The sequence below is a fragment of the Somniosus microcephalus genome, chromosome 3 (genome assembly GCF_052327205.1).
Source record: "Somniosus microcephalus isolate GS21.2 chromosome 3, FLI_Smic_1.0, whole genome shotgun sequence".
NCBI classification, from domain to species: domain Eukaryota; kingdom Metazoa; phylum Chordata; class Chondrichthyes; order Squaliformes; family Somniosidae; genus Somniosus; species Somniosus microcephalus.
Window position 1 is genome coordinate 376,826,721 of NC_140989.1, and position 71,719 is coordinate 376,898,439.

The window sequence follows — 71,719 nt, forward strand, 5'->3', positions numbered from 1 at the left end:
AAAGCTGGATGCAGAGGTACACATGAAGAAGTCTCTTCAGGAAAGATGTCTGGATTTGGAACAAGAGCTGGCTAACGTCCAGCTGGGTATGGAGGAAATAGACGACCCTCTCACTGGTCTAGCTCAGGACGACACCGAATATTACGATGTCCTGTCCTGCCCAGCTTGTAACTTCGACTCCCAAAGTGCAGAAATCATGGAGGAGCACCAAAAGTCTACGGAACATCGGGAGAAGCTGGCTCTACGACGGAAACAGGAGGAAGAGAAGGAGGAACTGCGCATGCAGCTGGCAGCTGTGGCAGCTGACAATGGAGCCCAGAGAGTCTCCAAGAAGCAGAAAAGGAAAAGTAAAAACAGAAGATGACCCATCTGAACCATTAGCACCTCTACCAGATCACACACGTGGTCCCTCCGAACGGAGCCAATTCAGTTCGGAAGTTCAAACTGTTAAATCCATGGAAGGACTATTGAATGAGTCACTCCAGCAACGTGAACCGACTACACCACAGAGATTGAATCTGTGAACTGTTTTCCGCAGAGACTGAATCTGTGATCTGTTTTGACATGAAGTTATCTATGTATCTATGTTATTCTGTTATGTAAACCTGAAGTTATATATGTATATATGTTATTACGTTATGTTAAATGGGGAGATGACTGTAAAGCTAGGAAGGGAGGAATGTTGTGTATGTAATATGTGTGCTACTTTGAACCTATGGACAGGACTGCACTACTTGTTGGGCGTAGTGATACGCAGTACCACTCCTGGCCATAGGGGTATAAATAGTACTGTGGGTACTGATCCCCCTCAGTTCCCGCCTGTGGGCATGAAGTAAAGACCTATGTATAGTCCCTACCTCCAACCAGTAAAGACCTGTTTGAGTTATACGTTTAAGTCTTTGTGTTAATTGTTCAATACAATACACATACTTAACAATCAGCCCAAGTCTGAATGTCGTCCAGGTCTTGCTGCATGCGGGCACGGACTGCTTCATTATCTGAGGAGTTGCGAATGGCACTGAACACTGTGCAATCATCAGTGAACATCCCCACTTCTGACCTTATGATGGAGGGAAGGTCATTGATGAAGCAGCTGAAGATGGTTGGTCCTCACACACTGTCCTGAGGAACTCCTGCAGCGATGTCCTGGGGTTGGACCTCGGACACTGCCCTGAGGAACTCCTGCAGCGATGTCCTGGGGTTGGACCTCGGACACTGCCCTGAGGAACTCCTGCAGCGATGTCCTGGGGTTGGTCCTCAGACACTGTCCTGAGGAACTCCTGCAGCAATGTCCTGGGGTTGGACCTCGGACACTGCCCTGAGGAACTCCTGCAGCGATGTCCTGGGGTTGGACCTCGGACACTGCCCTGAGGAACTCCTGCAGCGATGTCCTGTGGTTGGACCTCGGACACTGCCCTGAGGAACTCCTGCAGCGATGTCCTGGGGTTGGACCTCGGACACTGCCCTGAGGAACTCCTGCAGTGATGTCCTGGGGTTGGACCTCGGACACTGCCCTGAGGAACTCCTGCAGCGATGTCCTGGGGTTGGACCTCGGACACTGCCCTGAGGAACTCCTACAGCGATGTCCTGGGGTTGAGATGAATGACCACCAACAACCACATTCTTTTGTGCTAGGTATAACTCCAGCCAGTGGAGAGTTTTCCCCCCGATTCCCATTGACTTCAATTATACTCGGGCTCCTTGATACCACACTCGGTCAAATAAAGCCTTAGAGCAGAGAAGGTTAAGAGGAGTCTTCATGGAGGTGTTCAAAGTCATGAACAGTGTTGAGTAAATAAGAAAAAATTGTTTCCAGGAACAGGAGGGTCGGTAACCAGAGGACTTGATTTAAAACTATTGGCAAATCACTCCCAGTGATAGGGAATCGCTCCCAGTGATGGAGAATCTGTCCCAGTGACAAGGAATCTCTCCCAGTAACAGGGAACCACTCCCAGTGACGGGGAATCGCTCCCAGTGACGGGGAATCGCTCCCAGTGACGGGGAATCTCTCCCAGTGACGGGGAATCGCTCCCAGTGAGGGGAATCGCTCCCAGTGACGGGGAATCGCTCCCAGTGACGGAGAATCGCTCCCAGTGAAGGGGAATCTCTCCCAGTGACAGGGAATCGCTCCCAGTGACGGGGAATCGCTCCCAGTGACGGGGAATCTCTCCCAGTGACGGGGAATCTCTCCCAGTGACGGGGAATCTCTCCCAGTGACGGGGAATCGCTCCCAGTCACGGGGAATCTCTCCCAGTGACGGGGAATCGCTCCCAGTGACGGGGAATCTCTCCCAGTGACGGGGAATCTCTCCCAGTGACGGGGAATCGCTCCCAGTGACGGGGAATCACTCCCAGTCATGGGGAATCTCTCCCAGTCACGGGGAATCTCTCCCAGTGACAGGGAATCACTCCTGGGGAAGATGAGGTGAGATTCTTGCAGTTGTTTCCAAATCCTGTGCAGTTTAATAATTCAGATCTCTAAATATTTCAGTGGCGTGAAGCTATTTTTAGTTAGACAGCTAACATCATTCTTCAACATTACTACGATATAATTACCCAGCTGTCGAGCACACAGTGTAGTGCGATGGAGAACATACAGTTTTATTAAGAAATCCCTGAGTGTGTGGATATTCCTGGATTCTAAGATATTGTAGAGGGAACGTAACTCTGTATTTAACCCGTGCTGTACCTGTCCTGGGAGTGCTTGATGGGACAGTAGAGGGAGATTTACTCTGTATTTAACCCGTGCTGTACCTGTCCTGGGAGTGTTTGATGGGATAGTGTAGAGGGAGCTTTACTCTGTATTTAACCCGTGCTGTACCTGCCCTGGGAGTGTTTGATGGGACAGTGTGGAGGGAGCTTTACTCTGTATCTAACCCGTGCTGTACCTGCCCTGGGAGTGTTTGATGGGACAGTGTGGAGGGAGCTTTACTCTGTATCTAACCCATGCTGTACCTGCCCTGGGAGTGTTTGATGGGACAGTGTAGAGGGAGCTTTAATCTGTATCTAACCAGTGCTGTACCTGCCCTGGGAGTGTTTGATGGGACAGTGTAGAGGGAGCTTTAATCTGTATCTAACCAGTGCTGTACCTGCCCTGGGAGTGTTTGATGGGACAGTGTAGAGGGAGCTTTAATCTGTATCTAACCAGTGCTGTACCTGCCCTGGGAGTGTTTGATGGGACAGTGTAGAGGGAGCTTTAATCTGTATCTAACCCGTGCTGTACCTGCCCTGGGAGTGTTTGATGGGACAGTGTAGAGGGAGCTTTACACTGTATCTAACCCGTGCTGTACCTGCCCTGGGAGTGTTTGATGGGACAGTGTAGAGGGAGCTTTAGTCTGTATCTAACCCATGTTGTTCCCGTCTCCGTTTCCAGGAGAACCCGTACATGTGCAACAATGAGTGTGACGCTCACACGCCCGAGCTCGCACACCCGCCCGAGCTGATGCTGGATGACGAGGGGCGGATTCCCAACACCTTTTGGCAAAGTGTCTCCTGGAGGAGTTTCCCCGAGCCCCTCCTGATCAACATCACTCTGTCCTGGGGCAAGACCATCGAGCTGACCGAGGACATCGTCATCACCTTCGAGTCGGGCCGGCCGGAGCAGATGGTCCTGGAGAAATCTCTGGACCACGGCCGGACGTGGCAGCCCTACCAGTTCTACGCGGCCGACTGCCTCACCTCCTTCGGGATGGAGCCGAGAACGGCCCGGGATCTGAGCCCGGCCTCGGTGCTGGACATCATCTGCACGGAGGAGTACTCCAGGGGCTACGTGTGGAAGATGGACAAGATGGTTCGCTTAGAGATCCAGCAGCGTTTCGCCCTGTTCGGGGGGCCCCGTCTCCACGACATGGCCTCGCTGTACGGCCAGCTGGACACCACCAAGGACCTGAGGGACTTCTTCACCCTGACCGACCTGCGGCTCAGGCTGCTCCGGCCGGCCACTGGGGCCACCAGTGTTGACCAGCACAACCTCTCCAAATACTTCTACGCCATCTCCAACCTGGACATTCGCGGGCGGTGAGAGCTCCTCGCCCCTTCTGGCCAGAGTCGCTGAACCCACATTTCACACCTAGGGGACGCTGTGTCAGTCCAACATCTGGGGGGCACTCACAGGGCCAATATTTGGGGGACACTCCATCAGGGCCAACATCTGGGGGACACTCACAGGGCCAACATCTGGAGGACCCTCTATCAGGGCCAACATCTGGAGGGCACTCAGGGCCAACATCTGGGGGACAGTCACAGGGCCAACATCTGGAGGGCACTCTATCAGGGCCAACATCTGGGGGCCACTCTATCATGGCCAACATCTGGGGGACACTATCAGGGCCAACATCTGGGGACCACTCTATCAGGGCCAACATCTGGAGGGCACTCTATCGGGTCTAACATCTGGAGTCGCTCTCACTCTATCAGGGCTAACATCTGGGGGACACTCACAGGGCCAACATCTGGGGGACATGCTGTCAGGGCCAACATCTGGGGGACACTCTATCTGCTCCAACATCTGGGGGACACTCTATCAGGGCCAAGATCTGGGGGACACAATATCGGGTCTAACATCTGGAGTGGCTCTCAGTCTATCGGAGATTCCTGGAGGGTGAGAGCTCCTCACCGCTTCTGCTCCGAGTCGCTGATGTGGGCGCTCGGTAACTGGGGAAGTTTTCCAGCGATAGATCGGGATCCCTCCCCCGGCCCACTCGGCACCGTCAGCTGCCCCTGTGTCGGGTGTGAAAGCTTCCCTGAATGGCTCAGTGACAGTGTGCACAGACCAGCACTGTGACAGCTCCCCCTGCCCCTGGGGATGGGCTCGTTAGCGAGCTTTCAGAGTCCTGCTGGCTGGCTGGTGATGAGGCAGCGATTTCCTGCTCAGTGCTCAGCCAATCGAGCAGCACGGAGCGAGCAGAATCTGTCCCTTTACTCTCAACACTGCCGACCTCCAGTCTCATCAGGATTCAGGGAGTCAGAGAATCAGACAGCACAGGAGGAGGCCATTCGGCCCATCGTGCCTGTGCCGGCTCTTTGAAAGAGCTCTCCAATTAGTCCCACTCCCTGCTCTTTCCCCACAGCCCTGCTAATCTCTTCCTTTCAAGTATTTCTCCAATTCCCTTTTGAAAGTTCCTATTGAATCTGCTTCCACCGCCCTTTCAGGCAGCGCATTCCAGATCACAACAACTCGCTGTAAAAACATTCTCCTCATCTCCCCTCTGGTTCTTTTGCCAATTCCCTTCACTCTGTGTCTTCTGGTTACCGACCCTCCTGCCACTGGAAACAGTTTCTCCCTATTTAATCTATCAAAGCCCTTCATGATTTGATGAATTATTCTGACTGAACGCTCCCTTCGTGTTCAATCTATATTCAGTCTGGGTCAGTGAGTTCCCATTCACCCATCACACAATCTCCGGGGCTCGGAGCCATTCCCTCATTATTCTACACTCAGCTTCTGGGAGACTCGCTCCAGCTTTTAGTTGCGGAGAATCTTCAGACACTAATTGGAGAACAGGAGCAGTAAAATGTTTACGCTGCTGTTAATGTGACTCCAAGGAACTCTCTGGGTTTCTGCTTAGTTTAGCAAACAGTGCCCAGAACTGCCAACTTGCTGACTGTGCAAGGTACAATCTGCGGATTGTGAAGCTTCACCTTCGCAGTGAGTTAAACAGCGGCTCGATGCTGTTAGCACAGAGTCACCGAGACCAGCGTTCTCACGCTTCACGGCACAGAGACCGTCACAGCATTTTGGGCCGTTCCAAACCGCATTTACTGAACAACAGCAACCTGCATTTATATAGCACCTTTAACATAGTAAAACATCCCAAGGTGCTTCACAGGAGCGTAAATCAGAGTGAACTTTGACACCGAGACACAGAAGGAGATATTAGGACAGGTGACCAAAAGCTGGGTCAAAGAGGGAGGTTTTTAGCAGCGTCTCAAAGGGGGAGAGAGAGGTAGAGAGGTTTAGGGACGGAAACATTGCTGTTTGTGGGATCTTGCTGTGCACAAATTGGCTGCTGCGTTTCCAACATTACAACAGTGAGCACACTTCAGAAGTACTTCATTGGCTGTGAAGCTCTTTGGGACGTCCTGAGGTGGTGAAATGCTCTGTAGAAATGTAAGGTCATTCTTCCTTAGAATGAGGGGCCAGAGAAAGATTAAATGTGAGAGATTGAGGAGAGAGGGCAGGAGAAACGTCTTCACACAGAGAGTGGTGAGGCTGTGGGATTCACTCCCAGGGTCCGAGGTTGAGGAGTTTGTGATCGGGAGAGTGGAGGAGCCTGGGACAGAGTTCCCGCTGTGTGGGGCGGGGTTAAAATCCACCCTTTCATCTTTTGGATTGTAGGATTGTCCAGGAGTAAAGTAGATCAGCGAATCTATCCCACTGATCCCAAATCTCAGCCTGTGCTTCCTCTTTATATCCTGAATCACTGATATCCGCTTCTGTCAGTTTTACTCTCCCGTTTCCTGGAGATTAGTGTGGGAAAGGAGAGTAATTTGTTGTGTAAACCACTCATTCTCTCACTGAATGTTGCTCATTCACCTGATCGGAACCTGTAGCTCACGGTGAAGTACGTCGGTATGAGGGGCGAGTTGGCTAAGGTCAATTGGGAAACTACATTAAAAGGCATGACGGTAGACAAGCAAAGGCTAGCATTTACAGAATTAATACATAATTTACAACAAATATACATTCCTTTAATGCACAAAAACCCCACAGGAAAAGTGGTCCAACCGTGGCTAACAAGAGAAGTTAAAGTTAGGATTAGATCAAAGGAAGAGGCTTTTCATGTTGCCAAAAAGAGTAGTAAGTGTGAGGATTGGGAGGATTTTAGAATTCAGCAAAGGTGGACCAAGAAATTGATAAAGAAAGTGAAAATAGAATATGAGATTAAACTAGTGAGAGATATAAAAACAGACTGTAAAAGCTACAGGTATCTAAAAAGAAAAAGATTAATGAAAGTAAATGTGGGTCCCTTACAGGCTGAGACAGGAGAAATTATAATGGGGAATAAGGAAATGGAAGAGAAATTAAACAAATACTTTGGGGTCGATTTTCCTGGAGCCGTCAGGCGGGGTTTCAGGCATATGGGGGGGGGGGGAAATCCTGAATTCGGGGGTCCCGACACCATCCTGCCCAAAACCCCGCTCCACGCAAGTTTCAGAGGCGGCGGGTACCCGCCCCGCACTGGGACCCGTCGACCCCAGGCGGGAAAGGATTAGTGCCAATTAACTGCCTGTTAACAGGTAGTTAACAGGCAGTTTTTAGCCTAATCCCTATTTTGAGGGGTGTCGTGTGGGATTCCCGACGGCTCCAAACCACGCCAGGTTAGAGCAGGCGGGCCGTCGGGTTGAAGGATTGGAGGGGTCGCGATGTTGGTGTTCAGGTGAGTGATGGGTGCATGAGTGCAAAGGTAAGTGTGTTTGGTGTGTTTAAAGTGTGTAAAGAACTTTTACTTACCTGTACTTACATTAACAGCATTTCTTCCTGTAGGCGTCGAGAGTCCATCACTCAGCCAGCACTGAAAGCTGAACGGCTGCGATCTGTGAAAAGTGACAGCCTTCAGCTTTGAGTGCTGCTGAGAGTTCTAACTGAGTCTGTGCAGAAGGACTCATGTTAGAACTCAGACTGTCAGTGTTTCACAGCTTCAAACAGCTGTGAAACACTGTCATCTGTCAAGTCTGTGACGTCACCTGTTGCCGGGTGGCCCTTAATTGGCTGGGCGGGCTCAACAAGGTCAATCAAGGGAAATTCGCACGGATTGGCCGGACGTCGATGTAGGCGGATCAAAAACCCGAAAGGGGAAGTCCCGCCTTCTTCCCGACAGGTTTGGGAAAATCGACCCCTTTGTGTCTGTCTTCACAGAAGGAGACACAAAAAACTTCCCAGAAATAGTGGAGAACCAAGGGTCCAGCGAGAATGAGGAACTGAAAGAAATTAGTATCAGTAAAAAAATAGTGCTGGAGAAATTAATGGGACTGAATGCTGATAAATCCGCTGGACCTGATGGCCTACATCCTGGGGTTTTGAAGGAGGTGGCTATAGAGATAGTGAATGCATTGGTTGTCATTTTCCAAATTCCAGATTCTAGAACGGTTCCCGCGGATTGGAAGGTAGCAAATGTAACCCCACTATTTAAGAAAGGAGGGAGAGAGAAAATGGGGAACTACAGACCAGTTAGCCTGACATCAGTAGTAGAGAAATTGCTCGAATCTATTATTAAGGACGTGGTAACAGGACAGTTAGAAAATAATAATAGGATTGGGCAGAGTCAGCACGGATTCATGAAAGGGAAATGATGTTTGACAAATCTGTTAGAGTGAGTGGGCAAGAACATGGCAAAGTGGAGAAATGTAAAGTTATCCACTTTGGCAGGAAAAATAGAAAAGCAGAGTATTTTTTAAATGAGAGATTGGGGAGTGTTGGTGTTCAGAGGGACCTGGGTGTCCTTGTACACGAATCACTGAAAGTTAACATACAGGAACAGCAAGCAATTAGGAAAGCAAGTGGTATGTTGGCCTTTATTACAAGAGGATTTGAGTATAAGAGTAAAGGCGTCTTACTGCAATTATACAGGGCCCTGGTGAGACCACACCTGGAGCATTGTGGACAGTTTTGGTCTCCTTACCTAAGGAAGGATATACTTACCATAGAGGGAGTGCAACGAAGGTTCACCAGACTGGTTCCTGGGATGGGGGGATTGTCCTATGAGGAGAGGTTGAGTAGACTGGGCCTATATTCTCTAGAGTTTACAAGAATGAGAGGGGATTTCATTGAAACATACAGAATTCTTACAGGGCTTGACAGGGTAGATGCAGGGAGGATGTTTCCCCTGGCTGGGGAGTCTAGAACCAGGGGTCACAGTCTCAGAATAAGGGGTCGGCCATTTAGGACTGAGATGAGGAGAAATTTATTCACTCAGAGGGTGGTGAATCTTTGAAATTCTCTGCCCCAGAGGGCTGTGGAGGCTCAGTCGTTGAGTATATTCAAGACAGAGATCGATAGATTTTTGAATATTAAGGGAATCAAGGGATATGGGGATAGTGCAGGAAAGTGGAGATGAGGTAGAAGATCAGCCTGATCTTAATGAATGGTGGAATAGGTTCGAGGGGCCGAATGGCCGACTCCTGCTCCTATTTCTTATGTTCTTCTGTTAACTAGCACTGTAACCACGACAGGGAATTCAATCTTCAAATGAATGAATTAATGATAGGTTATAAACATCCAGCAAAAGATGTGGCTGGTATTAGTTTAGTGTTGAGTTGTAACAGAGTTAATATTTAATGATTCCTCAATCATCAATTACTGGTCATTTATGTAAAGTCTGTGGGTTGTTTAGTTAATTAATACACAGACTCCAAGAGTAACTTAAAACAGGACTTTACTATTCGAAGGTCAGGGCGAATCTGCCCAATACTTCCTGACACAGCACTTATATACCGGTGTGGTCACCGTCGGTATTACAGTATACAGAAGCCAACAAAGTAGTGCAACACCTAAAGTAGTTCTCTTAAAGGTAGACGGGTACATACACTACAATCCTCCCTTTTTAGCTTACAACATACTGATTCCCCATTAAACATACATTATAACATATATACAACTTTATGCAAAACAATTCACAGATATAGTCTGCGGGAACAGTTCACAGATTCAGTCTCTGCGGGAACAGTTCACAGATTCAGTCTCTGCGGGAACAGTTCACAGATTCAGTCTCTGGTCTTGACTCGGTCCGAACAACATCTCTGTGGTGTAGCCGGTTCACATTTCTAGCGTGACTCATCCAATAGTCTTTCCCTTGGCTTAACAGCTTGAACTTCCGTCCTGCTGAACCAGCAGTGCTGACTTTTACAAACAGCTGGACTGCCTTGGTAATTTTTCCTACTTTCCAACTGATTTGGCCCCCTTCGTAGGGCCCACGTGCATGATCTGATAGAAGTGATAATGATTTAGATGGTTATCGTCTTCTGCTTCGTCTTTTTCTTTTCTGCTTCTTGGAGACTCTCGGGGCTCCCTTATCCGCTGCCAGCTGTAGCGCCACCATCTCCCTATGTTCCTTAGACTTTAAGTGCTTCATCCTGATTTCTGCACTTTGGGAGTTTTCATCACAAGCTGGGCAGACCAAGTCATCGTAATATTCCGTGTCACTCAACAGGTCATGGTAATATTCGGTGTCGTCCTGAGCTAGTCTAGCGAGAGGGCCTGCTACTTCTTCCGTACCCAACTGGACGTTAGCCGACTGTTGTTCCCTCCCTAGACATCTTTCCTGAAGAGACTTCTTCATGCGTTCATATTCATCCCGCTCTTCCTGGGTTTCCTGCAAAACCTTCACTAATGACCTCGTTTGTGATTTCAATACTTCCCCTTCCCTCGGGGATTGATTGATCAGGCTATTCAATCCTTCTACTGGAGCAGCTGTTTCAACATTCTGCTGTTCACATTGACGTGATTCAGCGTACTTTTGGCATCCCTGTAAAATCTGTGTTGCAACCTCAGCTATTTCCATAACTTTTGAGAGCTCCGAACTCCTTCCCTTTGAAGATTGAAGCTCGTGTTCAGATTGTTCCCATTGTAGAGTCTTGTCCTTCAGCATATGAAGGAGTTGGCTGACCGTTAACTCTTCCACGGGAACACTGTGGGTCAGAGTCTTCTCCATTTCATCCACCTTTCCCTCCAATGCTTTCACCTTTTCCTCTTGTACTTTGGCTTCCAGCGCTCGGAGAAGTTGCGCCTTGATGCTCTCTAGCTCATGTTCAGAGGCCATTCTTACAGTCTCTGTGTTTCTTACAGTTCCCTTTTCTTCCACTGAACGGATTCCCAGTTGAATCTGTTCTTCAAGTTGTTGCATCTCGGTCATTGCCGCCCCATATTTGTCTTGGGTTTCCTTTAATATTTTTATGAGTTCTTGTACATCTTGTCTTTCAGGTTCTGCCATGTCTTTCACCTCTAATTTCTCATCTATGGATGGAACTTCTACCGATGAGTCTGTCTTGGCCTTGAGCTCATCAAGAATTTCCTGCAGCCTTTGGACTTCTTGCTCATGTTCAACCTTCAGTTGCTCATATGCTTCCACTGAAACTAGCTTTTCGGAGGTTGCCGAGTTAACCCCTTCCAGAATTGTAGCCTGGGCCTGTTCATACTGTTCTTTCAACTTCTCACACTCTGCTTGTAAGGAGTCGTAGAGAAGAACTGGAATAAAATCCTGGCTTCCTGAAGATTCCTCTTCATTTGCTTCTTCCTGCAAATATTCTAACTCCTGAACAGCATAAGGGAGATGTGATCGGTAATTGGTCACGATGGCTCTATGGTCGCTCTCTGCTTGAGCTAGCTGCTTCTGTTGTCTTTCCAGATTCTCCCATTCGGTGTCATAGAACTTTTTCATTGTTTTCATCTCTTGTACGAGACGGTAACTCAATTGTTCTAATTGTTGTCGTAATTTGAAATAAGTTTGAGTCCGAGCTCGGTGTTCTTCCGTCATGGATATGTCCGTAACTTGAACAGGCTCAGAATTTTCTGTCAAACTAGGTTGTCATTGTTCGGTGGAGTTCTGCTCTGAAACTTTGTTCTTCTCTGGAGCATAAGCCTTTATGCATGCCTTCGTTTTTCCAACCTTCGTCGGCAAGTCCATTTCAGCCTTGTCTTTCATATTTGGGTTGGTCTTATCGTCATCCGTTTCAGAATCTGAGCTGATTGTCTGCACCGAGTCCTCACTCGTTATGGCTTTTAGATAGTGCCATTCCATGTCTATTTTCTTGATCAACTCCCGTCCTAGAAGTGGTGGTCCTCCCTCATGTAGTACGTATAAGTTCATTCTTGGGTGTTCTTTACCCCTATCTCTCACTTTGACTCTTATCTTTCCCATGGGGTATACTTTATGCCCCGTGTATGTCTGCAATGCGAACTTGGTATCTCTTAAGGGTATATGTGAGAATAGCCGGTGGTAATCCCTTCGATTTATGACTGATAGAGCTGATCCAGTGTCCAACTCCATTTTCACTTGGATTCCAGCTATTTTTAGCATGACCCAGATAGTTTGTAGGTCAGCTTCCTTACTCACATTGTGAATTCTCAGACTACCCAGCTCCTGGCCGTTTGGGTCTGAGTCTGAATTCTGTTCGTCTCAACTCTTCTCAGCCACCTTGTGTACCTTGTTGTACTTTTCCTGTGATGGCTTCCTTTGGTTGTTGGTCCTTTGGTTGTTGGTCTTCTTCCCTGACCAGCATACCTTAGCTATGTGACCCAGTTTGCCACATTTCCTACATTCCTGGTTCTTAAACCAGCATTGGTTCTGGTCGTGTGTTGTCTTCCCACAACGATAGCATTTTGTTGTTGTCGAGGTAATTTGATCCACACTTAGTGCTGCTGTCTTTAGCTGCATTTCCGCAGTTCCCTTCGCTGCGGCTTCGTGCGATGCTGCAATAAGGACAGCCCTGTCAAGTGTAAGGTCGTTCTCTTCGAGTAGTCGCTTTTGCGTTCCTTCCTTTGCCAACCCGCACACGAACTTGTCTCGCAATGCCTCTGTCAGATTCCCTCCAAACTGGCAGTATTTCGCTAGTCTATGCAGTTCTGCAGTTCGACCAAGTATTCTGCGTTGCTTTCGTCTTTCCGTTGCGTTCTCGCATAGAATTTGAATCGTTCCGCCAACATCAACGGTGTGGGGTTCAAGTGATCCTTCAGAACAGTCACAATATCATCGAAAGTCTGATCCGCCGGTTTAGCTGGTGCTAGTAGATGCTTCAAGAGCCCGTATGTCTTCGCGCCCATCGAGTTTAGCAAGGTTATAGCTTTGTCATCTTCTTCTATTTTATTGGCCTCACAATAGATCTCGATGCGTTCCACGTACGTGGCCCAGTCTTCTACCTCGGCATTAAAATCGTTGATGTTACCACGCTTAGGCATCTTCCTCTCTTTCTGATAACACCCCGAATTATTTCTTTAACTTATTTTTTTTTTTCTAAGATGGCGGTTTTCCCGCAAAAATGGCGGTTTCTCGCGCTTATCTTCTCTCCCCGCCCACTTCAATGGCGGTTTCCCGCTTCTGTCTTCTTCCCCGCCTAATGGCGGCTTCCCGCGTTTCTTCCCTAGCGGGAGGGGTACACTTTCCCCCACAGGCGACGGCCGCTGGCTTTCAGGTTCACAGCCTGCGCGTCGGCTTCAGGGCTTTCCCTTTTCTCGGCAGGGCAACCGGCGCTGGGTACACCCCGTTGACGGCGAACAGGTTCAGCCGCTGGGCTGGCTCTCGCTCAGTTCCACTTGCTCGGGCTCGGTCTCTCTCCCGCTCTCTCGGCTCTACCGGCGCTGGGTACACCCCGTTGACGGAGAACAGTTTCAGCCGCTGGGCTGGCTCTCGCTCAGTTCCCCTTGCTCGGGCTTGGTCTCTCTCCCGCTCTCTCGGCTCTACCGGCGCTGGGTACACCCCGTTGACGGAGAACAGTTTCAGCCGCTGGACTGGCTCTCGCGCAGTCTCCCTTGGTCGGCTCTGCCTCTCCCGCTCGCTCGGCTCTACCGGCGCTGGGTACACCCCGTTGACGGAGAACAGTTTCAGCCGCTGGACTGGCTCCCGCGCAGTCTCCCTTGGTCGGCTCTGCCTCTCCCGCTCGCTCGGCTCCCAAACGCCTCTCCCAGCCGTCTCGCAGTCCGGTGCTTCCCTCCCCGGCTGCGGCTGAGTTTATCTCTTCCCGCGCCTACGCTCCCGGTCGCAGCGCTTCGTGGCTTCGGTCGCTGCCTGGCTTTTCCCACCGGTCGCGGTCTAGCTGTCTCACGACGCCGTAGCGTCCCCCAGCCTATTAGTACCGCGGCTTCCTTGCTCCACGCTGCCCCCGTCTCAGCGCCTCTGGACCCGACTTCTGTCCGGCTCCTTTCCCCCTCGACCGTGGTCGAGTGCACAGCCCTTATCCTCTGGTTATTCTTTTTACTTTCCCTTACTCACAGTCACCGTGGCCGCCTTGCTTCTCTTGCTGATCGGCTCACTCCTCACCGTGGCAGAAGGGACAGTCAGTGCCTGTTGCTGATGGAAGTCTTTGTCGCTAAATTCTTCCTCCTTTCTATTGCTGCAGCCTCGAGTTTTCTCCCAGCAGAACGACGAGGGCGGTTGCCTCTTCTCGACGCTCGTTAACTGCTTCGGAAGTATTGTTGCCGCAGGGTACGATCGGACTCGTCGCCACTGTAAAGTCTGTGGGTTGTTTAGTTAATTAATACACAGACTCCAAGAGTAACTTAAAACAGGACTTTACTATTCGAAGGTCAGGGCGAATCTGCCTAATACTGTCACCGTCGGTATTACAGTATACAGAAGCCAACAAAGTAGTGCAACACCTAAAGTAGTTCTCTTAAAGGTGGACGGTTACATACAATAGTTCTCTTAAAGGTAGACGGGTACATACACTACAATTTACACCTCCTGGACTCCCGGCTGCTCCTCACCCAGCGGGAATTGAATGATTTCAGTTTAAACCTTTGAAGAGATTCCCAGGTTTAACCCTTTCTGAGCAAACCCTGGGACAATCCAGCCCGTTTGGTATTTGGGTGAAATTGGGGAAAGTGGGGACTGACCCAGGAGAAGAGGGAAGGTGGAGATTATCAGTCTTTCAGTCTTCATCTTCAGTCTCCGCTCCGAGTGTCTCCTCCTCATGTGTCCCGGTGTCACATTCTGTCCGAGCTACGCTCCTGTGAAGCACCTTGGGACATTTTACTACGTTAAAGGCGCTATACAAATGCAAGTTGTTGTTGTTGACACTGACCTACACTGGCTCCCGGTCCAACAACACCTCGATTTAAAAATTCTCATCCTTGTTTTCAAATCCCTCCATGTCCTCACCAGTCCCTATCTCTGTAACCTCCTCCAGCCCCACAACCCTCCGAGATCTCTGCGCTCCTCCAATTCCGGCCTCTTGTCCATCCCCCACTCCCTTCGCTCCACCATTGGCGGCCGTGCCTTCAGCTGCCTGGGCCCTAAGCTCTGGAATTCCCTCCCTAAACCTCTCCGCCTCTCTCTCCTCCTTTAAGACGCTCCTTAAAACCTCCCTCTTTGACCCAGCCTTTGGTCACCTGTCCTAATATCACCTTATGTGTCTCGGGGTCAGTTTGTTTGATTTCCGCTCCTGTGAGGCACCTTGGGAGGTTTCACTAGTTACAGGCGCTATATAAATGCAAGTTGTTGTTGTAGCTACAGGTGTTGTTGTTAAGGGAGAATGAACTTGCATTTCTATAGCGCCTCTCATGACCTCAGGACGTCCCAAAGCACTTTACAGCCAATGAGGTGCTTTTGTGGGATGTGCTGAGGGTGAGAGGCGCTCTATCAATGCAAGCTCTTGCTCTGAGGGGCCTGGAACAGTTTGAAATGCAATAAGTGTCAGAAAAGTGTTGGTGTCGGGAGAGCTGAGCTGGGAAAGGGAGAGCGGAGTCCCGGAGCGGAGAGTCCCGAGTCTAACCCAGCTGCTCAGCCCATTTGAAAGCAGCTGCCCTTGTTTTTTGCCAGGTGTAAGTGCAATCTTCACGCCAACAACTGTATCTTGGAGAAGGGGAAGCTGAGTTGCGAGTGCGAGCACAACACGACGGGGCCGGACTGCGGGAGATGCAAGAAAGGCTTTCAAGGCGGAGCGTGGAGAGCGGGCTCGTACCTCCCAATCCCCAAAGGGACGGTCAATGTGTGTGAGTAACCCGAGCTTCCCGGCCCGGCCCAGTGCCGGCGCAAGATCGCTTCAGATTTCATTCTCAGCCCAACTCCCCGCAACGCATCGACTCCAAAATACAACCCAATGGATGGTTGTGATTGTGTTAATGTGGAAAGAGATCCCAGCGAGAGATTGTCCAGACCCAGGGAGAGGAACAGAGTCCGAGCCCACAGCCCACTGAGAGAGGGAGAGTGGGGGAGAGGGGGGGGAGAGAGAGGGGGGGAGAGAGAGAGAGAGAGAGGGAGAGAGAGAGAGGGAGAGAGAGAGGGGGAGAGAGAGAGGGAGAGAGAGAGAGAGGGACCACTAAATATAAGAAAAGAGTATATACAAATTATATGAATGTATATTTATACACTCAGGGATATATCTGTTTATACACTGTATGAATAGATCTGTATTTTTGTGTACAACCATGAATGTTTTTCGATGCTTTGGCAACATAAGATGTACCTTGTCATGCCAATAAAGCGATTTGAATTGAATTGAATTGAAGAGAGAGAGGGAGAGGGAGAGGGAGAGGGGTAGAGAGAGTGGGAGAGAGAGAGAGGGTGAGAGTGAGAGAGTGGAGAGGGAGAGGATAGAGAGAGGGGGAGAGAAAGAGGGTGAGGGAGGGGAGGGGGGAGGGAGGGAGAGAGGGGGAGGGGAGGGGGGAGAGGCGGAATAGGTGGAGGGGAGGGGGAGAGAGGGAGGGGAGGGGGAGAGAGGGAGGGGAGTGGGAGAGAGGGAGGGGGAGAGTGAGGGGGAGAGATAGAGGGCGGAGAGTGAGGGCAGAGAGAGAGGGAGAGAGAGGGGGAGAGAGAGGGAGAGAGAGAGAGAGAGGGGGAGAGAGAGAGGGGAGAGGGAGGAGAGAGAGAGGGTGAGGGAGGGGGAGAGTGAAAAAGAGAAACAGAGAAAGAAAGATAAGGAAAGAGCGAAAGAGAAGGTAAAGAAACAAGAAACAGAAAAAACAGGGAGATAGAAAGAGGGTAGGAGAGAGAGATAAAGTAAGAAAAAGACAGAAAGTAAGAGAAGGAAATAAAGAGAGAGACAAGCTCTCCAATTAGTCCCACTCCCTGCTCTTTCCCCACAGCCCTGCTAATGTTTCCCCTCCAAGTATTTCTCCAATTCCCTTTTGAAAGTTCCTATTGAATCTGCTTCCACCGCCCTTTCAGGCAGCGCATTCCAGATGACAGGACTGGGCAGTGAGCGAGGGGTCTGTGTGATGACTGACACCCTTACCTATTAACCCTGCGGACTTACACACTAATCACACGGAGTGGGAACGGAGCCACGGACTAACCTCAGGCTCACCTTCCGTCAGCTCTTTAGCAACTCTAGCTGGTGTGACCCAGGGCTGGTGTGAGCGCTCAGAGGATGCAGCCCGCCAATCCCCATCACTTCATTGTTCCTGAGTTTGAGTGAGGTCCATCTCATCAACACTCCATGTGATGGGTTGGATTAGTGTGTTTATGGAGACAGATTGTTAATCAGACGTCTCTCTAACTCTCTTTGTTTCTGTTTCCCTCTCCAGGCCTCCCTGACACCGTCGCGAGTGGCCGTAAGTAGGACCTACGCTCTCTGACCTGTGACCTGCTGATCCAGAGCCCATTTCAGTATCTGGAACAAACCCTTCCCTTCAAACCTCCCTCATCTCTCACTGACATGCAGCCGAGAGCGAGAGTCCCAAAGGCTGTGTTGCCTGCCCGGTGCCAGGGTTAAGGACATTTCCTCTGGGCTGGAGAGAAACTTAGAGTGGGAGGGGGAGGATCCAGTTGTCGTGGTCCATGCTGGTACAAATGACATAGATAGGACAAGGAAAGAGGTTCTGCTGAGGGAGTACGAGCAGCTAGGGGCCAAATTAAAAAACAGAACCACAAGGGTAATAATCTCTGGATTACTACCTGAGCCACGAACAAATTTGGCTAGGGTAAATAAAATCAAGAGTTAAATGCGTGGCTCAAAGACTGGTGTGGGAGAAATGGGTTTTGCTTCCTGGGACACTGGCATCAGTACTGGGACAGGAGAGAGCTGTTCCGTTGGGACGGACTTCACTTGGCCAGTGCTGGGACTAGAATCCTGGCGGATCGAATAACTAGGGCTGTAGAGAGGGCTTTAAACTAATTAGTGGGGGGGAGGTTTCAAGAGAGCGAAAAATAAAAATGTCAGCGGAGAAGGCAATAGAGCGAGGTAGCAGTGGGGGAATTAAAAACCAGAGCATGTCAGGAAGGGACAGAATGTATAAAGATAAAGTTAAAGTAGTAAACGGGGTAAAAGCAGGAATAAATTGTCACAAAACATATTTAAAAGTTCTTTATCTGAATGCACGCAGCATTCGTAACAAAATAGACGAGTTGACGGTACAAATAACTACACATGGGTATGATCTGGTGGCCATTACAGAAACATGGCTACAAGGTGACCATGACTGGGAACTAAACATCCAGGGGTATTTGACAATTAGGAAGGACAGACAGGAAGGAAAGGGAGGTGGGGTAGCTATGTTAATCAAGGATGGAATCACTGCAATAGTGAGAAATGATATTGGGTCAAAGGATCAGGATAGTGAAACAGTTTGGGTGGAGATAAGGAATAATAAGGGGAAAAAGTCACTAGTGGGCATTGTCAATAGGCGTCCTAACAGTTGCAACTCTATTGGTCGGAGTATAAATCAGGAAATAGTTGGGGCTTGTAATAAGGGAACAGCTATAATCATGGGGGATTTTAACTTTCATATTGACTGGACAAATCAAATTGGGCAGGGCAGCCTTGAGGAAGAGTTCATAGAGTGCATTAAGGACGGGTTCCTTGAGCAGTATGTTACTGAACCAACCAGGGGGCAGGCAATCTTGGATCTGGTCCTGTGTAATGAGACAGGATTAATAAAAAATGTCCTAGTAAAGGATCCCCTTGGAATGAGTGACCATAACATGGTTCAATTCCAAATTCAGTTGGAAGGTGAGAGATTTGAATCTCAAACCAGCGTACTATGCTTAAATAAAGGAGACTATGAAGGTATGAGAGCAGAGTTGACTAAAGTGGACTGGGAAAATAGATTAAGGTGTAAGACGGTACATGAGCAGTGGTGTACATTCAAGGAGATATTTCACAACTTTCAAGAAAAATATATTCCACTGAGGAAAAAGCGGCGTAAAAGAAAAGACAGCCATCCGTGGCTAAGTAAAGTAATAAAGGATAGTATCCGACTGAAAAGGGCATATAAAGTAGCCAAATCTAGGGGGAGGATAGAAGATTGGGAAGCATTTAAAAGCCAGCAAAGAATAACTAAAAGATTAATTAAGAAAGGGAAGATAGATTATGAAAGTAAACTAGCAAAAAATATAAAAACAGATAGCAAGATTTTCTAAAGTTATATAAAAAGAAAAAATGTCGCTAAAGTGAATGTTGGTCCCTTAGAGGACGAGACCGGGAAATTAGTAGTGGGGAACATGGAGATGGCAAAAATGCTGAACAAATATTTGGTATCAGTCTTTACAGTAGAGGACACTAAAAATATCCCAACACTGGACAAACAGGGGGCTATAGGGGGGGAGGAGCTAAACACGATTAAAATCACTAAGGAGATGGTACTCGGTAAGATAATCGGACTTAAGGCGGATAAATCCCTGGACCTGATGGCTTACATCCTAGAGTCTTGAGAGAAATAGCGGTAGGGATTGCGGATGCATTGGTGGTAATTTTCCAAAACTCCCTGGATTCAGGAACGGTCCCAGCAGATTGGAAAACTGCTAATGTAACACCCTTATTTAAAAAGGGAGGTAGACAAAAGGCTGGAAACTATGGACCAGTTAGCCTAACATCTGTGGTTGGTAAAATGTTGGAGTCCATTATTAAGGAAGCAGTAACAGGACATTTGGATAAGCATAATTTAATCGGACAGAGTCAGCATGGTTTTATGAAGGGGAAGTCATGTTTGACAAATTTGCTCGAATTCTTTGAGGATGTAACAAACAGGGTGGATAAAGGGGAACCAGTGGATGTGGTGTATTTGGACTTCCAAAAGGCATTTGACAAGGTGCCACACAAAAGATTACTGCACAAGATAAAAAATCACAGGACTGGGGGTAATATACTGGCATGGGTGGAAGATTGGCTATCTAACAGAAAACAGAGAGTTGGGATAAATGGTTCATTCTCGGGTTGGCAATCAGTAACTAGTGGTGTTCCGCAGGGGTCAGTGCTGGGACCCCAACTCTTTACAATCTATATTAACGATTTGGAGGAGGGGACCGAGTGCAACATATCCAAGTTTGCCGACGATACAAAGATGGGAGGGAAAGCAGTGAGTGAGGAGGACATAAAAAACCTGCAAAAGGACATAGACAGGCTAAGTAAGTGGGCAGAAATTTGGCAGATGGAATATAATGTTGGAAAGTGTGAGGTTATGCACTTTGGCAGAAAAAATCAAAGAGCAAGTTATTATCTAAATGGAGAGAAACTGCAAAGTGCTACAGTACAAAGGGATCTGGGGGTCCTGGTGCATGAAACACAGAAGGTTAGTATGCAGGTGCAGCAGGTGATCAGGAAGGCCAATGGAATCTTGGCTTTTATTGCAAGGGGGATGTAGTATAAAAGCAGGGAAGTCTTGCTTCAGTTATACAGGGTACTGGTGAGGCCACACCTGGAATATTGCGTACAGTTTTGGTTTCTATATTTAAGAAAAGATATACTTGCTCTCGAGGCGGTTCAGAGAAGGTTCACTCGGTTGATTCCGGAGATGAGGGGTTGACGTATGAGGAAAGGTTGAGTAGGTTGGGCCTCTAGTCATTGGAATTCAGAAGAATGAGAGGCGATCTTATCGAAACATATAAGATTGTGAGGGGGCTTGATCGGGTGGATGCGGGGAGGATGTTTCCACTGATGGGTGAGACTAGAACTAGGGGGCATAATCTTAGAATAAGGGGCTGCGCTTTCAAAACTGAGATGAGGAGAAACTTCTTCACTCAGAGGGTAGTAAATCTATGGAATTTGTTACCTCAGAGAGCTGTGGAAGCTGCGACATTAAATAAATTTAAAACGGAGATAGACAGTTTCCTAGCTGATAAGGGAATTAGGGGTTACGGGGAGCGGGCAGGGAAGTGGACGTGAGTCTAGGTTCGGATCAGCCATGATCCTATTGAATGGCGGAGCAGGCCCGAGGGGCCGTATGGCCTACTCCTGCTCCTACTTCTTATGTTCTTATGTCCGAGGAACAGGTGTAGGTGTGAGCAGGGGCCGAGTGTGAACAGGTTTAGGTGTGAACGGGGGCTGAGTGTGAACAGAGGCTGAGTGTGAACCAGTGTAGGTGTGAACATGCGGCTGAGTGTGAACAGGGGCTGACTGAACAGGTGTAGGTGTGAAGAGGGGCTGAGTGTGAGCAGGTGTAGGTGTGAAGAGGGGCTCAGTGAAGAGGGGCTGAGTGTGAAGAGGGGCTGAGTGTGAGCAGGTGCAGTTGTGAACAGGGCCTGAGCGTGAACAGGTGTAGGTGTGAACAGGGGCGGAGTGTGAACAGGGGCTGAGTGTGAGCAGGTGTAGTTGTGAACAGGGACTGCATGTGAACAGGTGTAGGTGTGAACAGGGGCTGAGTGTGAACAGGTATAGGTGTGAACAGGGGCTGAGTATGAGCAGGTGTAGGTGTGAGAAGGGTCTGAGTGTGAACAGGTGTAGGTGTGAGCAGGGTCTGAGTGTGAGCAGGTGTAGGTGTGAGCAGGTATAGGTGTGAACAGGTGTAGGTGTGAGAAGGTTCTGAGTGAGCAGGTATAGGTGTGAGCAGGTGTAGGTGTGAGCAGGGTCTGAGTGTGAGCAGATGTAGGTGTGAGCAGGGTCTGAGTGTGAACATGTGTAGGTGTGAGCAGTTGTAGGTGTGAGCAGGTGTAGGTGTGAGCAGGGGCTGAGTGTGAACATGTGTGGGTGTGAGCAGGGTCTGAGTGTGAGCAGGGTCTGAGTGTGAGCGGGGTCTGAGTGTGAGCGGGGTCTGAGTGTGAGCAGGGTCTGAGTGTGAGCAGGGTCTGAGTGTGAGCGGGGGCTGGGATCAGGAGTCTGCTTGTTCCTGTATCTATGGAGTAAAGTATAATCTCCTCGAGCGGTGCAGCAGATACGAAGCAGGGAAGTTGTAATATTTACGATGCACATCTTAGCTGAGAGGAAAGTGCTTCTTAACTCTGTCTCAGTGAGAACAGTCAGTGGGAAGTGGAGGGAGTATTTGTAGAAAGCCGTTTGGTTGCTGAGCCCGAGATCAATGGGGACCTGTTGTAATCCCGTTATCCCAGATACAGAAATGGGAGCTGGGTGAGTGTCTCGGCCTCAATCTGTTCCCCTTTGTTCCCGGATTTTGCATCAACTCGTTCCCGTTTATTTAACCCTTCACACGCTGTCCATGTCATTCCAAACCATCCGTCACAGTAAACCCCCAAACCAGCCCCACACTGGCCGGGAGCAGAGTGACCATAACTCCCCACACTGACCGGGAGTGACCATAACTCCCCATACTGACCGGGAGTGACCGCAACTCCCTACATTGACCGGGAGTGACCATAACTCCCCACACTGACCGGGAGTGACCATAACTCCCCATACTGACCAGGAGTGACCATAACTCCCCATACTGACTGGGTGCAGAGTGACCATAACTCGCCACACTGACCGGGAGTGACCGCAACTCCCCACACTGACCGGGAGTGACCATAACTCCCCATACTGACCGGGCATGACCACAATTCCCCATACTGACCGGGAGTGACCATAACTCCCCATACTGACCGGGCATGACCACAATTCCCCATACTGACCGGGAGTGACCATAACTCCCCACACTGACTAGGAGTGACCCTAATTCCCCATACTGACCGGGAGTGACCATAACTCCCCATACTGACCGGGAGTGACCGTAACTCCCCATACTGACCGGGAGTGACTGTAACTCCCCATACTGACCAGGAGTGACCGTAACTCCCCATACTGACCAGGAGTGACCATAACTCCCCACACTGACCGGGAGTGACCATAACTCCCCACCCTGACTGCGAGTGACTGTAACTCCCCATACTGACTGCGAGTGACCATAACTCCCCATACTGACTGGGAGTGACCATAACTCCCCACACTGACCGGGAGTGACCATAACTCCCCGTACTGACTGGGAGTGACCATAACTCCCCATACTGACCGGGAGTGACCGTAACTCCCCATACTGACCGGGAGTGACCATAACTCCCCATACTGACCGGGAATGACCATAACTCCCCATACTGACCAGGAGTGACCATAACGCCCCACACTGACCAGCAGTGACCATAACTCCCCACACTGACCGGGACTGGGGGACTGGGGCACTTTGGGCATCTATGAAACGTTACACTTTGACACCAAACCTGCCCCTATCCTGCCCAGGGTCAGCCAGAACCTACAGGAAGAAACAGACACTCAAACCTTCCTCACCGACACGAGGTTAACCAAAGATAAACTAGTTCTAATGTCTGGCGATGAATCTCCATTTTGTGCTGAGTTACTGAGCGTGTTGTTGCTGGATTGAGCCTCGCTGAATAGTAACAGGGAGACTCAGTCACATCCTGCATTACACAGTTTGCCTTTCAAACTCAACCTACTCGAATGTACCGAAATCCCATAATAACAGCCTGTCACCGGCCTCACCCCATAAAATCATCGGCTCCGCGGACCAGATTCCCACGAATTAGTGATCGATCCGCTTCGAGCTACAACACAGGCAGTGAGTAGACCCGGAGAAGCGACTGATTGAGTCGACATTGGCTCCCGGTCCAGCGACACCTCCAATTTATAATTCTCATCCTCACGTTCAAATCCCTCCATGGTCTCGCCCCTCCCTGTCTCTGTAACCTCCTCCAGCCATAATACCCTCCGAGATCTCTTCACTCCTCCAGCCATAAGACCTTCCAATGGTCAAGCATCTCATCACTAGACGTCGTGAACCCAGAGCAGGGTAAGAACTCTCATATAGTGGTCACTCAGTACTGCCCCTCCGACAGTGCAGCGCTCCCTCAGTACTGCCCCTCCGACAGTGCAGCTCTCCCTCAGTACTGACCCTCCGACAGTGCAGCGCTCCCTCAGAACTGCCCCTCCAAGAGTGCAGCACTCCCTCAGTGCTGCCCCTCCGACAGTGCAGCACTCCCTCAGAACTGCCCCTCCGAGAGTGCAGCACTCCCTCAGTACTGCCCCTCTGACAGTGCAGTGCTCCATCAGTACTGCCCCTCCGACAGTGCAGCGCTACCTCCGTACTGCTCCTCCGACAGCGCAGCACTCCCTCAGTACTACCCCTCCGACAGAGCAGCTCACCCTCAGTACTGCCCCTCTGACAGTGCAGCGCTCCCTCAGTACTGCCCCTCCGGCAGTGCAGCACTCCCTCAGAACTGCCCCTCTGACAGTGCAGCGCTCCCTCAGTACTGCCCCTCCGACAGTGCAGCACTCCCTCAGTACTGCCCCTCTGACAGTGCAGCACTCCCTCAGTACTGCCCCTCCGACAGTGCAGCACTCCCTCAGTACTGCCCCTCCGACAGTGCAGCACTCCCTCAGTACTGCCCCTCCGACAGTGCATGCTCCCTCAGTACTGCCCCTCCGACAGTGCAGCACTCCCTCAGTACTGCCCCTCCGACAGTGCAGTGCTCACTCAGTACTTACCCTCCGACAGTGCAGCGCTCCCTCAGTACTTACCCTCCGACAGTGCAGCACTCCCTCAGTGAGTTTTAATCTAAAGTCTGTTCAACTCTTTCATACAGCTTTTACAGGAGACATGATGCTGTGATGCATCTAGAACGAAACCAAAACTAAACTAACTGCCTTGCTTCTCTCGGTCACATGCCCTCTGCTGGTCAGGCACAAGCAATCAATACATGCAATCATGCTATTAAGGCATCATAATCGACCAGGCAAATACCATCTCTATTTGCTGATATCATTACATCTCCTTTTCTTAAAACAAAAGTATTTTACTTTTAACTAACAACATGTTTTCTTTGTATTAATCTGCATTTTAACTGTAACACTTAATGAACTTACATTATCATTATCATGATCAAGGTTTTTTAACCTTGCTTTGTGTGTTCACATGAAATATGTCAATACACTAGAACTTGAAGAAAGAATAAGATAACATTACTTCCTTCTATAACAATAGTCCTTAAATTTGCTCAGTGAGTCTCTCAGGAGGCTTCACGTGTCTTGAGGATTTTCTGATTGATTGTCCTTGAATCTGAGTTGTTGCCTCAGATGATTGGTTCTCAGCTGTGTGATCAGGTTGTTCAACAGTATCAGTCTCTTGACCTGCTGTGGCTGGTCCCATGAGAAGATCTCGACGATTTCTTCTCAGAACAGCACCCTCATCTGTCTGAATGGTGTATGATCTTGGTTGAACTTCACTCAGGACAGTTCCCTTCTGAGTCCATGTGTTTGTTTTGTCTTTGAACCTTACTTGGTCACCAGTGTGGAGTTCAGGTAGGTTTTGTGTTCCTCTGTCATAGTAGTACTTTTGCTTTTCTTTCTGTTGCTCTTTGAACTTCCTCACTTTCTCCCCCTCTTTTGTTTTCAGGAGGTTCTCCGGGATGGGTAGGTTTGACCTTAGCCGACGTCCCATCAGGAGTTGGGCTGGTGACATACCACACTCGAGCGGCGTTGTGCGGTATACAAGCATGCTCTGGTAGAAGTCAGTTCTACTGTCTTTTGCCTTGTACATCAGTCTTTTCACTGTCTGGACCGATTTTTCCACTAGTCCATTGGACTGTGGAAAGTGAGGACTTGACGTTGTGTGGACAAAGTCCCACTCTTTGGCAAAGTGTCGGAAACTTGCATTGTAAAACTGAGGTCCGTTGTCTGTGAAGACCTCGCTTGCCACGCCATGTCTGGAGAATATGGCTTTCATACATGTTATCACAGCATCTGCAGTGGTGGTGTGCAGTCTACAAACCTCTGGATACAGGGAGTAATAGTCTGTGACTACAAGATAGTCCTTCCCTTGACATACGAATAGGTCAGCGCCTACCTTCTGGTAAGGTCTGTCTGGTGCTGGGTGTGGCTTTAGTTGTTCTACCGGATTGCTTGCTCGATATTTCAGGCATATTGTGCAGTTTGACACCTCATTTGTCACATCTTGGTTGATTCGTGGCCAGTACATCACCTCTCGTGCTCTTTTCTTACACTTTTCGATTCCCAGATGTCCTCCATGGATCTTTTTTAGCATCTCTCTTCTCAGACTCTTTGGGATAACTATTTTACTTCCTTTGTAGATGATGTCTTCGACCACTGATAGTTCCGCCCTGCAGTTCCAGTACTCTGCTATATCAGGTGAGCAGTCTTGCTTCATGTTGGGCCATCCATCCAAGATGCTTTTTCTCAGTCGTCTCATTGTTTCATCTTTGTTTGTCTCAGTCTTTATGAGCTCCATTTTTGCATCTGCTATGGGCAGTGCACTTGTGATCATGTCCACGTAGGCGTTCGCTTTGTCATCCATTGTGGTGTTTGCGGGCTCACTTGGGTCTACAGCTCTGGACAACATGTCTGCTGTATACATCAGCTTACCCGGTGTGTACGCAACATTCAGTGTATAGCGTTGCAGCCTGATCATCATTCTTTGTATTCTAAGCGGACAGCTATTTAGTGGCTTTTGGAACAATGCAATCAAGGGCTTATGGTCAGCCTCTACACTGATTGCTTGTCCTGCCACAAACTGGTGAAATCTTTCACAGGCGTATGTGATGCTGAGCAGCTCCTTTTCTATTTGAGCATATCGCGTCTCCGCATCTGTCATTGAGCGCGATGCATATGCAATAGGTTGCCAGTAGTCATATTGTTGCAGAAGAACGGCACCGAGCCCACTCTGTGATGCATCTGATGATATCTTGATGGGTCTCGCTGGGTCATAAAACCTCAGAACTGGTTCCTCTGTGAGCAGTTTCTTTAGATCGCTCCATGACTTCTCATGCTCATGATTCCATTCCCATTCTATGTTCTTTTCAGTTAGTCTTCTCAGTGGCGCCATCTTTTCTGAGAGGTTGGATATGAATTTCCCCATGTAGTTGATCATTCCATTAAACCTCTGCACGTCCTTTTTGCATTGTGGCTTTGGCATATTCTCAATGGCGGACACCTTTCTGGGATCTGGTCTGATGCCCTCACTGCTAAGGATATCTCCCACGAATGTCAGTTCTGTCACCCCGAGCTGGCATTTCTCTCTATTCAGCTTCAGGTTTGTTTTCCTTGTTGCTTCCAGCAATTTTTTCATTCTCTCGTCATGCTCAGTTCTCGTGGTTCCCCATACTATGATGTCATCCATTGATGTATCAACTCCCTCCAGGTACTCATAGATCATATGGATAGTCTTGTGATACACTTCAGGAGCTGAGGCAATGCCAAATGGTAACCTTAGGAATCTGTATCTGCCAAATGGACTGTTGAACGTGCACAGTCTTGAACTTGCTTCATCCAGCTTCATCTGCCAAAATCCTGATGATGCTTCTAACTTGCTGAAATATTTTGCATTTGCAAACTGTGCCATGATTTCCTCACGTGTAGGAAGCTTGAAGTGCTCTCTCTTTATTGCTCTGTTTAGATCTCTTGGATCCAGGCAAATTCTGAGCTTTCCATTCTTTTTGTCCACTACGACGAGGGAACTCACCCACTCAGTTGGCTCATCTATCTTCTGAATCACGTTCAGGCTTTCCATCCTGTCCAACTCTGCCTTCAGTTGCTTTTGAAGAGCAAACGGAACTTTTCTGCATGGATGTATGACCGGTGTCATACTTTTATCTACTCTGATCGTGTGTTCTCCTGGAATGCAGCCTAGACCCTTAAATAGGTCGTTGTACTCTTTCATGAGTTCATCATTGACTGTCTCTCCTTCGCTTTCCACAACGAGGACTCTCTTTACCAGGTTCAGTCTCTCACAGGCTTTTAAACCTAGTATGGCTTGCACATCCTTTGGCACCACGATTAATGCTAGCGTGTGCTCTCTGTCCTTGTGTGTTACTTTGACAATGCATCTTCCTTTCACTGGCATATCAGTACTTGAGTATCCTGTCACTTTCACTTTTATTCCATGTATCTTTGGTCTGGGTCTAATTTTCTTAAAATCAGTCTCTGATATCACATTAACTTGTGCTCCAGTATCCAATTTAAATGGAATGTGTATGTCATTCACTTTTAGTGTCAACATCCAGTCTCTTTCTTCTTTTTTGTTTTCAGACACAACATCTACATAGAACTCCTCTATGTCGCTTTCATCTACTGCATGGACCTTGCTTTGTTGCACTTGGTTCTTGCAGCAACGGGCATAATGGTTGTTCTTGTTGCAACTATTGCATGTTTTACCATATGCTGGACACTTTCTTGGTGTATGCTGTGTACCGCATCGACTACATGTCTTTCGATTGTCCCTTTCATTTTTGTTCGCTGGCCACGCCTCTTTTTTCACATTGGCGCTCTTTTTGTTAAACGGTTTGTATCCGTTCATTCTCACTGCATCCACGTTGCAGCTATTGTCACTGAACAGCTCCTTTGCCTGCAACTTCACAGTCTCTGTAGCCCTACACAGTGCTATGGCTTTTCCCAGGTCTAGATCTTGCTCTCTTAGCAGTCTTTCCCTTAGACCATTATCTGGAATACCACACACCAGTCTGTCTTTTATCAGCGAGTCTGTCAGTCCCCCAGATTCACACGATTTGCTTCGGTTTTTCAGTTCAGTCACATACTGATCAATAGTCTCACCCGTTTTCTGTACACATGTGAAAAATCTGTGCCTCTCAAACGTCACGTTACGTTTAGGTATGCAGTAGGCCTCAAACTGTTCCATTATTTTATCTAGCTTCATTTTGTCTCCATTAACAGCGAATGTGAAGTTATTATACACCTCCACCGCTTCATCACCCACGACATGTAAGAACAGTGACGATTTCCTTTTATTACTTTTCTCAGCAGCTCCGATTGCTGATAAATACAACCCCACACGTTGTTTTAAACTTCTCCAATTTTCAGCCACATTACCTGTCAACTGAAGCGTCGCCGGTGGGTGTAAACCTTCCATTTTTCACTTCATTAGCTATTCTCCAATGGTAAGCAACGATGTTCTCTTTTGGCTTGCTAATTTGTGGAGAGCTGATTTAACTTCAGTTTTTTTTTTCTCTTCATCTCTGTCAATCGCTTCTGACACCATGTATCGATTTCTTTGTGGGTTCAATGATGAGACATTTATGAAAGAGAATGGCCTAGAAATTGAGTTTGCGCTGCGCCAGGGCTTTAGCGCCGGAAGTTAGCGCCGGCGCTAAGTCCCTTTGCGCGCGCCAAAAATTCAGTAGCGCCGCGCCCAAACGGCTGCCGGCGCTACTGAAGGGTTTTAGCGCCTGAAAACTGACGCGCCGCATTGCGGCGCTATTCCGGCGCTGCGGCGCCCGCTGCGGTGCGGCAGGCTCGGGAAGTGCAGGCCTCCTCCTTCCGTTAAGGAGGAGCTGCCTGCACCCGGCCGCGGCCCGTGCAAATCTCTGCAAAAATGAGCCCGGCACCTCGGACAAGTGCCGGGCTTGCATCTGTTCCGGGGGGGGGAGAAGTCCGGGGAGGGAGCTGCGGGCAGGCGGCCGGCGGGAAAGCGGCCGGCCGCCACGCCTCCTTAAAGCGCCGGCGCAGACTCCGGCAACACTCGTTTGCCGGAGTCTTAGTTGCGGCTGCCACTGGCGAGGCGGCCGCAACTGAATTTCGGCTTGGGGCCGGGTTACCACGGCAACCGGGATGCTGCGCACACCGATGACGTCATCGGTGCCGGCGCAGCGCTACCGGTCTACCGCCGCGGAAGGGCCCCAGGCAATTTAGGAACCGGCGCCAATTGCAGCGCTAGGCCCTCTAGCGCCGCAAAATCGGTGCTAAGGGCACTGAATTTCTAGGCCAATGAGTTTTAATCTAAAGTCTGTTCAACTCTTTATACAGCATTTCAGGAGACATCAAGCTAGTGATGCATCTAGAACGAAACTGAAACTAAACTAACTGCCTTGCTTCTCTCGGTCACATGCCCTCTGCTGGTCAGGCACAAGCAATCAATACATGCAATCATGCTATTAAGGCATCATAATCGAACAGGCAAATACCATCTCTATTTGCTGATATCATTACACTCAGTACTTCCCCTCCGACAGTGCGGCACACCCTCAGTACTGCCCCTCCGACAGTGCAGCACTCCCTCAGTACTGCCCCTCCGACAGTGCGGCACACCCTCAGTACTGCCCCTCTGACAGTGCAGCACTCCCTCAGTACTGCCCCTCCGACAGTGCAGCACTCCCTCAGTGCTGTCCCTCCGACAGTGCAGCACTCCCTCAGTACTGCCCCTCTGACAGTGCAGCGCTTCCTCAGTACAGCATTAGTGTCGGTCTGGATTATGGGCTTGAGTCTCTGCAGTGAGACTTGAACCCACGACCTTCTGACTCCGAGGCGAGAGTGCTGCCCACTGAGCCACGGCTGAAAGGCCCCTAACTTGGCAGCACTGTATATAACCCGGCACAGGACTCTATAAACCCGGGATTGGGACCATCCATTGCCATCTGCCTGATTCACTGCAAACCGTAACTAGCCGGGAGTCTGATGTTCTCCCCTCACTGCTAAAAGCCTCAGTGTTCCCTCCCTCCCATTCCAGCCATTTCCTCCCCACCTCTCATTCCTGCAGCATGTGACCCTCTCGCAGTCTGCGACCCGTCTACGTCCTGTCTACGTGCCGTCTACACTCTCTGTCTTTTCCTTGCAAGACTGCGAATGCTTTGGCCACTCGAACCGGTGCAGTTACCTCGAGCTGCTCTCCACCGCCATTTGCGTGAGCTGTAAGCACAACACTAGAGGGCGACACTGCCAGTTATGCCGGCTGGGCTTCCACCGAAACCCTTCAGCACAGCTGGACCACCACAACGTTTGCCTCGGTCAGTTCCTGTTACAATCTCCGCTCTCGCCTCCTTCCTTCACCCTTCTGCTTTCAGCCCGAAACAAGAGAAAGAAACAAAGAAAATACCTTCGATAGGGCTGAGCAAAAGGGTGTCGGAAATCAGCTCCCCTTTCCCCAGTGACTAGGCCCCAACCCAGCCTTTCCCTAGCAACGAGGCCTGGTCCAGCCTTTCCCTAGTGATGAGGCCTGGTCCAGTCTTTCCCTAGTGATGAGGCCTGGTCCAGCCTTTCCCTAGCGATGAGGCCTGGTCCAGCCTTTCCCTAGCGATGAGGCCTGGTCCAGGCTTTCCCCAGCGATGAGGCCTGGTCCAGCCTTTCCCTAGCGATGAGGCCTGGTCCAACCTTTCCCTAGCGATGAGGCCTGGTCCAGCCTTTCCCTAGCATAGAAGATAGGAGCAGGAGTAGGCCATTCGGCCCCTCGAGCCTGCTCCGCCATTCAATGAGATCATGGCTGATCATCCAAATTCAGTACCCTGTCCCTGCCTTCTCCCCATATCCCTTGATCCCTTTAGCCTTAAGAAATATATCCAACTCTTTCTTGAATATATTTAAAGACTTGGCCTCAACCGCCTTCTGTGGTAGAGAATTCCACAGGTTCACCACTCTCTGGGTGAAGAAATTCTTCCTCATCTCTGTCCTAAATGGCTTACCTCTTATCCTTAGCCTGTGACCCCTGGTTCTGGACTCCCTGACCATTGGGAATATTCTACCTGCATCTAGTCTGTCCAGACCTGTCAGAATGTTATATGTTTCGATGAGGTCCCCTCTCATTCTTCTAAACTCCAGCGAGTATAAGCCCAATCGACCCAATCTCTCCTCATACATCATTCCTGCCATCCCAGGTATCAGTCTTGTGAATCTTCGCTGAATTCCCTCCATGGCAAGAACATCCTTCCTCAGATAAGGTGACCAAAACAGCACACAGTACTCAAGGTGTGGTCTCACCAAGGCCCTGTACAACTGCAGCAGGACATCCTTGCTCCTGTACTCAAACCTATTTGCTATGAAGGCCAACATACCATTTGCCTTCTTCACCACCTGCTGCACCTGCATGCTTACCTTCAGCGACTGGTGCACAAGGCCTGGCCCTTGCTTTGTTGAGGTGAATCGAAAGCCCTGTGTTTTGCCGATATAATCGTTGCCTCCCTGTCTCCATTGTTTTTCAGGAATTTGTATTTTGTTTGTGATCTCGGTAAACGACCACACAGAATTACACAGAATGTACAGCACAGAAACAGGCCATTCATAGGAACATAGAAACAGGAGGAGGCCATTCAGCCCTGCGAGCTGGTTCCACCATCCAGTTTGATCAGGGCTGATCTGTATCGTAACTCAATCAACCCGCCTTGGTTCCGTAACCCTTAATGCCCTTACCCAACAAAAATCCATCAATCTCAGTTCTGAAATTTCCAATTGACCCCCAGCCTCAACAGCTCTCTGAGGGAGAGAGTTCCAGATTCCCACTGCCCTTTGTGTGAAGAAGTGCTTCCTGACATCACCCCTGAACGGCCTGGCTCTAATTTTAAGGTTCTGCCCCCTTGTTCTGGACTCCCCCCACCAGAGGAAATAGTTTCGCTCTATCGACCCGATCAACTCCTTTAATCATCTTAAACACCTCGATTAGATCACCCTTTAACTCAGGGGAATACAAGCCCAGTCTGTGCAACCTGGCCTCAGAATTTAACCCTTTTAGCCCCGGTGTCAGTCTGGTGAATCTGGGCCGCTCCCCCTCCAAGGCCAGTCTATCCTTCCTGAGGGTCGGGGCCCAGAACAAATAGAATCATAGAAAGTTACAGCACGGAAGGAGGCCATTCGGCCCATCGTGTCCACGCCGGCCAACAAAGAGCTATCCAGCCTAATCCCACTTCCCAGCTCTTGGTCCGTAGCCCTGCAGGTTACAGCATCCCAAGTGCACATCCAGGTACTTTTTAAATGTGGTTCGGGTTCCTGCCTCTACCACCCTTTCAGGCAGTGAGTTCCAGACCCCCACAACCCTCTGGGTGAAGACATTTCCCCTCAAATCCCCTCTAAATCTTCCACCAATTACTTTAAATCTGTGCCCCCTGGTTTTTGACCCCTCTGCTAAGGGAAACAGGTCCTTTCTATCCACTCTATCTATGCCCCTCATAATTTTATACACCTCAATAAGGTCTCCCCTCAGCCTCCTCTGTTCCAAGGAACACAGACCCAGCCTATCCAGTCTTTCCTCATAGCTAAGATTCTCTACTCCCAGCAACATCCTTGTAAATCTCCTCTGTACCCTCTCTAGTGCAATCACATCTTTCCTGTAATGTGGTGACCAGAACTGCACGCAGTACTCTAGCTGAGGCCTAACTAGTGTTTTATACAGTTGAAGCATAACTCCCCTGCTCTTATATTCTATGCCACGGCTAATAAAGGCAAGCATTCCGTATGCCTTCTTAACCACCTTATCTACCTGGCCTGCTACCCTCAGTGATCTGTGGACATGCACTCCAAGGTCCCTTTGTTCCTCTACACTACTCAGTGTCCTACCATTTAACGTGTATTCCCTTTCCTTGTTAGCCTTCCCCAAATGCATTACCTCACACTTCTCCGGACTGAATTCCATTTGCCACTGTTCTGCCCACCTGACCAATTTATTGATATCTTCCTGCAGTCTACAGCTGAACGCAGGGTCCAGATGCAGTCTATCCAGAGCTCTGTGCAGCTGGAACATAACTTCCTCCCCTTTGTGTTCCAGCCCCCGAGAGAAAGGCCAACATTCCATCAGCCTTTCTCATTAGTTTTTGTACCTGTCCACGAGCTTTTAGCCCAACTGGTCCGTGCCGGTGTTTCTGCTCCACTCGAGCCTCCTCCCGTCCTTCCTCATCTCACCCTATCACCATATCCTTCTATTCCCTTCTCCCTCATGTGTTTATCCAGCTTCCCCTTCAATACATCTGTGCTATTCTCCTCAACCACTCCCTGTGGGAGCGAGTTCCACATTCGCACCACTCTCTGGGTAAAGAAGGTTCTCCTGAATTACCGATGGGATTTATTAGTGACGATCTTATATTTATCGCCCCTAGTTTTCGACTCCCCACAAATAGAAACATCTTCTCTACGTCTACCCGATCAAACCCCTTCATAATCTTAAAGACCTCGATCAGGTCCCCCCTCAATCTTCTCTTTTCTGGAGAAAAGAGCCCCAGCCTGTTCAGTCTTTCCTGATAGTTATAACCTCGCAGTTCTGGGATCATCCATGTGAATCTTATTTTGCACCTTCTCCAGTGCCTCTATATCCTTTTTATAATATGGAGACCAGAACTGTGCAGAGTGCTCCAAGTGCGGTCTAACCAAGGTTCGATACAAGTTTAACATCACTTCTGTGCTTGTGAATTCTACCCTCTAGTGATGAACCCAGTGCTTGGTTTGCTTTTTCGGGCCTTGTTAACCTGTGTTAATTCTGTGCCGTGGCCCCAGGGAGTGGAGCACGGGCCGTGTGCAGTCAGTGTGTGGGGGATTGAAGCTGTTTGTAAAGTGTTGGAGACTTGTTTCACCCCCAGAGTCTGACCCTTCCTTGTCCCGGCTCGCACTCATTCCTGTGGCTGAGGTTGTGTCGATGTGTTTTATGGGGAACAGCCATGTGCAGTGTGTGTGTTGTCTTGTTTCTGCAGACTGTAAGTGTCACCCTGATGGCTCGCTCCACCATCGCTGTAATGACACGGGATATTGTGACTGTAAGGAGGGGGCAACAGGGCCCAAGTGTGACAAGTGCCTGCCCGGATATTACTGGCACAGGGGCTGTCGAGGTAAGTAACCGTTCCAGCACCAGCCCCTCCCCTCACTCCGCCCCAGCTTCTGTGTGTCAGGGTCAGCAGAGTATCCGATAGCAGAGATACCGTGGGGGGAATCACAGAGGCTTTTAGTGAGTGAACCCTCCTGGACCCTCCCATCACCCGCCACACAATTAGTGGCACAGCTCCTCGCAAAGGGAGGTCTGGAGTTCAGTGAGGGACGTTTCATAGAATCTCACAGCACAGGAGGAGGCCATTCGGCCCATCGTGCCTGTGCCGGCTCTTTGAAAGAGCTCTCCAATTAGTCCCACTCCCTGCTCTTTCCCACAGCCCTGCAAATTTTTCCTTGTTTCCCTTTTCAAGGATTTCTCCAATTCCCTTTTGAAAGTTACTGTTGAATCTGCTTCCACCGCCCTTTCAGGCAGCACATTCCAGATCACAACAACTCGCTGTAAAAACATTCTCCTCATCTCCCCTCTGGTTCTTTTGCCAATTCCCTTCACTCTGTGTCCGCTGGTTACCGACCCTCCTGCCACTGGAAACAGTTGCTCCTTATTTACTCGATCAAAACTCGTCATCATTTTGAGCAGTTCTATCAAATCTCCCCTTAACCTTCTCTGCTCTAAGGAGAACAATCCCAGCTTCCCCAGTCTCTCCACATAACTGAAGTCCCTCATCCCTGGCACCATTCTAGTAAATCTCTGCACCCTCTCCAAGGCCCTGACACCCTTCCTAAAGTGTGGTGCCCAGAATTGGCCACAATAATTGGACACAGACTTTAATCCTCAGTCTCACCTTAGGTATTTAATCATTAATTTATTCCCATTCACACATCCCCCCTGTGCTCGCTGAGCTACATTGGCTGCTTATGTGGCTCTGCGCCAACTTTTCTCTTATTTACGCTCCTGTGAAGCACCTTGGGACGTTTTACTATGTTAAAGGCGCTATATAAATGCAAGTTGTTGTTAAATAGAATCTACAGCACTCTTATCGATATTGAAATTCATTGGCCATTTACTCGCCCATTCTACGAGTTTATTCATGTTTTCCTGTATTTTGTCGCAGTCATTCTCTGTATTAACTACACCCCCACAATCTGGTGTCATCCACAAATTCTAAAAATATATTTCCGATTCCCGAGTCCAAATCGTTTCTGTAAATAGTGAACAACGGTGGTCCCAGCACCGATCCTTCTGGAACACCACTTCCCAGCTTTTGCCAGTCTGAGTAATTACCTTTAATTCTCTGTTTTTTGTTTTGTAGCCAGCTTGTTATCCATTCTGCTACTTCTCCCCTGACTCCGCATGCTCTGACCTTAGTCAAGACTCTACTGCACGATACTTTATCCAAGGCCTTTTGAAAATCCGAATATATTACATCTACTACGTTACCCTTGTCTCCCCTTTCTGTTACTTCTTCAAATAATTCAATAGGCCTGGTCAAGCATGACCTTCCCTTTTGGAATCCTTGCTGACTAATCTTCATTATATTTTCAGATTCTAGATGGTTTTCTATCACATCTTTGAGTAAGAATCTTTCCCACCACCGACGATAAGCTAATTGGTCTATAGTTCCCTGGACTTGTTCTACCTCCCTTTTTAAATCTCGGAATCACATCAGCTATCCGCCAGTCCTTTGGCACTATTCCCTTTTCTAATGAATCTTTATATATATGTAACAGTGCCCCTGCTATCTCGTCCCTAACCTCTTTTAATATGCACGGATACAATCCACCCGGACCAGGGGTTTTATCCTCTCTGAGTTTGATCAGTTTATCAATTATCTCCCCCTTTCCATCTTCAATGTCTTTCTATCTTTTTTGCTCTATTCCTCTAGTGTCATGTCCACCATGTTAATCTCCCTGGGAAACACCGAGGCAAAGTCATGATTCAATATTGCTGCCATTTTGCTGTCATTACCTGTCAGTTTATCGTGTGTATCCCTCAGTGGCCCGATCCCAATCCTGATTTTCCTTTTGTTATTTATGTGTCTGGAGAATACTTTACTGTTGCTTTTGATATTCCATGAAAATTTGGAGTTCCTCTTTCCTAATTGTTTCTTCACTTCTTTCCTCGCCTCTTCGTGTTCCCTTTTACAATCCGGGCTGACTATTCTTTATTATATTCTGGGTTTCGAGATGTTTCTCTAATAAAATGTTGTTGTGACAGTGAGAGCCTGGGAGCGGTGAGAGTTGAACCAATCTGGAAGGTGGGGAGATGGTCAATGAGCTGATCTTTCTTTTCTCTGGCCTCTTGCAGCGGGCGTGTGCGATAACTTGCTGACACGGTGTCAGAACGGAGGAGTGTGTGAGGACAATGGGAGGTGTCGGTGCCTCGCTCCCTACACCGGACTCCTGTGTGAGAAAGGCCAGTGCGGGGAGGAAGCGGGAGGGTGCGTCTCCCAATCCCCACGGGAGCCCACCTTACACCGGCTGCTGCTGTCGCTGACTGCGCTGCTAACCTCCGCTAACGGCCGCCCGCCGCTCTGACCCGCTTCCAGCGCCATGGCCGCTCACGGGAAGGTGCGAAGAGCGCAGGAGAATCCAGCCTTTACTGCGTCGCCGTTAGAACACGCTCCCCTCCCCCGACCCCCCGGGAAAGGCAAACTGGAGCCGAGGCCGGAGCCCAGCCACCCACCCAGCCCGACTGGATCTGAGAGCCCGGAAGGAATGGGCAGTCAGTGGGGACTGGACTCTCTCACTCCCCGCGGGCCCGAGGCAGCTGCTAATATTCATTCTGCAATCGCCAGCCGCTCGGCCCATGTCCAGCTTTGGGACAAAGAAAGAAAGAAAGGACTTGGATTTCTACAGAGCCTTTCACCCCCTCAGGACGTCCCAAAGCGCTTCACAGACAATGAAGAACTTTACAGCAAACAGCAATGTGAGAATCAGCAGACAATCTGTTTTACTGATGTTGGTGGAGGAATAAATATTGTCCAGGACTCCGGGGAGAACTCCCCTGCTCTTCTTCCAAATAGTGTCCTGGGATCTTTTACATCCACCTGAGAGAGCAGACGGGGCCTCGGTTTAACGTCTCATCCGAAAGACGGCACCTCCGACAGTGCAGCACTCCCTCAGTACTGCCCCTCCGACAGTGCAGCACTCCCTCAGTACTGCCCCTCCGACAGTGCAGCACTCCTTCAGTACTGCCCCTCCGACAGTGCAGCACTCCCTTAGTACTGCCCCTCTGACAGTGCAGCGCTCCCTCAGTACTGTCCCTCCGACAGTGCAGCGCTCCCTCAGTACTGCCCCGCCGACAGTGCAGTGCTCCCTCAGTACTGACTCTCCGACAATGCAGCGCTCCCTCAGTACTCCCCCTCCGACAGTGCAGCGCTCCCTCAGTACTGCCCCTCCGACAGTGCAGCACTCCTTCAGTACTGCCCCTCCAACAGTGCAGCGCTCCCTCAGTACTGTCCCTCCGACAGTGCAGCGCTCCCTCAGTACTGCCCCGCCGACAGTGCAGTGCTCCCTCAGTACTGACTCTCCGACAATGCAGCGCTCCCTCAGTACTCCCCCTCCGACAGTGCAGCACTCCCTCAGTACTGACTCTCCGACAGTGCAGCGCTCCCTCAGTACTGCACTGGGATTTTGTGCTCAAGTCTCGAGTGCGATTTGAACCCACGACCTTCTGACCCAGAGGCGAGAGTGCTGCCCACTGATCCACGGCTGACACCTGACAATTGGAGCGAGAAAAGGAGGCAATCTAATTGTATGTGAAGAATAAAATACGGTGAATGTTCAGGTAAACTCTGACCTGTGACCCTTGACTGACCAGCTTGAGAAATGATCCAATTTGCCCTGAGTTTATTTTACACAGAGGCTTCGAAGCTTCTACAATAAAATAGAAGCGAGATTGTGTCCTGAAAATATTTCAGTCGATGGTGCACTAGACAGGGACATTAATCATCATTTATTTCTTGTTCCGGAGAATCTCTTCCTGGCCTGTCTCGGGAACTCTAGTAGAATATTTCCTGGTTTCAAGGAATTATCGTCAAAGCCCCTTTATCTGACGTTTCACAGATTAAATTTGAAAAGTCACTCACCGGTTTCAGAGTGTCTCCACTGGGCACTTTTATCTCAATTGAACGCTCCGCTCTTGCTGAACAGATTGTTTAAAGATTTATAGGCAGATTTAAAATTTGCTTGTTGCTGATAACAGACAATGATTTGCACTTTGTGGAAGACTGCCCAGGTATGTCCTGTCCACAAAAAGCAGGACAAATCCAATCTGGCCAATTACCGCCCCATCAGTCTACTCTCAATTATCAGCAACGTGATGGACGGTGTCATCGACAGTGCTATCAAGCAGCACTTACTCACCAATAACCTGCTCACTGATGCCCAGTTTGGGTTCCGCCAAGACTACTCGGCTCCCAACCTCATTACAGCCTTGATCCAAACATGGACAAAGGAGCTGAATTCCAGAGGTGAGGTAAGAGTGACTGCCCTTGACATCAAGGCAGCATTTGACCAAGTGTGGCATCAAGTAGCCCTAGTAAAACTGAAGTCAATGGGAATTGGGGGGAAAACTCTCCATTGGCTGGAGTCATACCTAGTACAAAGGAAGATGGTTGTGGTGGTTGAAGGACAATCATCACAGCCCCAGGACATTGTTGCAAGAGTTCCTTAGGGCAGTGTCCTAGGCCCAACCATCTACATCTGCTTCATCAATGACCTTCTGTCCAACATAAGGTCAGAAGTGGGGATGTTTGTTGATGACTGCGCAGTGTTCAGTGCCATTCACAACTCCTCAGATAATGAAGCAGTCCATGCCTGCATGCAACCAGACCTGGACGATGTTCAGGCTTGGGCTGATAAGTAACAGGTAACATTCGCGTCACACAAGTGCCAGGCAATGACTATCTCGAACAAGCGAGAGTCTAACCACCTCCCCTTGATATTCAACGACATTACCATCGCCGAATCCCCACTATCATCATCCTGGGGGTCATCATTGACCAGAAACTTAACTGGACCAGCCAAATAAATACTGGGGCAACAAGAGCAGACCAGAGGCTGGGTATTCTGTGGTGAGTGTCTCACCTCCTGACTCCCCAAAGCCTTTCCACCATTTACAAGGTACAAGTAAGGAGTGTGATGGAATACTCTCCACTTACCTGGATTAGTGCAGCTCCAACAACACTCAAGAAGCTCGACACCATCCAGGACAAAGCAGCCCACTTAATTGGCAACCCATCCACCACCTTAAACATTCACTCTCTCCACCACCGGCGTATCATTTCTGCAGTGTGTACCATCTACAAGATGCACTGCAGCAACTCGCCAAGGTTTCTTCGGCAGCACCTCCCAAACCCACGACCTCTTCCACCAAGAAGGACAAGGGCAGCAGGCGCATGGGAACACCACCACCTCCAAGTTCCCCTCCAAGTCACACACCATCCTGACTTAGAAGTATATCGTCGCTGGGTCAAAATCCTGGAACTCCCTCCCTAACAGCACTGTGGGAGTACCTTCACCACACGGACTGCAGCGGTTCAAGAAGGCGGCTCACCACCACCTTCTCAGGGCAACTAGCGATGGGCAATAAACACTGGTCTTGCCAGTGACGCCCACATCCCATATAGGAATTTTTTTTAAACTTTCGATTCGAGCCATTCCACATGGACTGGAAGTGGAACCCAGTGTTTGGGGGAAATTATTTCCCTTTTTACGGTTTTGAAGAGCTGTCTCTGTTGGGTGGCTTTGCATCAAAAGGTTTTGTGTCCTAACTCGCACCAAGTCCCGTTCACCCATCACCCCCTGTGCTCGCTGACCCACATTGGCTCCCGGTCGCGCAACACCTCCAATTTAAAATTCTCATCCTCTTGTTCGAATCACTCCATGGCCTCGCCCCTCCCTATTTCTGTAACCTCCTCCCTCCCTATCTCTGTAACCTCCTCCCTCCCTATCTCTGTAACCTCGGCCCTACCTATCTCTGTAACCTCCTCCCTCCCTATCTCTGTAACCACCTCCCTCCCTATCTCTGTAACCTCCTCCCTCCCTATCTCTGTAACCTCCTCCCTCCCTATCTCTGTAACCGCCTCCCTCCCTATCTCTGTAACCTCCTCCCTCCCTATCTCTGTAACTTCCTCCCTCCCTATCTCTGTAACCTCCTCCCTCCCTATCTCTGTAACCTTGCCCCTCCCTATCTCTGTAACCTCCTCCCTCCCTATCTCTGTAACCTCCTCCCCCCATCTCTGTAACCTCCTCCCTCCCTATCTCTGTAACCTCCTCCCTCCCTATCTCTGTAACCTCCTCCCTCCCTATCTCTGTAACCTCCTCCCTCCCTATCTCTGTAACCTCCTCCCTCCCTATCTCTGTAACCTCCTCCCTCCCTATCTCTGTAACTTCCTCCCTCCCTATCTCTGTAACCTCCTCCCTCCCTATCTCTGTAACCTCGCCCCTCCCTATCACTGTAACCTCCTCCCTCCCTATCTCTGTAAACTCCTCCCTCCCTATCTCTGTAACCTTGCCCCTCCCTATCTCTGTAACCTCACCTCTCCCTATCTCTGTAACCTGCTCCCTCCCTATCTCTGTAACCTCCCTCCCTATCTCTGTAACCTCACCTCTCCCTATCTCTGTAACCTGCTCCCTCCCTATCTCTGTAACCACCTCCCTCCCTATCTCTGTAACCTCCCCCCTCCCTATCTCTGTAACCTCCTCCCTCCCTATCTCCGTAATCTTGCCCCTCCCTATCTCTGTAACCTCGCCCCTCCCTATCTCTGTAACCTCCTCCCTCCCTATCTCTGTAACCTCCTCGCTCCCTATCTCTGTAACCTCCTCCCTCCCTATCTCTGTAACCTCCTCCCTCCCTATCTCTGTAACCACCTCCCTCCCTATCTCTGTAACCTCCTCCCTCCCTATCTCTGTAACCTCCTCCCTCCCTATCTCTGTAACCTCCTCCCTCCCTATCTCTGTAACCTCCTCCCTCCCTATCTCTGTAAACTCCTCCCTCCCTATCTCTGTAACATCCTCCCTCCCTATTTCTGTAACCTCCTCCCTCCCTATATCTGTAACCTCCTCCCTCCCTATCTCTGTAACCTCCTCCCTTCCTATCACTGTAACCTGCTCCCTCCCTATCTCTGTAACCTCCTCCCTCCCTATCACTGTAACCTCCTCCCTCCCTATCACTGTAACCTCCTCCCTCCCTATCTCTGTAACCTCCTCCCTCCCTATCTCTGTAACCTCCTCCCTCCCTATCTCTGTAACCTCCTCCCTCCCTATCTCTGTAACCTCCTCCCTCCCTATCTCTGTAACCACACCCCTCCCTATCTCTGTAACCTCGCCCCTCCCTATCTCTGTAACCTCCTCCCTCCCTATCTCTGTAACCTCCTCCCTCCCTATTTCTGTAACCTCGCCCCTCCCTATCTCTGTGACCTCCTCCCTATCTCTCTAAACTCCTCCCTCCCTATCTCTGTAACCTCCTCCCTCCCTATCTCTGTAACCTCCTCCAGCTCCACAACCCTCCGAGATCTCTGAGCTCCTCCAATTCTGGCCTCTTGTCCATCCCCCAGTCCCTTTGCTCCACCATTGCCGGCCGTGCCTTCAGCTGCCTGGGCCCTGAGCTCTGGAATTCCCTCCCTATATCTCTCCATCTCTCCTCCTTTAAGATGCTCCATAAAAACTCACCTGCCCGAATATCTCCTGATGTGGCTCGGTGTCAAATATTCTCTGATTTACGCTCCTGTGAAGCTCCTTGGGATGTTTTACTACATTAATGGCGCTATATAAATGCAAGTTGTTGCAGTGAGTTGCACGATGCACAGGCTGTGAGTGAGAATCTCCCTTTTTCTCGGTTCAAATGTTATCGGCTTATGATGAAGCAACAATCTGTATGTGGGAAATCCTTTACCAGTTTCCCAGCCCTCGGTAAGGGAGGGGCTTAACCGACCATATTGAGGCCGAGGTTTGTCTTCCAGTCACTATTTTTAGATGTTGTGGGTCCAAAATCGCAGAAATAAAATGAACCCAACTTCCTGCTGGAGATCCACCCAATCCGCTTCAAGAAAGAAAGGCTGGCATTTCTATAGCGCCGCCCACAACAAAAACAACTTGCATTTCTATAGTGCTGCCCACAACAACAACAACTTGCATTTCTGTAGCACCGCCCACAACAACAACTTGCATTTCTATAGCGCCACCCACAACAACAACTTGCATTTCTATAGCTCCGCCCACAACAACAACTTGCATTTCTATAGCTCCGCCCACAACAACTTGCATTTCTGTAGCGCCGCCCGCAACAACAACTTGCATTTCTATAGCGCCGCCCACAACAACTTGCATTTCTATAGTGCTGCCCACAACAACAACTTGCATTTCTATAGTGCCACCCACAACAACAACAACTTGCATTTCTATAGTGCCGCCCACAACAACAACTTGCATTTCTATAGTGCCGCCCACAACAGCAACAACTTGCATTTCTATAGTGCCGCCCACAACAACAACTTGCATTTCTGAAGCGCCGCCCACAACAACAATAATTGCATTTCTATAGCGCCACCCACAACAACAACAACTTGCATTGCTATAGCGCCGCCCACAACAACAACTTGCATTTCTATAGTGCCGCCCACAACAAATTGCATTTCTATAGTACCGCCCACAACAACAACTTGCATTTCTATAGCGTCGCCCACAACAACAACTTGCATTTCTATAGCGCCGCCCACAACAACAACAAATTGCATTTCTATAGTGCCGCCCACAACAACAAATTGCATTTCTATAGTGCCACCCACAACAACTTGCATTTCTATAGCGCCGCCCACAACAACTTGCATTTCTATAGCGCCACCCACAACAACAACTTGCATTTCTATAGCGCCGCCCACAACAACTTGCATTTCTATAGCGCCACCCACAACAATAACTTGCATTTCTACAGTGCCGCCCAAAACAACAACAACTTGCCTTTCTATAGCGCCTATATTGTAGTGAAACATCCCAGGGTGCTTCACAGGAGCGATTATCAAACCACATTTGACACCGAGCCACACGAGGAGATATTCGGGCAGATGAGCAAAAGCTGGGTCAAAGAGGTCGGTTTAAAAAGCATCTTAAAGAAGGAGAGAGAGGAGGAGAGATTTAGGGAGGGAATTCCAGAGCCTGGGGCCCAGGCAGCTGAAGGCACGGCCACCAATGGTGGAGCGATTATAATCAGGGATACACGTAGGCCAGAATTGGTGGAGCGCGGAGATCTCAAAATGTTGTCGGGCTTGAGGAGGTTACAGAGAGAGAGAGGACTCAGGACTTTACTGCTAATGAAGTAATTTTGAAGTGTAGTCACTGCTGTAATGTTGGAAAAACGGCAGGCAATTTTATGCACAGCAAGCTCCCACAAAGAGCGATTAAATAAATGATCAGATCAGCTGTTTTAGGTGTTGGTTGAGGGATAAATATTGGCCCCAGGACACCGGGGAGAATTCACCTGCTCTTCTTCAAAATAGCGCAGAGAGATCATTTACATCCACCTGAGAGGGCAGACAGGGTCTGGGCTCTACGTCTCATCTGAAAGACCGCATCTCCGACAGTGCAGTGCTCCCTCAGTACCGCCCCTCAGACAGTGTAGCGCTCCCTCAGTACTGCCCCTCCGACAGTGCGGTGCTCCCTCAGTACTGCCCCTCTGACAGTGCAGCACTCCCTCAGAATTGCCCCCCCGACAGTGCAGCACTCCGTCAGTACTGCCCCTCCGACAGTGCAGCGCTCCCGCAGTACTGCCGTCCGGCAGTGCAGCGCTCCCTCAGTACTGACCCTCTGACAGTGCAGCGCTCCGTCAGTACTGCCCCTCCGACAGTGCAGCACTCCCTCAGTACTGCCCCTCCGACAGTGCAGCGCTCCATCAGTACTGCCCCTCCGACAGTGCAGCGCTCCCTCAGTACTGCCCCTCCGACAGTGCAGTGCTCCCTCAGTATTGCCCCTCCGACAGTGCAGCACTCCCTCAGTACTGCCCCTCTGACTGTGCAGCAATCCCTCAGTACTGCCCCTTCGACAGTGCAGTGCTCCCTCAGTACTGCCCCTCCGACAGTGCAGCACTCCCTCAGTACTGCCCCTCCGACAGTGCAGCGCTCCCTCAGTACTGGAGACTCCAGGCCGATCACGGAGGGTTGGGGACCCGAGTCCAGGGAGGGTGTGGTGGGGAATCGGGGGTACGGGGAGTAGCATTAACTCTTGAGCCCTGTCCCCGGCATGAATATCTCCCCACTGGCATCGCCCCTTAGATCCACACACACATCACTGGTTCTGATTCACAGTCAGGCCTTCAGCACAAAGGCCAATCATAGAGAAAGATCTGGAACTCCTCTCAAAACATCTCAAAATGATTGGCCAATCTCTCAATGAGATGTAAACACTCAGTGATCATTTCAGTAAAATACCGTGGAGAGATTTCTGGATCTCAGTTATTTATTGGGCTCCAGTGTGTTTAGCAATAATGTGAAGTGATGTGTGGATATCTTGGAATGTGTGTGCAGATTCACTGAAGGGATTCGGGAGATCTGGGAATGTCACATTTCGGCACCAGATTAGCAATCTGCGGTTTGGAGATGGGTTGAATGATTATACAGACGTTACAATCCAATTGACCTTTGAAGATAAATTGTTCTGAACTTTACACTCAAGGTAAAATACCTGGGAATGAATTAAAGGGACATCTTCTCATTTGGAGAGGCTCCTGTTCATTTCAGACCAGCTCACTCAGAGTTCAGGAATCTGTGAATCAATTTGTATTCAGCATTATCAGTAACTCACCTTCAAGATAAATCTGGGCCAAGTCTCTTAAAGATGGATTGCCGTCCTCTATTTAAATGGATTTCCCGGTTTCAGAGTGACGAGTATTTAAACAGAACCTGACCACATCTCTCAGAAATGTCTCAAAGCTCCACACACACAATAAACACAGTCACTGCGGCTCAGGCAAAGGTGAAGATTTCAAAACACATTTCAAGGTTTATTTATCAAAGTGAGGAGCGTTAGTTCAGGTAGAGGAAATGTTAGAAATAGAGTAAAGCCTTGTGTTCAATTCCTTCGCCCCACCATTGGCGGCCGTGCCTTCAGCTGCCTGGGCCCTAAGCTCTGGAATTCCCTCCCTAAACCTCTCCGCCTCTCTCTCCTCCTTTAAGACCCTCCTTAAAACCTCCCTCTTTGACCAAGCTTTTGGTCACCTGTCCTAATAGCTCCCTATGTGGCTCGGTGTGTCTGATCACCGGTTCTTTAACAAATGAGAATGTGAGAAAAATCCCACCCCCTCACTCCCCCAGGGAGAGCGAGACCCTCGTGTTAAGCGAGCTGAAAATGTCCCGTTAGTTGACGATTATTCTCGGCCAGTTCCCCCGCTCCATTTCTCGCTCTCTGCTGATTCTCTGTTACATTTCACAAGGTTCCTGATTCCTGCTCTCTGACCATGAGGGCAAACCCACCGAGTGTAAACTGCCGAATGGACTGATCCCTGAACCCCGACCCCATCCCCGTGAACCACTCCCCTGAGCTCCGACTTAAGGAGGTGGCCCTAGAAATAGTAGATGCATTGCTGGTCATCTTCCAGAACTCGATAGACTCTGGAACAGTACCCATGGATTGGAGGGTAGCTAATGTTACTCCACTATTCAAAAAAGGTGGTAGAGAAAAAGTGGGGAATTATAGACCGGTAAGGCTGACATCAGTAGTGGGGAAAATGCTAGAGTCCATTATAAAAGATGTAATAGCAGAGCACTTGGAAAACAGTGACAGGATCGGACAAAGTCAACATGGATTTACAAAAGGTAAATCGTGCTTGTCTAATCTACTGGAATTTTTTGAGGATGTAACTGGTAAAATAGATAAGGGAGAACCAGTGGATGTGGTGTATTGGGACTTTCAGAAGGCTTTCGATAAGGTCTTGCATAAGAGATTAGCGTGCAAAATTAAGGCACATGGGATTGGGGGCAAGGTATTGACTTGGATAGAGAACTGGTTGGCAGATAGAAAGCAAAGAGTTGGAATAAATGGGTCGTTTTCCGAGTGGCAGGCAGTGACTAGTGGGATACCGCAAGGATCGGTCCTAGGACCCCAGCTGTTCACAATATATATTAATGATCTGGACGAGGGAATTGGATGTAATATCTCCAAATTTGCAGACGACAAAAAGCTGGGTGGGAGGGTATGCTGTGAGGAGGATGTCGTGAAACTCCAGTACGATTTGGACAGGTTGGGTGATTGGGCAGAAACATGGCAAATGCACTATAATGTGGATAAATGTGAGGTTATCCACTTTGGTGGCAAAAACAGGAAGGCAGATTATTATTTGAATGTGAGGAAATCTACATGATATAAGGGGTTAATTTCAAGTGCTTGCTGGGTAAAAGTTTTCAGACTTGACACTGGGCAAGTGTCGATGTGTAACGAGCTATTGCACGTACTCGGACTACAGCCAAGAACAGATGTCTGCCCACCTAATGAGAATGTAGAAGTGAAATAATGAGTTCCTTTGATGTACCAATGACCTGATAACTTGTGACCGTAAGCAAAGCTAGCCTCCCAATATATCACAGAAATCACAGAAACCCCACAGTGCAGATAGAGGCCATTTCGGCCCATCGAGCCTGCACTGACACATATCCCACCCGATCCCCGTATATATGATTAAAGAGGACCTCCGGTTACACGATTCATGCCCTGTTATAGATTAACGGTTGACTTATGTGTCCAGGATCCTTCTGTCAATATGTTATTTCTACCTGATGATTAATCTAAAATGTATCCTGATAGAGGAACAAAGGAATGTCAATCAAACTTGTTTGTTACACTGTATAAATATGGAACGCTTACGCTGTATCATTGGAATAGTAGCCTCACCCCTTGAGTGGAGGTGCTGATTCCCCTTGCAAGAAGTAAAATAAAAGGCCTGTCCATCTGACGAATCCAAGTGTGTATTGAGTCATTACCCAGAGCTAAGAAGTAAGGCACTTCTACAATTTGGAGGTTCCACCGAGATGGCTTGCTGTACCAATTGGTGAGTTAACAGACGCCGAGTACGTTGCTCGGTTGAGAAAATCCCATCGGCCGAAGGTGGTGTTTTGCCACATTTTTGGGACTTTCCCTGCCAGAAGCATAGCTGCGCATAGTCTGTTTATTCCACTGGACAGTACTGCCATCGGGTAATTGACTCACAAGGTTCGGAGGTTAAACTGCCGTTGTGACTGCTTCCCTTTCAGAAACGGAACAGAGGACCAGCCATGAGGCGCTGACGCCCCGCGAACAGGATCGTGCAGAAAAGGACTGTATAAAGGTACCAGAGAGAGAAGGTTAAGTCAGGAATTTGATTAACTAAGGAGCTAGCGATTTATTGGAAATTGAACTAGCAAGGTTCCAGCTTGCTGAGAGAGAAGGTTAAGTCAGGAATTTGATTAACTAAGGAGCTAACGATTTACTGGAAATTGAACTAGCAAGGTTCCAGCTTGAAGTTAGCTGGGACAAATTGAAGGCCCTTTTTGCTAAAGATTTGGCTAAAGGGAGTAGGGTAGAAGAAGAGAAGAGCTTGAAGTTAGCTGGGACAAATTGAAGGCCCTTTTTGCTAAAGATTTGGCTAAAGGGAATAGGGTAAAAAAAAGAGAGAAGAGTGGGCGGTTGTCTGAAACACAGTGTCAATGTTTAATGTTTATGAGCGTGAGTATTTAACTACTTGTTATTATCAATCAACTTTGCAGCTTTGTCCAGTAAGGCTGCATAGGTTGGGGATTTAGTAACACTTTGGTTGTTGTTTAACAAGTGTATTGTTTATTGTTATATGTATTAATGTTTAGTCATGTCTGATCTGTAGAGGCGTCCCACGCAGATCATAGAGTGTTACGGAATTGTTGTATGTTTTAACTAAAATATTTAAGCTGAAAAAAAAACTGCAGAAGGGGTTGGAAAAGACCCAAGCCGGGGAAGTGAGTCCTGCGGTGGAATGTATTGTTGAGAAAATAGTGATGTCTTTTACATGATCCACTAAGCTATTGTGGATTCAGTATTTTCCCCAGTTAGAAATACCTTCCACGAGGGTTGAGAACCCTCGAGTTTTATACGTATGTATAGTTTATTAATCTGATCTGTAGGGGCGTACAACGCAGATCATGGATTGTCACGGGAGTTTAGATTGTTTTAAGTGAACCATTTAAGCTGCTAAAATGAGTGCTAGCGCCAGTAAGCCACCCGAGAAAGGCACGCCAGCAGCCTTTATGTTAAAGAACTGGTCAATCATCCATTGATCACCTACCAAATTGGTCCAAATGGACTGTAAATAAGACTAGACCCTTTCCCTCAGATGGTTCATTTAACATAGAAAGAATTACTTGCCTCGAGGAATGTTTAACGGACAAGAGAGAAATAGAGAACAGCCAGATAAAAAGACTGCCTCTATGTTTGTTGAGTCAGAGAAAAAAAAAATTACCCCGAAGAAACACCTTTCTCCTCTATTATGGTAGGATAACAAGGTAACTATAGAAGGATGAATAGAGGGGAATATAGAGGAAGACGTGGTAGAGTAAGAGGGTATGGACGATCTGGTAATTGTTACAATTGCGGACAACCCGGACATTGGGCAAACCAATGCCCTGCGAAAAATCGTCAGAACAAAACCTCCAATAATGGACCTCCGTTAGAGAATAAAGGTCCTAATTTCACTGTCCATAACCCTTTTTCGGACCAGTCAGGAGGTTACCCTACAAACGGACAGGGATTTAGGAGAAATAGAGATCAGAATTACTGACTGACACCAGCAGCCCCAGGCGCCACAGACCACCAAATGCCCGTTGTTTCTTTAAATTCACGCAGCGAACCTGAAATTAAAATGCAAATAGCTGGGAGACCTATGTCATTTTAGTAGATACAGGAGCAACCTTTTCGGTGTTAGGGAAAGGATATTCTGAAGGAATGCCTATTAATGGGAAAAAGACCCCGATAGCTGGATTGGCTGGAATACTACAACGCTTGAATCAATCGACTCCCCTCACAGTAAAAGGAGAAGAATTTGAGGAAGAACACTCCTTTCTGTTATCAGGAGATGTCTCTATGAATTTATGTGGAAGAGGCTTGCTGTGCAAAATGAATGCTACAATCATTTGCTCCCCATCAGGAGTAACGGTAGAAATCCAAGTAGATAAGGCATATGCGTACCCAGTAACAGAAATAAAACACCCTGTTCTTTACGCATGGGAAATTGCCGACCCAAGTTTGAGTCCCAAACTTGTCAGTCTGTTAGGAGCGTGGGGATTCATTACAAGCTCCATAAAACAATACCAGGAATCCCTGAAACTAGGGAAATGGCATTCAAAATTGCACTGCACGGCCTGCTATGACAAAACAGGACAAGATTTAAAATACCTCCTAACTATTAGACTGCACAGCCCTATAAAGTTACAATTAATCCAGCTGCACCATTACCCAAAAGGTCACAGTATCCATTGTCAGAGAAAGCAGAAAAAGGAATTGAGCCAGTGATGGAATCATTGTTAAAACAGGGAGTTAACGCCGGATAGAATAAAGGTCGTTTGCAACACATCGTTGCCAAAAACTAAAAGAGAAATGAAGCATTTTCTAGGAATGACTGGCTATTGTAGACAATGGATATTGAACTATTCAGAAATAACCAGACATGAGCATGACAAATTTGGAAAATTCGCGGTTACCTGACTTCCTCGGGAACCCAGATTAAAAATGCACAAGAAGTGCAAAATCTTTTACTAGCTATTCAGAGACGTAAACAGATTGCAATTATTAAGTGCCAAGCGCACACGGGGCATTTGGACAAGGTTGTGCTTGGAAACGCTGCTGCAGATAGCGCTGCTAAGTCAGTAGCTATATCAAGTACTGAACGACAAGTTTCAGCCTTCCCTGTTAGGGAAAAGCCAGAGATACCGCAGCCCCCGTCCTTAGATGATGTGCTGACCCATCAAGATAGGGCCAATTCTGATGAAGTAAAGGAATGGGTTGTTAATTATTGTTTTAAAAAACACTGATGGCTTATGGGTTCATCATGACGGCCGCATGGTGGCACCCAAATCATTACTATCACCAATTGCCCGATGTGTTCATAAATTCACCCATGCGGGCAAAGGGGGGATGGCGGACTATATCCTCAAGACCTGGTATGCACCAGGAATCTCAAAGTTGGCAAAACAAATATGTGAAAATTGTACTATCTGCCAGACCATGAATGCAGGGAAAATAAAGAAGGTACAGCCCGCATCCCACCCAAACCCCATGGGTCCTTTTGTACACTTGCAAATGGATTTTATTGAACTACCTGTGTGCATGAGCTTTAAATATGTATTAGTTATTGTTGATATGTTTTCAAGATGGATTGAAGCATTTCCTTGTAGAAAGAGTGACGCCACCACTGTTGCTAAATGTTTATTGAAGGACATTGTGCCTCGCTTTGGGATACCAGCAAAACTGTCAAGTGACAATGGGTCCCATTTTACGGGAACAGTGATTAAGGAACTATGCAAAGCTTTACAGATTAACCAGCATCTTCATTGCAGTTATCATCCACAGTCGGCTGGACTAGTGGAAAGATATAACGGGATGCTGAAAAACAAGCTTGCAAAACTGTGTAAAGAAACTGGACTTAAATGGGTTGATCTGTTACCCATAGCTTTAATGACAATGCGGTCTGCTACCAACAGAACTACAGGATTGTCGCCTCATGAGATCGTCATGGGAAGACCACAAAGATTGCCTTTTTCGGCACCTTTAACAGCTAAACAAATGGACATTCATAAAATGGAGGAAGATATGTTGAGTTATTGCATTGCACTAACCAAATGCATTTCTAGTTTCCATCAACAGGTGAAGGAAGCCCAGGTCGATCCCGCTGAAGGAAAGTGCCATACTTTCGAGCCAGGAGATAAGGTCTACATAAAAATCTTCAAGTGAAAGAATGGCCTTCAACCCAGATTTGAGGGACCCTTCCAAGTACTCCTGACCACAAACACCGCTGTAAAAGTAAAGGAGCGACCAACATGGATACACGCGTCCCATTGTAAGAAGGCATCAGTTGAAGACGATACACTGCCAAGAGGAACTGGATTTGGACTCTAATAAGACTGTCCCCTTTGTTAACGATAATTGAAACTGCCATATTGATTTATCAGATCCCCTGAAGGGCAAACCATGCATAGAAGAATGTGTACTTTTAAACAGTGATTTCTTTTATATTATATGCTACAACGAGACTATGAAGGTTCAGCTTCAGGATCACACTATGCAGGTACCCCCGTATCAACCCCTGAGTCTTAGGATTAGGCAGAATAAGATAGTAGAAGAAGATAGATGGAGTAAGTGCAAATGTAACTACACTTTGACTAAAATTACTACTAAACCACCGGGCGTAGTCGAATGGCCCTATTGGGGATGGTGGAACCTGGCCACAGTACAAAATTTGACAAGTAAAAAAATCTGGAAAGGAGAACAAGGAATAGGAATGATGCACCAGATATGGAACAAATTTGAAGCCTATAATAACACCTATTTCACCTGTGGGCATAGAGCATACCCTTGGTTACCACAAAGTTGGACTGGGTCATGTTATTTGGGATATGTAGTGCCTTATATACATCATATTTCATCTTTGGATAGCCACCCTGGGACACAAGCAAAGCGAGCCATTACAGAAACTGAAAGGTTCTTTGCTATAGCATTCCCCTGGTATGGAACAGGGAAGTTAGCAAGAGAATCTATAAACATGGCAGCAGTGTTGGAACAAATAGCCAATGATACTGCTGATGCTCTTAGTGATGTAAACGCAGAAATGGTGGCTTTGCGCACTGTTGCTTTACAAAACCGCATGGCTCTGGACTATTTGTTGGCAAAAGAAGGGGACACATGTGCAATCATAAAAACCGAATGTTGCACCTATATCCCAGATAGCTCAGAAAATATCACCAACCTGGTAAACCACATAAAGGAGGCTGTAGAGAAACTACGTCAACCTGAACAGTGGTCCATGTGGGATTGGATTTCAGGATGGGGAGGAGCACTAGGAAAGCAAATTTTGGAAACCTTAATCGCAATTGTGATGATAATAATTTTAATTAGTTTATTGATTGGTTGTTTAAAATTATTGTGTACAAAAGTCCTTTCCTTATTAACGTCAACTCCTCCAGTACCAATGATGTCTGAATATGAGGATATTAAGGGTGAGACCTTTGATGTAGAGTTTCTTAAACTTAGCGAAATAGATTGTCCTTAGAAAGGACAAAAGGGGGGAATGAGGAAATCTACATGATATAAGGGGTTAATTTCAAGTGCTTGCTGGGTAAAAGTTTTCAGACTTGACACTGGGCAAGTGTCGATGTGTAACTAGAGCTATTGCACGTACTCGAACTACAGCCAAGAACAGATGTCTGCCCACCTAATGAGAATGTAGAAGTGAAATAATGAGTTCCTTTGATGTACCAATGACCTGATAACTTGTGACCGTAAGCAAAGCTAGCCTCCCAATATATCACAGAAATCACAGAAACCCCACAGTGCAGATAGAGGCCATTTCGGCCCATCGAGCCTGCACTGACACATATCCCACCCGATCCCCGTATATATGATTAAAGAGGACCTCCGGTTACACGATTCATGCCCTGTTATAGATTAACGGTTGACTTATGTGTCCAGGATCCTTCTGTCAATATGTTATTTCTACCTGATGATTAATCTAAAATGTATCCTGATAGAGGAACAAAGGAATGTCAATCAAACTTGTTTGTTACACTGTATAAATATGGAACGCTTACGCTGTATCATTGGAATAGTAGCCTCACCCCTTGAGTGGAGGTGCTGATTCCCCTTGCAAGAAGTAAAATAAAAGGCCTGTCCATCTGACGAATCCAAGTGTGTATTGAGTCATTACCCAGAGCTAAGAAGTAAGGCACTTCTACAATTGGCAATAGATTGGGAGAAGGGGAAGTGCAAAGAGACCTGGGTGTTCTTGTGCACCAGTCGCTGAAGGTAAGCATGCAGGTGCAGCAGGCGGTTAAGAAGGCAAATGGTATGTTGGCCTTCGTAGCAAGAGGGTTCGAGTACAGGGACAAGGATGTCTTGCTGCAGTTGTACAGGGCCTTGGTGAGACCGCACCTTGAGTATTGTGTGCAGTTTTGGTCGCCTTATCTGAGGAAGGACGTTCTTGCCATGGAAGGAGTGCAGCGAAGATTCACCAGGCTGATACCTGGGATGGCAGGAATGGCGTATGAGGAGAGATTGTGTCGATTGGGCTTATACTCACTGGAGTTTAGAAGATTGAGAGGGGATCTCATCGAAACCTATAAAATTCTGTCAGGCCTGGACAGACTAGATGCAGGAAGGATGTTTCCGATGGCGGGGGAGTCCAGAACCAGGGGTCATAGTCTAAGGACAAGGGGTAAGCCATTTAGGACTGAAATGAGGAGGAATTTCTTCACCCAGAGAGTGGTGAACCTGTGGAATTCTCTGCCACAGAGGGCGGTGGAGGCCAGTTCATTAAATATATTCAAGAAGGAGTTGGATATATTTCTTAAGGCTAAAGGGATCAAGGGGTATGGGGAGAAGGCAGGGACAGGGTACTGAATTTGGATGATCAGCCATGATCGCATTGAATGGCGGAGCAGGCTCGAAGGGCCGAATGGCCTACTCCTGCTCCTATCTTCTATGTTTCTATGTTTCTATGACCCCTGAACACTGACCCCAGAACACTGACCCCGGAACACCACCCCTTAAGTTTAATAATGAGGCCTGGGGGCTCAAGCTGATCCGTGTCCTCTTCATCCATTGCACGTTACCCAGTCCCTCACTCTCTCCACTCACCAATCTCCTCACATCTCCATTCACTTGTTCCTCACAGTGAAACACAAGTTGTAAGGACCAGGCTAACCCGGACAAGCAGTGACTATTTGAATGTGGCAGGACAAGTCGATAAGGCTGTTAAATAGCCCACGGGATCCGGAGCTTTGTAAATAGAGGCATCGAGTGCAAAAGCAAGGAAGTTATGCTAAATATAAATCACTGGTGAGGCCCCAGCTGGAGTATTGTGTCCAATTCTGGGCACCACACTTTAGGAAGGATGTCAAGGCCTTGGAGAGGGTGCAGAGGAGGTTTACTAGAATGGTTCCAGTGATGAGGGACTTCAGTTATGTGGAGAGACTGGAGAAGCTGGGATTGTTCTCCTTAGAGTGGAGAAGGTTAGGGGATTTGATAGAGGTGTTCAAAATTATGAAGGGTTTCGAAGAGTAAATAAGGAGAAACTGTTTCCAGTGGCAGGAGGGTCGGTAACCAGAGGACACAGAGTGAAGGGAATTGGCAAAAGAACCAGAGGGGAGATGAGGAGAATGTTTTTACAGCGAGTTGTTGTGATCTGGAATGTGCTGCCTGAAAGGGCGGTGGAAGCAGATTCAATAGTAACTTTCAAAAGGGAATTGGAGAAATACTTGGAGGGAAAGATTTGCAGGGCTGTGGGGAAAGAGTAGGGAGTGGGACTAATTGGAGAGCTCTTTCAAAGAGCTGGCACAGGCACGATGGGCCGAATGGCCTCCTCCTGTGCTGTGAGATTCTGTGATTCTATGAAGACCACGACACCAGAATAGAGACATTCCACACTTCCTGCTCCTTCCATGTTCCCCAATCATCTTCCTGTGGTATTGGGGCTTTCGGACCAGTGGAGGGACACGGGAACATCTAAAGGGAGCGATCTTTACCCGGGACATCTCAAACTCGCCACAACCCAACATCAGCAAAATCAAAGCAGCAGCAATATTGAAACAAACAGATTGATCGGAGTGACATTTAAATCTGCACATCGCAGAAGGAAACTTGTTTAAAGAGGATATTGGAAGTGAGAATCTCTCCTGCCTGATGTGGACTTTCTGGATCACCAACCTGATCCTCATGAATATTTCCTGGGATGGATGAGCTGCTTCGGAGAGTTCACAGAAGGTTCAGAGAGCGACAAATCATCTTTATTCATGAAATAATAAGCCTGTGTGGTAGTTTATTGTGTCTGTGAGCATGTCTGAGTTTCTGTGAGTGTGTCTGTGTGAGTGTGAGTGTGTGAGTGACTGTAAGTGTGAGTGTGTGTGTGTGATTGTGTGAGTGAGTGTGTGTGTGTGTTTGAGTGTGTGTGTGTGTGCGTGTGAGTGTGAGTGTGTGAGTGTGAGTGTGTGTGACTGAGTGTGTGTGTGAGTGTGTGTGTGGGAATGAGTGTGAGTGAGTGTGTGTGTGTGTGTGTGAGTCTGTGTGTACCTGAGTGTGAGTGTGTGTGAGTGTGAGTGTGTGTTTGTGAGTGAGTGACTGTGTGTGGGAGTGAGTGTGTGTGGGAGTGAGTGTGTGTATGAGTGAGTCTGTGTGTGAGTGTGAGTGAGTGTGTGTGTGTGAGTGTGAATGTGTGAGTGAGTGAGTGTGAGCATGAGTGTGTGGGTGAGTGTGAGTGAGTGTATGAATGTGAGCGTGTGTGTGTGTTTTGGGTAGATTTTCACTTTTTCCAATAGTGTGAATCGGGTGATAGCGAATCACAGCCGGTTTTACATTTCTCCCCATTAACTTCAAAAAAATTAAAATGGCGAGAGATGTAAAAGGGGCCGCGATTCACTGTCACCTGATTTAAACTATCGGCAAAGTCAGAATCTATCCCTTTGTGTGACTCCGTGTTTCTCCACCTGAGAGAGCAGAGAGGCTTCTGTTTAATATCTCATCCAAATGATGGCACCTCCGACAGTGCAGCGCTCCCTCAGTACTGCCCCTCCGACAGTTCAGCGCTCCCTCAGTACTGACCCTCCGACAGTGCAGCGCTCCCTCAGTATTGCCCCTCCGACAGTGCAGTACTCCCTCAGTACAGCCCCTCCGACAGTGCAGCGCTCCCTCAGTATTGCCCCTCCAACAGTGCAGCGCTCCCTCAGTACAGCCCCTCCGACAGTGCAGCGCTCCCTCAGTACTGCCCCTCCGACAGTGTGGCACTCCCTCAGTACTGCCCCTCCGACAGTGCAGTACTCCCTCAGTACAGCCCCTCCGACAGTGCAGCGCTCCCTCAGTATTGCCCCTCCAACAGTGCAGCGCTCCCTCAGTACAGCCCCTCCGACAGTGCAGCGCTCCCTCAGTACTGCCCCTCCGACAGTGTGGCACTCCCTCAGTACAGCCCCTCCGACAGTGCAGCGCTCCCTCAGTATTGCCCCTCCAACAGTGCAGCGCTCTCTCAGTACTGCCCCTCCGACAGTGCAGCACTCCCTCAGTATTGCCCCTCCGACAGTGCAGCGCTCCCTCACTACAGCCCCTCCAACAGTGCAGCGCTCCCTCAGTACTGCCCCTCCGACAGTGCAGCACTCCCTCAGTATTGCCCCTCCGACAGTGCAGCGCTCCCTCACTACAGCCCCTCCGACAGTGCAGCGCTCCCTCAGTACTGCCCCTCCGACAGTGTGGTGCTCCCTCAGTACTGCCCCTCCGACAGTGTGGCGCTCCCTCAGTACTGCCCCTCCGACAGTGTGGAGCTCCCTCAGTACTGCACTGGGAGTGTTGGACTGTGGGTAAGGATTTGTTAAACAACTACAGTATTAGAGTAGAGAGTTTCTTTATAGTGAGCGGCGAGATCTGTCCAGGGTCCTGAATCCCTGAGATCACAGAACCATATAATGCTGTGGGATGGGAGATGAAGGTTAAGGGGAGATTTCGAGAATGGTACCAGGGATGAGGGACTTCAGTTATATGGAGAGACTGGAGAAGCTGGGATTGTTCCCTTCGATCAGGGAAGGTTAAGTGGAGATTTCGAGAATGGTGCCAGGGATGAGGGAGTTCAGTTGCGGGGAGAGACTGGAGAAGCTGGGATTGTTCCCTTCGATCAGGGAAGGTTAAGGGGAGATTTCGAGAATGGTACCAGGGATGAGGGAGTTCAGTTGCGGGGAGAGACTGGAGAAGCTGGGATTGTTCCCTTTGATCAGGGAAGGTTAAGGGGAGATTTCGAGAACGGTACCAGGGATGAGGGGGTTCAGTTGCGGGGAGAGACTGGAGAAGCTGGGATTGTTCCCTTTGATCAGGGAAGGTTAAGGGGAGATTTCGAGAATGGTACCAGTGATGAGGGGGTTCAGTTGCGGGGAGAGACTGGAGAAGCTGGGATTGTTCCCTTCGATCAGGGATGGTTAAGGGGAGATTTCGAGAATGGTACCAGGGATGAGGGGGTTCAGTTGCGGGGAGAGACTGGAGAAGCTGGGATTGTTCCCTTCGATCAGGGATGGTTAAGGGGAGATTTCGAGAATGGTACCAGGGATGAGGGGGTTCAGTTGCGGGGAGAGACTGGAGAAGCTGGGATTGTTCCCTTCGATCAGGGAAGGTTAAGGGGAGATTTCGAGGATGGTACCAGGGATGAGGGGGTTCAGTTGCGGGCAGAGACTGGAGAAGCTGGGATTGTTCCCTTCGATCAGGGAAGGTTTAGGGGAGATTTCGAGAATGGTACCAGGGATGAGGGAGTTCAGTTGCGGGGAGAGACTGGAGAAGCTGGGATTGTTCCCTTCGATCAGGGAAGGTTAAGGGGAGATTTCGAGAATGGTACCAGGGATGAGCGAGTTCAGTTGCGGGGAGAGACTGGAGAAGCTGGGATTGTTCTCCTCAGATTGAGACAGTCGACAGCTGACGGATTCAACCTTTAAATTCCTGGCAGCGTGTCGGTGTTATCGGTCAAATGATGATTTGTGGGTCAGTGAAGGAGCCTCTGAGTGATGGAAACAGTCCATTCTGTCAGGGGCGGAAACCAAGACACTGATGTGAGAACTGAGCAGCCAAACCCAGGCCGTGACATTTACAGATTCAGCCCGTGTCGAGGACCTGGATCGCCGGCAATAGAAAGAACTCGCATTTCTATAGCGCCTTTCACCACCTCAGGACGGCCCAAAGTGCTTCACAGCCAATGAAGTACTTTTCTTGAAGTGTAGTCACTGTTGTAATGTAGGAAACACGGCAGCCAATTTGCACACAGCAAGATCCCACAAACAGCAATGTGACAACAACCAGATAATCTGTTTTAGATTATCCTGGATTGAGGGATAAATATTGGCCAGGACACCAGGGAGAACTCCCCTGCTCCTCTTCAGATTATCGCCGTGCAATGTCCCGCTAATATTTTGGGGGGTGCACGGTCCCTTTAACAGGCTTGTGCGGCCAATTCAAATTTCCGGCCATGCCCAGCAAGCGGACTGCGCGGGACCTCCAGGCCACTGCGCGGCCTCGCAGCTTAAAGGGGAAATTGGAGGCGTGGGTTCATTTACACCCACCTGAGAGGGCAGAAGAGGCATCGTCTAAATGTCTCATCTGAAAGATGGCACCACAGGCAGTGCAGCACTCCCTCAGTACTGCCCCTCCGACAGTGCAACACTCCCTCAGTACTGTTCCTCCGATAATGCAGCACTCCCTCAGTACTGCCCCTCCGACAATGCAGCACTCCCTCAGTACTGCCCCTCTGACTGTGCAGCGCTCCCTCAGTACTGCCCCTCCGAGAGTGCAGCGCTCCCTCAGTACTGCACCCCCGACAGTGCAGCACTCACTCAGTACTGCCCCTCCGACAGTGCAGCGCTCCCTCAATACTGCACCCCCAACAGTGCAGCACTCCCTCAGTACTGCCTCTCCAACAGTGCAGCGCTCCTTCAGTACTGACCCTCTGACAGTGCAACACCCTCTCAGTACTGCCCCTCCGACAGTGCAGCGCTCCCTCAGTACTGCCCCTCTGACAGTGCGGCGCTCCCTCAGTACTGCCCCTCCGACAGTGCGGCGCTCCCTCAGTACTGCCCCTCCGAAAGATCAATAATTCAAAGATGTGTTTCTTATTTCTGACTGAAGTCAGCTGGAATATAAATCTCAGCCCCGGGCACCCGGGACAGGGAGAGTCTGTGGACAGTATTTGGGTTTCTGTGTGTTCACTTTCCACTGACCTTTTTATCATTGTAGATGTTTATTTGTAAACTTCTCCCTTCTTCCTCCTTCATTGTTACAACCATTTCATCTTCCCTTTCCCTCCCTCTCACTGCCCAACATTGACGGGATGGGAGGCTGGGCTTGCAACTCCCTCCCAGGCCCCTGACAGATGCTGCAACATCTGGGGAGGTTCAAACCCACTCCTGGAATCCCCAAACCCCCCACCCGAACCCCCCGGGGAACCGACAGAGAAAGAGGCCGTGGGGGGAGGTTCAAACCCACTCCTGGAATCCCCAAACCCCCCACCCGAACCCCCCGGGGAACCGACAGAGAAAGAGGCCGCGGGGGGAGGTTCAACCCCACTCCTGGAATCCCCAAACCCCCCTGCCCGAACCCCCCGGGGGAACCGACAGAGAAAGAGGCCACGGGGGGAGGATCAAACCCGCTCCTGGAATCCCCAAACCCCCCGCCCGAACCCCCCGGGGAACCGACAGAGAAAGAGGCCGCGGGGGGAGGTTCAAACCCGCTCCTGGAATCCCCAAACCCCCGCCCGAACCCCCCGGGGAACCGACAGAGAAAGAGGCCGCGGTGTGAGTTTCAAACCCACTCCTGGAATCCCCAAACCCCCCGCCCGAACCCCCCGGTGAACCGACAGAGAAAGAGGCCGCGGGGGGAGGTTCAAACCTGCTCCTGGAATCCCCAAACCCCCCGCCCGAACCCCCCGGGGAACCGACAGAGAAAGAGGCCGCGGGGGGAGGTTCAAACCCGCTCCTGGAATCCCCAAACCCCCCGCCCGAACCCCCCGGTGAACCGACAGAGAAAGAGGCCGCGGGGGGAGGTTCAAACCCGCTCCTGGAATCCCCAAACCCCCCGCCCGAACCCCCCGGTGAACCGACAGAGAAAGAGGCCACGGGGGGAGGTTCAAACCCACTCCTGGAATCCCCAAACCTCCCGCCCGAACCTCCCGGGGAACCGACAGAGAAAGAGGCCGCGGGGGGAGGTTCAAACCCGCTCCTGGAATCCCCAAACCCCCCGCCCGAACCCCCCGGGGAACCGACAGAGAAAGAGGCGGTGGGGGGAGGTTCAAACCCACTCCTGGAATCCCCAAGCCCCCCGCCCGAACCCCCCGGGGAACCTCCACCATTAGAATAATGGACACCTGTTAATGGGCCTTTTTACAGTGAGCGGGAGATTAATTGGATCAGTTGGCTGGTGCAGTCAGGATCAAATAGTCTGATTAATACAAGTATTATATTCTGCAAATACAACAAGCTTTGGGAGCAGAAGGGGAGGAAGTTGCTGCAATTAAATTCATTCCCAATTACAGATAAACCGGGATGTTTCTGTCCACGATCCACACGTTTAGATTAACTCCAGCTGGTTCTGACTGACACACGGAGTTTGAAATAATAATGTTTCATCAGAGAAAGATTCCATTCCTCAGAGTCAGCCGTGGCTCAGTGGGCAGCACTCTCGCCTCTGATTCAGAAGGTCGTGGGTTCAAGTCCCACTCCAGAGACTGGAGCACAAAATCCAGGCTGAGACTCCCAGTGCAGTACTGAGGGAGCGCTGCACTGTCGGAGGGGCAGTACTGAGGGAGTGCCGCACTGTCGGAGGGGCAGTACTGAGGGAACGCTGCACTGTCGGAGGGGCAGTACTGAGGGAGCGCTGCACTGTCGGAGGGGCAGTACTGAGGGAGCGCTGCACTGTCAGAGGGGCAGTACTGAGGGAGTGCTGCACTGTCAGAGGGGCAGTACTGAGGGAGTGCTGCACTGTCGGAGGGGCAGTACTGAGGGAGCGCTGCACTGTCGGAGGGGCAGTACTGAGGGAGCGCTGCACTGTCAGAGGGGCAGTACTGAGGGAGTGCTGCACTGTCGGAGGGGCAGTACTGAGGGAGCGCCGCACTGTCGGAGGGGCAGTATTGAGGGAGCGCTGCACTGTCGGAGGGGCAGTATTGAGGGAGCGCTGCACTGTCGGAGGGGCAGTACTGAGGGAGCACTGCACTGTCAGAGGGGCAGTACTGAGGGAGCGCCGCACTGTCGGAGGGGCAGTATTGAGGGAGCGCCGCACTGTCAGAGGGGCAGTACTGAGGGAGCGCTGCACTGTCGGAGGGGCAGTATTGAGGGAGCGCCGCACTGTCGGAGGGGCAGTACTGAGGGAGCGCCGCACTGTCGGAGGGGCAGCACTGAGGGAGCACTGCACTGTCAGAGGGGCAGTACTGAGGGAGCGCCGCACTGTCGGAGGGGCAGTATTGAGGGAGCGCTGCACTGTCGGAGGGGCAGCACTGAGGGAGCGCTTCACTGACTCTTTATTCTGAGACTGTGCCCCCGAGTTCTAGATTTCCCCATGAAGGGAAACATCCTCTCTGCATCTACCCTGTCGAGCCCCCTCAGTATCTTACAGGAAACTTTCTGGTATCCGGCACGGACGGGAGCGACCTGGTGCCGGTTCATCAACAATGCCAGATAACCGAACGCTATAGTAAAAGATACGGAGCTCAGAGCTCCGTATAAAGCAACAAACCCTGCAGCTTCAAAACAATCGGCACAAGTTGCAAGCATCTCTGTAGCTTATCAACAGCTTCAGCTACACGCTTGCACAGCCACAAATGGAGTAACAAAAGTAACAAAAAGTTATCTGAACCGACTCCTGAATTTTGCCGGTGGATAGAGCATTCCGGTTATTTAGTGGCCAGTTAATCGAAGTTTCCTGTATATGTTTCGATAAGATCACCTCTCATTCTTCTAAACTCCAATGAGTATAGGCCCAGCCTGCTCAACCTTTCCTCATAAGTCAAACCCCTCATCTCTGGAATTAACCGAGTGAATCGTCTCTGAACTGCCTCCAATGCAAGTATATCCTTCCTTAAATAAGGAGACCAAAACTGTGCACAGTACTCCAGGTGTGGTCTCACCAATACCCTGTACAGTTGTAGCAGGACTTCCCTGCTTTTATACTCCAACCCCTTGAAATAAAGGCCAACATTCCATTTGCCTTTTTGATAACTTGCTGTACCTGCATGCTAACTTATTGTGTTTCATGCACAAGGACCCCCAGGTCCCTCTGAACTGTAGCATTTTGTAATTAGAGCTTTAATTCCAATAAATAACATCACATCAAATAATCGGCACTAATGAGCTGGAGTGATTAGCATCGATCGTGTCCAGCAGCTGAATTATTAATGCTGGGAAATGATATACACAGCTCCTCATTGGCAATAAAACATCTCCAGTTATTAGTTCATTTTAGCAGATTCGTTACATTAGAACTGGAGACTTAACCTGACTATTACCATTCACCCTGACTACTGCCTCTCCTAACCTATTACCATTCACCCTGACGACTGCCTCTCCTAACCTGACTATTACCATTCACCCTGACTACTGCCTCTCCTAACCTGACTATTACCATTCACCCTGACTACTGCCTCTCCTAACCTGACTATTACCACTCACCCTGACTACATTTGGAGTTTAAAATCGCTGAGTGTTTTGCAGCGATGGGGAAATCCTGCTGAAGATTCTTTCCCAATGTCTCCTGTGTTAAAGACCCTGTACAGCTCAATTGCAATGTGCGAATCTCACTAGTTTTACATTACACCGACATAACGTGAATTTAATCAGCATCCCAGCAAACTGCAGAGTAAAAGAGCAATGAGCTGGGCAGGAAACGATATCTAAAGCTGTCTGTGGGTCATCAACACAAGGGACCTAGGCCAAGAATATTAATCCTCGAAAATAATTAAATCCTGTTCACCCTTAATAAATGTCCATCATTTCTTGTAAATTAATTATGTTCCTTATAAAAATTACTGATCTAATCCCCTCCAATATCTAATCCTTTCCGATATCACGATTATAAAAACCTGATCCTCTTTCCCCAAATATGAAATCTCAGTAATAGGTTGTGTCTCGAAGGCCCCAATCTTTGCTCCTTCTGTCTCCTGTCTGGACTCAGATGCTGCAATGTGGTCTGTGTTTAATTTCTCCTGGTATTTGTGAATGAAAGATTTCTCCCCTCACTAATCTAATGATGGGCCTGAGATCAGAGAGTCCAGCATTCCAACCCAGCGACCTTTCCCCGATATCAACCTCACATCAAAGCGGCTCCCACACTTTCTCACTTTACTCCCTGGGCTTTGCAGCTCGCGACCTCCTTCCCACCAATCTCCCATCATTAGGAAATGGCCATGTTGATCTCTGTAACTGCAGGGAGCAGAGTTCAGGATTCCACCTCTCTTTAAATGTGAAAAGAAACCAGATTCTAATCGTGGGTTCAGTATCCAGGGTCAGTGTGAGTGAAGTATAAATCAGAACATCGCTGGCACCGGATAATAAGCAGCAATAATCCCAACCCCAATAATAATATAACCCCTGCAAGGTCCACACCACTCGGTTCAAGGGTCAAGGGCCAGTCTGATCGACACTGCTCCATCCAGGGGTCAAGGGTCAGTCTGATGGACAGCACTCGGTCTAAGGGTCAAGGGTCAGTTTGGACACCAGGGTCGAACAAGATGATTGGACAGGGAATTGTTGAAAATTGTTGTTATTTCAGTTTAATATCGGGAGTGAAATAAAATTGAAATCCAGAGAATAGAAGCAGGATGAGAATCTTGATAACCCATCAGATTGCAAACACTGAAATCTCTGATTCTTTGTGTGTAGGAAGCTCTTTATAGAATAATATAATCCCAGGTATTAGAGGAATGAAACGGACATTGTACCTGCCCGGCCACATTTCATTCTTCAATCTCCACATTGACCTCGTTTCCTCATTCGATGTTTCAACGAGAAAACAATTTCAACAACAGCTCAGAGTCAGCCGTGTCTCAGTGGGCAGCACTCTCGCCTCTGGGTCAGAAGGTCGTGGGTTCAAGCCCCACTCCAGAGACTTGAGCCATTAATCCAGGCTGACTCCCAGAGCAGTGCTGAGGGAGTGCCGCACTGTCGGAGGGGCAGTACTGAGGGAGCACCGCACTGTCGGAGGGGCATTACTGAGGGAGTGCCACACTGTCGGTGGGGCAGTACTGAGGGAGCGCCGCACTGTCGGAGGGGCATTACTGAGGGAGTGCTGCACTGTCGGAGGGGCAGTACTGAGGGAGCACCGCACTGTCGGAGGGGCATTACTGAGGGAGTGCCGCACTGTCGGTGGGGCAGTACTGAGGGAGCGCCGCACTGTCGGAGGGGCATTACTGAGGGAGTGCTGCACTGTCGGAGGGGCAGTACTGAGGGAGTGCTGCAATGTCGGAGCTGTTAAGCCCGTGAATGATTGAGACATGGACTAGCAGCAGTGAAAACAAACTGATCTTTACTGGTGGAAGTTCATAACGAAACTAAACAACCGAGGCTGTCTAGCGCCTTTTATACAGGGGTGGTCACTGCCGGTACTGCAGTCTGAGACCAGTTCTTCTCTTAAAGGTACATACACAACAATTCCTCCCCTTTTAGATAAACAGTACATAACATTCATTTAACAATTAAATGATAACGAATTACAATCACAATTACTGTTACTAGATACAGTGGTTAAGTTTAAACAATTATAAGTTCAGTCTTTGAGGAGGCTTCCTGATTCTGTCTGGATAACGCCTCTTTGGGGTAACAGGTTCTTCTGGCAATGTTGAGTTGGAATCAATGTCGTTGTTTGGTTCATCTGCTTCCAATATTACCGGTTCTGCGGTAGCTGCAATTGGAACGTCGATTTCATTACCAGGTGTATCAGATCGTGGTGTGGAATTGACGTTTTCCAGTGACTCTAGAATCTGGTCAGCATGGCATCTTACAATGCTCTCCCCAACGTCCACGGTATACATGAGAGGTCCTTGTCGTGTACAAATTGTTCCTGGCTGCCATTTCTGAGTGCGGTAGTCCCGGGCCAAAACTGGTTGACCTATCTTAAAACTCCTGGTTGGCCTTTCATTCATATTCTGAAACTGTCTGTTCTCCACATCTCTTCAGACGTTTGGCTTAACCAAATCCAAGCGGCATCGTAGTCTTCGATTGAAGAACATCATGGCTGGAGTTTGGTTGGTAACCGCATGTGTCGCATTCCGGTAGGCAAACAAGAAGTTGCCCACCTTGTGTTGTAGGGGTATATCTTCATTACACATTGCCTTGATAGCCTTCTTGAATGTTTGGACAAACCTCTCGGCCAATCCATTAGTGGCTGGATGATATGGTGCAGATGTGTAATGCTTAACACCATTGTTCTTTAAGAACCTCCGGAACTCTTCAGACACAAACTCCAGGCCATTGTCAGAGCAAATCTGTTCAGGCAGCCCATTCCTGGTGAATATGGTTCGTAAAATTGTGATAGTTTTTTCCGTGGTGGTTGAGGACATTTTTATTACCTCTGGCCACTTTGAATGTGCATCCACCACAATTAAAAACATTGAGTCCATGAAGGGACCAGCAAAATCAATGTGCACCCTTTGCCATGGAGATGAGGGCCACTCCCATGGATGCAGAGGAGCTTGTGGTGGCTCGTTTTGGACCTTCTGGCATCCTGCACAGCTCTTGGTCATCTCTTCGATTTCTCTATCGATTCCCGGCCACCACACAAACGCTCTGGCTAAGCTCTTCATTTTTCCCCCACCCAGATAACCCTCATGAAGCTCATTGAGCACTCTATCCGTCAACTTAGGTGGAATTACTACTCTGGATCCACACATCAAGGTTCCTCTGCACACTGACAGCTGTTCTCTTCTTGGCGAAAATGCTGGCAGCAGTGGTTCACCATGTGCTGGCCATCCCTTCACCGTTAAATCATAGACCCGTGATAGTGTCGGGTCATTCCGTGTTTCCTTTTCTATGTTTGCATTCATCACAGGGAGACATTCGACTATGGTCGAGTGGAATAACTCCATTGGATCCACTGCAAGGTCTTCTTCTTCCACCGTCGGCAACGGTAGACGTGACAATCCATCAGCATTTCCATGCTGTTTAGTTCCTTTGTACTCGATGTCATATTGGTGTGCCCCTAGGAAAAGGGACCATCTCTGCAGCCGTTGTGCTGTCATTATCGGTACGCCCTTCTGAGGGTTGAAAATGGAGACAAGAGGTTGATGATCGGTTAGTAGAGTAAATTTTTGACCGTGCAGATAGTGATTGAACTTCTTCACCCCCCACACTAGGCTGAGGGCCTCTCTGTCAATCTGGGCGTAGTTACGCTCGGCAGAAGTTAACGAGCGTGACGCAAAAGCTATCGGCCTCTCCAAACCATCAAGGAATTTATGTGACAGTACCGCCCCAATGCCGTAGGGAGACGCATCACACGCCAGCCTGATTGGCAGTGCTGGGTTGTAGTGAGCCAATACTTCCTTCGAAGTGATTAAGTCCTTACTCTTCTGAAAAGCACGTTTACAATCATCGCTCCATTTCCATGCTACCCCCGTTCGCAGCAGGGCGTTCAGTGGGTGCAGAATTGTCGACAAATTCGGCAAAAACTTATGATAGTAATTCACCAACCCGAGGAATGACCTCAGTTGTGACACATTTTCAGGAGCTGGGGCCTTAACAACCGCTTCAATTTTGTCAGGGGACTTATGTAACCCCTCTTCATCAATCACGTGGCCACAATACGATATCTGTTTCTTAAAAAATTCCCACTTGGGGCGGTTGGCTTGCAGCCCATGTTCCCGTAGTCTAGTGAGCACCTGTTCTAGGTTGTTAAGGTGTTCACTGTCATCTTCACAAGGATGTCGTCCAAGTAACACTGAGTCCCCGGAATCCCTTGCAGGACTTGTTCCATCGCTCTTTGCCATATCGCCGGAGCCGATGCTACTCCGAATACCAATCGATGATACTGGTAAAGACCTTTGTGAGTGTTTATCGTAAGATACTTCCTAGAGGACTCTTCAACCTCCATCTGCAAATATGCTTGTGCTAGGTCAATTTTTGTAAAACGCTTCCCTCCAGACAGCGAGGCGAAGATGTCTTCTATCCTTGGAAGAGGATATTGTACTGTGCGAAGGACAGGGTTCACCATCACCTTGAAATCCCCACAGATGCGAATCTTCCTTGGCTCTCCGGACTTATTGCTTAACGTTTTCTTCATGACAGGAACGATGGGTGTCGCCCACTCGCTCCAGTCGACCTTAGACAACATGCCTGCCTTCTCCAGATTCTCCAGCTCTGCCTCGACGGCTGGGCGAATTGCATATGGTACTGGTCTTGCTTTGAAAAACTTGGGAACTGCATTCTCTTCTATTTTTAATGAGGCGGTTACGCCTTTAAGCGTGCCCAGTTCTTGTTGAAATACCTCTTTGGTGTTAGCTAAGATTGTTGACAATCGTCCAGGAGTGACGTCGTCATCTTTTTTACCGTCCACCATCATTGCGTGAATGGAATGCCAATCCAAGTTTATCTTCCTGATCCATTCCCGTCCCAATAACGGTGGTCCACCATTTGGCAGTATGTAGAGATACAATTTCCGTATTTTCTTGCCATTGTATTCAACAGGCACCCTTATTTTTCCTCTGGGGTATACTTTTTGCCCCGTATACGTCGTCAAGACGATGGATGTCTCTCTCAAGGGTATGTGTGAAAATAGCCGCTCGTAGTCTCGTCGATTCATGACGGTTAGCGCTGATCCTGTATCCAATTCCATTTTGACTTGGGACCCTGCTATCGTGAGAGTGACCCAAATGGTTCGGTGATCCTCTTTTGCGATTACACTGTGAAGTTTGAGACAGCTTAGCCTCCTGTTTCCGGATTCACTATCGCTCATCTGGTCTTTGGAACTACTGTCTGTCATCTTTTGTACTTTCTTTTACGGTTCCTTAGTAGCCTTTTTGTTGTCGCTGGTCTTCTTCCCAGACCTACAAACTCGTGCAATGTGTCTAATCTTCCCGCATTGTCTGCATATTTTGTCTTTGGACCAGCAGTCCTTCTGGTCATGGTTAGTTCTGCCGCAGCGATAACATTTTGCAAATCCCCGTGTCATTTCATGGGTGCCGTATTCCTGTGGTTTTTGTTGAATTTCTGCAGCTCCCCTGGCTGCTGCTTCATACGATACTGCCACGCTGAAAGCCTTATCTAGCATCAGCTCTTTTTCTGCGAGTAACTTCTTCTGTGTTCCTTCACTCAGGAGTCCACAGACAAATTTGTCCCGTAGGGTATCTGCCAGTCCTGCTCCGAACTGGCAGTGCTTTGATAGCTTGCGTAGTTCCGTAAGATACTCAGCATTGCTCTCATCTTTGTGCTGAGCTCTCCTGTGGAATTTAAATCTTTCTGCTATCAACAGTGGTGCAGGGTTTAAGTGCTCCTGTAGAACAGCAACAATTTCGTTAAAACTCTTTGCCTTCAGTTTGGCTGGAGTAATCAGGTCCCGCAATAGGCTGTACGTTCTAGCGCCCATTAAGTTTAACAATATCGATGCCTTTTTCCCCTCCGCTATATCGTTTGCCTCGAAATATACCTCGACTCTTTCCACATACGTGGTCCAGTCCTCTAATGTATTATCAAAAGCAGTGATACAGCCAGTCTTCGGCATCTTGCAAATCTAAAACGGATCGAGGAACCCAGCCTGGCTCTGGAAAGTCGCTCCTGCAAAGCCTTGAACCCGATGATTGACGGTCGACGCCCGTTTCTTGAGTTTCAATGGACTCTTTTTTTTTCTTTCTTCTTCTCCGATTTAACAAAATGGCGCCTCCCGCGCTTTGCCTTCTTCCCCGCTGTTGTTAGCGCTGCTTTCCACAGTTTCTTGCGCGTATTCTTTTTCTTTTATTATTTTCCCGTCGTGGAGCAGACCCTCTGGGACACTTCCCTCCCTCTTCTGAGGTCCGAACGCTGCCCAGCTTCGAAACACCACGCCCTGTGTGCTCCACCCTCTCTCTCTCTCCTTGCTTCCCGACTCGCTGCCCGGCCCCGTTGAAAGGCCACCCGATCGAGCTTCAGCCCGCCGCAGCCCAGGAAGGATCAGAGCACTACCTGCCACCAGCCCGATTAGCTGGGAAACCACGGATCGAGGAACCCAGCCTGGCTCTGGAAAGTCGCTCCTGCAAAGCCTTGAACCCGATGATTGACGGTCGACGCCCGTTTCTTGAGTTTCAATGGACTCTATTTTTTTTTTTTTCTTTCTTCTGGCTCCGACCTTCAACAACGTCACCGGAGCTGCTGCTGAGTTGCAGGTAAGTTCGTTTCTTACTCGTCGCCAGTGTTAAGTCCGTGAATGATTGAGACACGGACTAGCAGGAGTGAAAACAAACTGATCTTTACTGGTGGAAGTTCATAACGAAACTAAACAAACGAGGCTCTCTAGCGCCTTTTATACAGGGGTGGTCACTGCCGGTACTGCAGTCTGAGACCAGTTATTCTCTTAAAGGTACATACACAACAGGAGGGGCAGTACTGAGGGAGTGCTGCACTGTCAGAGGGGCAGTACCGAGGGAGTGCTGCACTGTCGAAGGGGCAGTACTGAGGGAGTGCTGCACTGTCGGAGGGTCAGTACTGAGGGAGTGCTGCACTGTCGGAGGGTCAGTACTGAGGGAGTGCTGCACTGTTGGAGGGTCAGTACTGAGGGAGTGCTCTGCTGTCGGAGAGGCAGTACTGAGGGAGTGCTGCACTGTTGGAGGGGCAGTACTGAGGGAGTGCTGCACTGTCGGAGGGACAATACTGAGGGAGTGCTGCACTGTCGAAGGGGTAGTACTGAGGGAGTGCTGCACTGTCGGAGGGGCAGTACTGAGGGAGTGCTGCACTGTCGGAGGGGCAGTACTGAGGGAGTGCTGCACTGTCGGAGGTGTTGTCTTTTGGGTGAGACTTTAAAGCCTCTCAGGTGGATGTAAATCATCGCATTGAAATATTTTGAAGAGGAGCAGGGGAGTCTCCCCAGTGTCGTGGCCAATGTTTTTCACTAAATCGGATTATCCGGTCATTATCACATTGCTGTTCATGGGAGCTTGCTGTGCATAAATTGGCTTCCTCATCTTTTACAGGACAACACTTCATAAAGTACTTGATTGGCTGCAAAGTGCTTTCTGAATGTCCTGAGTTTGTGAAAGGGGTTATAGAAATGCAGGAGGAACAAAGGGATCTCGGAGTACAAATACACAAATCACTAAAAGTTGTGAAATAGGTTAGCAAGGCCATAAAAAAGCAAACCAAGCACTGGGGTTTATTTCTAGAGGGATGGAATTGAAAAGTATGGAAGTTATTCTAAACCTGTATCGAACCTTGGTTAGACCTCACTTGGAGCACTGCGTGCAGTTCTGGGCACCGTGTTATAAAAAGGATATCGAGGCACTGGAGAGGGTGCTGAGAAGATTCACAAGGATGATACCAGAAATGTGAGGGACCGATCAGGAAAGGATCAACAGGCTGGGTCTCTTTTCTCTTGTAAAAAGGCTGAGGGTCTAATAGAGGTCTTTAAAACGAGGGAGAAGGGAATAGAGGGTTACACTGATAGAGTTAGATGGGGAAAGACGGGAGGAGGCTCGAGTGGAGCATAAACACCGCATGGACTGGTTGGGCCGAATGGCCTGTTTCTGTGCCGTATATCCGGTGTAATCCTGTGTAATCCTATATCACAGCTCCCAGACAGTTCAATGTTATTATATTGTTTCATCTCAGACCAGCTGACCCTCAATAATCTGTTTAAAGCTTCTGGTTAAACGCAACAACACTCAACATCTGAACATTTTCTTTAAGGACCTTCTTTGAGAAAGATTTCTGCCTCTAGCAGCTAATTAACCCTGAGCTCCCAAACAGCCCATAATCCCTGGGCTCCGCTCTCTCGCTCTGAGGCTCAGTTCTGCTCCGGGACCACATTTGACTAATAGTGATCTGTTCATCGCACTAATTAATGTCTAATTGTGTTAACCCGGCTCCCACAATCCAGGGGATTTGGGGCAACACTCGATAGCTGAGATCCTCAGACACAGCTCAGTGTGTGAAGGGAACATCGAGAGAACATCAAACTCCACAGAAACTGAACCCTGATTCCTGCCTCCTTCGGACAGTCTCCTTCGGCCTGATATTTCTGGGGATCAATCGATGTGATGAAGCCCAGGGCGGGCCGGGATACTAATGAGACAATTGGGCCAGTAATCTCTCAATCAGCCTCGCTAATTGAGATCAAGCGGCTCACTGTTGGGGAAGGAGTTCTCACTGACTAACAAACGGAACATGGCCTGGAGCAGAAACGGACTCTATCGGGGCCATCATCTCTGCTGCTGGTTCTGTCCCTGAGAGATGGGAATCTCAGCCTTTAGCCCCATTGGGATTTCTCTCCTGCTTGGAGCAGTAGAGATGGCGAGGGAGGAATGGGATCTCGCCCAACACACACACAACTTTCTGGAACCAAGAGGGAGCAGCGAGATTCCACCCTCATTAAAAGGCAAACCCAATTCTAGTGATGTCGACAGGCTAGAAACAGGACAGCATCTGGGGGCCGCAGCATTGCTGAGAGGGCGGAGGAAGGAGAGGAGTTTCTCGGAGTGAGGTTGGAGAGTGAGAGGGAGTCAGTGCCCTGAATTACAGCCAGGGCCCGATTGATGGGCCAACTATCCTGTGGGC

The 71,719-nt window shown here is 49.0% G+C and overlaps 1 protein-coding gene and 1 long non-coding RNA gene across 2 annotated transcripts; both read left to right on the plus strand.

Annotated features, from left to right (window-relative positions):
• Window positions 1–3,361: 3,361 nt before the first annotated feature.
• LOC147122457 (netrin-G1-like) lies at window positions 3,362–37,302 on the plus strand. Its single transcript, XM_085983617.1, has 5 exons — window positions 3,362–4,016; window positions 15,470–15,642; window positions 17,176–17,202; window positions 34,217–34,351; window positions 36,595–37,302. Exons 1-5 carry the CDS (start codon window positions 3,385–3,387, stop codon window positions 36,822–36,824), a joined length of 1,197 nt encoding a protein of 398 aa, XP_085839743.1. The 5' UTR covers window positions 3,362–3,384; the 3' UTR covers window positions 36,825–37,302.
• Window positions 37,303–44,333: 7,031 nt separating this feature from the next.
• On the plus strand, window positions 44,334–53,171 carry LOC147122458 (uncharacterized). The gene is made up of 2 exons (XR_015077751.1): window positions 44,334–47,601; window positions 51,131–53,171. It is a non-coding gene; the product is annotated as an uncharacterized LOC147122458 (long non-coding RNA).
• Window positions 53,172–71,719: the final 18,548 nt, after the last annotated feature.

Coding starts and splice junctions, on each gene's coding strand:
- LOC147122457 (XM_085983617.1), top strand. CDS start 3,385: ATGTGCAACAATGAGTGTGACGCTCACACGCCCGAGCTCGCACACCCG. Junction 15,643..17,175: donor CAAAGGGACGGTCAATGTGT/GTGAGTAACCCG, acceptor TTCCCTCTCCAG/GCCTCCCTGACACCGTCGCG. Junction 17,203..34,216: donor TGACACCGTCGCGAGTGGCC/GTAAGTAGGACC, acceptor TTGTTTCTGCAG/ACTGTAAGTGTCACCCTGAT.